Genomic DNA, 60,948 nt, shown 5'->3' with positions numbered 1-60,948 from the left:
ATCTTAGATGTGCAGTGCAGGGAACCCCACATCCTGTGATTGGGGTGTGTGTCAGCATAACTGCTTAGGAAAACTGCTGGCCTGAATCCTGGAAATTCTGGCACGGGGTTGCCAAAATAAATGTTCCAGAATGTTCACAGCAACACTGTCTGTAATAGCTGCAAACTGGAAATGAATCCAAACCTTCATCCTTGGGAAAATAGGTGTAGCCACACAGTGAAGTTGCACTCAGACAGCTCTCAGGGCAGCCTATCTCCAGGGTGTAGGGCAAACAGTGAGAAGGGGGCTGATGCAGACAGGTTTCCAGAGTGGACTCCTTCTGTATGGAGCCCCAGAGGGAGGGGAAAGGCTACTTTCTGGAAAAGCTTGGCACCTGTAGTACACCTCCTGTGAGCCAAGCCCTTGTTCCTCCCCAGTGACAGCCATGCCTCACGATGCTGGCTTCTGCCCCCCAAATCTCGTTCCCAGACCTCATAAGCCTCAGGGTCCATGGCCTCCTCCTCAGGGGGTTCTGTGGCCCTCCACTTCTTTCTTAGAATGTGTTGCTGTGAAGATGAGCTTAGTCAACAGTTTGATTGGATGGTTGTTGTTTGATTGCCTCCCACCCTGACCTCTTATCTCCTTGTCTCCCAGTTCAGGACCTACTTGAGAATGGGCACCATGGGCTCTAAGCTTAGGATGGTTGGAATGTGGGGCAGGGCAGGCCCACCCCCTGCAGCTAGTGCAGAGTAAGAGCAGGGCCTATGGAGCTCACCTCTGCCCCTTACTGGCTGTGTGACTGTGTGCAAGTCATCCTCTCTGTGCCTCCTCTCAGGATGGAGTTTATAGAGAAGAACTCAAGGCAGCCTAGTGAGGGGCCCCTCTGCACAGAGGCTGTGTCACCCTCCAGGCTCCTCCTGGACTGGTCCACCTGGGCTGCAACGCCAAATGCTAACCCTGGAGGGAGAGTCTGTGCAGTCATCTTGGGTCCTGAATGTGGGCTAAGGCCAGGAGAGAGAGGTACTGACTAGGAGTGCACCCACTGTTTTCCCCGAGCCTTCCGACCCTCTCCTGAGGTCCATGGTCCATGTTCTTTTGGTGAGCTTCCACCGATAGCCTGCAGCTCCCCCACCTGCCCCCACAAGTCCACTGGCAGGCTCAGCCATGCCACTGGGGAACACACGTGAGCCCCAGAAGGTCAGGCCAGGGAAGTGCAAATCCTGGCCATGGTGCGATGGTCACCTCCAATGTTGGGCCAGGAACATTTTAGAGGTGGTGGATGGGGAGAGTCTGAGGCTTTTTAGCAGGAGAAGGAAGCACAGAATGGCCTCAGTTCAGGAAAGGGAGGCTTAGTTTAGTTTTAGTGATTGTAGGTCAGCCTTCTCTGGCCAGTGTCTGAACAAACCTTGGCCTGGCCTGGTGCTGGAAAGATGTCCCTCACGCAGCTGGATGTGGTCCTGGATTAAATGCCATCTATTTGTGGCCTGGACCCTGTCAGCTGGCATGAGGCACATGTTATTTGCAGGGATGGGTATTTTTGGTAATGAGGGTGGAGCCTGTATAGAGAACCCAGCACCATGCCGCTCTGGGCGGGCAGATCAGACACCCAGCTGCTGCCCAGCTGGCTGCCAGGACCCAGGTAGGTCATGATCAGCTGCTTAGTCCTAACCTAAGGGGTCCCAATGGTGGACAGCCCCAGAAACATCTGGAGGGGCCAGAAAGGAGGGCAAACATCAGTGGGTAGCCATGGTACCTTGGGATCAAGGCTTCTCTGTCTCAGGACCATAGCCAGGGGAGCTGTGGAATGATATGCCGAAGGGCAGCCCCATAAGGGGGTAGAACCTACAGCCGGCTGGGGTCACTTTGGTTCCCTGAGACAGAGCAGAAGAAGGAAGCTGAGCAGTGGACAGGTCTGGCAGCATACAGACCATAAGGGTGGCCCGACATGCTGCTGGGGTCAGAAGGCTCATTGCTCTGCTACCATCTGCCCTGGGTCTCTCTGCTGACCTCTGAGTCAGCTCTGGCCAGCACCAGTGTGACCTTGGTGAGCTCAGAGGAAGGCTGATGACAGGTTGGCCTAGCCAAGAGGGCTGGTAACTTGCTGGATACCATAGCTGTCTGTGGAGCCTGCCACTTGGGCACACTGGACTAGGCCAGGGCTGACCATCTGAGGGACTGATGCCAGTGGGAGGTCTCCATAATGGACTTTACCATGTAAAGTCAGCCTTGGTACTGGCAGCTCTGGAAGATGGTTGAGGAGGCGAGGAAAGGAGGGAGCACAGAACATGGTGGTCACTGTTCTTCTCTAGTACAGAACAGTTTTTGGTTTTAATGATGTAAAAACAATGTGTCATTACAGAGTTACCTTACCATTTCGGGGTTAGTTTGGAAATAGGGGGAGTGTGAGTCAGGATTTTCTAACTCCCTCTGGACCTGTTCTCTTCCCTTCAGGCTGTGATGTTATGCCAGTGTGGGAGGTGCCCCTAGGTTGGACTGGGCAGTGGCAGCTTGTGTGGGCCAATGCCCAGGGCCTAGATCTGTGACCACGCTGCTTGGCCCCTCCAGTGCCTTTGCTAACCCAAAATGGAAAACTTCCAGTACAGCGTCCAGCTGAGTGATCAGGACTGGGCTGAATTCTCTGCCACAGCTGATGAGTGTGGCCTCCTGCAGGCTGGCCTGGCCTCTGGGGACGAACTCTTGTCCAGTGACATTGACCAAGAGGACAGCAGTGGTCCCTCTGGGCAGAAGGCTCTGGGGGAGCAAGGCCTGCCAGGCTGTCAGGAGGAGGATGTGGCTGCCCAGCAACTGGTCAGCAGGTCTCCGTGTGAACCCATCTTGGCTCTGGGAGCCAGTGAGCAGATACCCAGCACGTCTGCACTGTCTCTTGGCTCTGGTGCTCCCCCTCCTTCCTCAGCCCTGTTGGTGCCGGTGTCTTGCGGGGACGAGAAGCAGAGGGTCCTGCAGGGCCCTGACCCTAGTCCCCCTGGAATGTCCTCATGGAATCCCAGGTCTCCTGGCCACAATGCTGCCCTCCAGGAACCCTGGAACAATCCCGGAGCCCTGCCTCGAAGCTCCAGTCGAAAGAAGAGGAGAACCATGGGTGCTAAGGCGGGTGGGCATTCAGGAGCCTCAGGCCCTGCCCCTGCCCAGCTGGGCTCCCTACTGCTCACAGCACAGCCAGAGGAGAGTCTTGGCTTGGCTGGGCCCAGGGGCAAGAGTCTGGACACTGGAGAGGTAATGCCAACAGCAGGAACCAGGCAGGACAAGTTGGGGCCAGACTCTGCAGGAATTCCTAGGCTTGGCTCAAGTGCCCCTGAGCCACTCACTGGAAGAGGACCTGGTTTGGACCTGTCTGCCCCTGTCTCTGTGACTGAGCAAAGCACAGACCAATTCAGAATGACTCCCAGAGGTGAGCTATTCCCTGAGTCCACACCTGCCAAGGAGGCTCATCTGGACTTCTCAATGGCTAAACCAGATGTGACTGTGCCTACACCTGACTCCAGGCCTCCACCCAATGTGACTCTGTCTACACTCACCTCCAAGCCGAGACTGGATGTGGACCTGCCTACAGAAGGTCCAGAAGTCAAGCCAGAAGTTCCCTCTACACCTGTTTCTGTGGCTGTGCCACATGCCACTCTGCCTCACTCTGTCTCTAAGGTCAAGTCAGACGAGGGTGTGTTTATATCAGCTCCCAGAGCAGATGCTGCTGCCCCATCCCAATCTATTGTCCTCCAGGCTGAGCCTCACGTGGTGGAGATGAAGACTGGAGTGATCACCAGAGCAAAGCCCTTAGCAGAGTTCCCTGGACACTTCCCAGGGGAGCACCGAGTGGGCCCCATTCAAACCTCCAAGAAGAAGAAAGTACGATTCTCCATGACTGAAACCAGCCCTGAGGAGCCTGCATCAAGGGTGGCCCTGGGCCCCCCATCACCATCCATTGCTTGGCCTTCACCTCCCAGGATAGCGCCTGGGGGCCATGAGGAGCCTAGAACCTGGGATGTTGCGGCCATCGGGCCCCGAACCCCCAAGCCTCGAATCCTCAAGCATCTCCCCCCACCAGCCCCCTCTGCCTTGAGGGCACCAGGGCCCAGGAGCCAATTTGCAGTGACCCTCCCGGAGGCCTATGAATTCTTTTTCTGTGACACCATTGAGGAGGAGGAGGAAGAGGAGGAAGATGCTGAGGAGGTGGCAATAACCAGCCAGACTCTGGCTGAAGTCCAGTGGCCAGACATATGCGAGTTCTTCTTTCGGGATTGCCAAGCTCAGAGGCCAAGTCCCTGGGGGTGTTGCTCCCTAGCCCCACCCCCCAGGGCTGAGGCTGTGCCAGCCCCTCTGCCTGAGGACCCTGTGCCCATCTCCATCCCTGAGGCCTATGAACACTTCTTCAGGGAGGACAGGTCTGGGGGGGACCTAGGACCAGCCTCCCTGGGAGAAGGGCCGGGCCCTGCCAGAGCGGAGCGGCTTGGCCTGATGGTCAGGAGGGCAGGTGCGTGTTGCTCGGGTCCTGAGGGCCGTCCAGGTCCTGAGAACACACTGTCTAGGGAGCTCAGCCAACAGGGCCACTGAGGAGAGGCAGGACAGAACTGGGGCCATCTGACTCAGGGGGCTCAGGGTCTAGCTACTGAGCATCCCAGGACATAGTCCAGGTGGGCAGCTCAGGCCAGCCACTGGGCCTGTATTCAGGCCCAAATGACAGCAGTGCTGTCCCTCTGCTCCTGTGGGCAGGTGCTCCCTTGGTGAGATATGTCCACCCAAGCTGCCCTTGGTGACATATATCATATCCCCTTTGCAGGATGTGTCCCAGACAAGGAGAGAGAGGACCCCAGAGGCCATTCGTCCAACTGGCCTGATTCATCCATGTCACACACTACCCTGTGTCTTAGGACAGAGATATAATGGGGAAGATGTGGCTTAGACAGATGTGTCTGTGGGAGATGATTCTTAGCACAGACATGTCCCAGGGAAGACATGTCCCAGGCACACATGTCCTGGGGAAGACATGTCTGGGACAGGTGATTCTCAGGACAGGTGCATCTCAGAGAGGAGTGGCTGCAGCTGAGGGCCTGCTTCTCTTTCCTAGGAGAACTCCAGGGACCCCTCACCTCGTTCACCTTCAGCCAGAATGACATGTGCCTGGTGTTTGTAGCCTTTGCCACCTGGGCTGTGAGGACATCAGACTTGCACTCCCCAGACGCCTGGAAAACAGGTTTGGGGCCCTGGGGTGGGGAGCTGGGGCCAAGAGGTGAGACTCAGGCAGCAGTGTCCGCCTCTCCCAATGGGCCAGCAGGGTGAGGGTGCATGGGGAGATGTGGGTCTCTCCCTGACCTTGCTTTTGCCTGCTGAACCACTGCCCTTGCCTTTGAGTGCTGGGTCATAGGGCAGACGGTGATAGCTGGCCAGAGCTGGCCCTTAGGAGACCTTGTGCTTCTTGCAGTCTTGCTGGCCAACATTGGCACCATCTCAGCCATCCGCCATTTCCGCCGGCAGATGGGGCAAGGGCACTGCGATCCCAGCTGCAGCACCAGCTCCTAGCAGCCAGGATGGACCCAGGAAGAAGCAGGACCAGGAGATGAACACAGGTGTCCAGGAGGGAGGCAGTGTCCTGAGAGATGCTACCTCAGACTCAACTAAGGGTCTGGCATGACCAAGCCTGCTCCCTGCCTTGACCTGGGAGGGGCAATTCTGGATGTCTGTGCGGAAGGAGGCTGAGAGGGAGCCAGTGAGGGGCCAGAAAGGCACCTAGTTAAAGTTGGATGCCAGACACGCAACGTTTGGGACATACTTATCCTAGGAAATTATTTGTTATCTGAAGTCATATTCAGACAGCATCCTTTATGTCATGTAGTATGTGGAGGAGGTGCGAGGATGGAATTCTGGATGTTGGAAGGGTGAAGGTAAACACAAGGTCCTACTGGAGGTCTGTGCAGGGGACAAGGGCAAGGGCACTGGGACCTTGAGGCTTGGGGCTCACAGGTGGGCTGATCTGGAGAGGGTGCCAAGGCCCCTCCATACCCCAGGCCTGCTTGGGCTTGAGCCTGAGGTAGTAAGCATGTCCAGATGGGCATGTCCAAAGAGGCCCCAGTTGCCCCACTGGGGTGGGGTCTAGGGCCAAAGCCAGGAGCTCCTCTTCTGGGGACCCTAGGTAAGGCTGCAGAGGCAGAGCTGGTGGTGTTAGCTGGGGGTCCTTGGGGTGGCTGGGGGCCCAGGGCTGAGAAGTGGGAGATGGGGTGGGTGAGAGGCTGTGGTACAGAGCACAGAGGTGGCCTGACAGGTGCCCAGGACAGTTTGCATGGGGCCCCAGGATGGTGGGTGACACCTTCTGCTGAGTGAGGATGCCTGGACACAGGGTGCCAATAAAATCTTTGCTTTCTTTCTCATTTAGTGGCATCAGTATCTCAAACCAGCCTACTCTACATGTGCCCAGGTAATGCTGGGACATCCCCACCCCTGCCCGTGCTAGTTCACACTTCGCTAACCTCTGACCCTCATGCCCACACCACCCTTCGGCTCAAGTCCCTTCCCAATCCCTTCTGGGGGCAGAGCCGAGGGACGACCTCCCTCATATCCCACCCTGACCCGTGGTCAGCCACACCAGGTGAGGCCCCTCCTCCTGGCCTCCCAGCTTGGGGGAAAGGTAGGAGCCAGACCAGGGGTGGGGCCCTTCTGAACTTGGACCTCTGGAGAGTCTCTAGGTCCCTCTGGAGTCAGACCCTGACTCAGAATTTGATGTGGGTCCCAGGGGTGGGCAGTCCAGTTGGTGGGTGCAGATGCTCCTCAGAAGTAGCCCTGCCAGGGCCATCAGATCCACTGGATGACACCCATCCCAGCTTCAGGCTCCCCAAGCTGGGGCCACTTCTGGTGGGAGGGAAATGATGTCTTGTCCCAGATACTGTGGCATCCTGGGTCTTCATGCCCCCTTGGGGTCCTGCCATCTGTAGGGAGGCAGAACTTTGTTGGCTTAGGAAGTCCCAGCTGCCCAGAGAAGGTGGGGCCCTCACTCACCTGGGGGAGGTGGCTGGGATGTGGGTGAATCTCCCCTGGCAGAAGAGACCTGGGAACCCCAGACCACATGTCTGAGAGCTGGTCAGAGTTGGGGCAGGGAGCTCAGAGAACTGCAGACACCCACTTTGCCTCTACCAGCCCTGCTCTGCCCTCCCTCTCCCTGTCTGGTCTCTGAGGACCCCAAGTTCTCTTGCTTGGGGAGGACCCCAAGTACTCCTGGAGACTAGGTGCTACTCACAACTTGAGTGGAGTCTGGGGGCTGCAGCCCTTGGTCCTTGACAGAGCCTCGGTGCCTCTGAGAGGCTTGGGACCATAGGGCTCCCTTCTTAGAGAGCAAGTAAGGGTCAGGTGGCCTGGGGGAGCTAGAGGATCCAGGTCCAGGGTCAGAGACAGGCACAGACACAGAGATGGAGGGGAACAGGCTGAAGGGCACAGGTCCAGGTAGGCTCCACATGGCGCTGGACAGCTGAGAGAGTGAGCAGCATGAGGCCCTGTGCTTGGGACATTCAAGGGGCCAGGGACCCGTGCCCCAGAAGCCCCCTTAGTTGCCCATGATGCAGGGTACTCAGCCCTTTCTGTCACCTCGATCAGACCCCTGGCATCTGTGATCTTGCGGTGGGAGGTAGCAGGGGGTGTGTAGGGGTCAGCGTAGAGAGGGGAATGTGGTGTCTCCGCAGCATGAGCTGGGGCCTTGGGGCTGCCCTCCAGGCTGGTCCTGCTTAGCTGCAGGGCAGGGGTGGGGGAACAGTTTCTCCAGTTGGACATAGCCCAAGTCTTCTGGGCTGGGTGCAGGAGACAGTGGCCAGGCAGGGGAGTAAGTAGGAGCCAGGGAAGCCCATGGGGCCCACCTCACTCAGGTCCAGGTACAGGCGTGGTGAGGCAGCTGTGCTTGGCCCCTCTGCCCAGGCCTTGCTCCTGGATGACTGGCCACTGCCACTGCTTCTCAGCTCTGCCCTTCGTCGGCTAATGCTGGTGCAGTCAGGGTTGGTTTGGTCCTGTAGGGATCAGGGACCTTCCAGAAAGCTCCTTGGGGGTCCTCTCCCATGCATTTCTCTGAGGCTATAGGAAGCTCTCACCAGTCCAGGCCCAATCTCATGGCCTCCTGCCCCTCCTCCTGCCACCCCTAGGTACTCACGGGTGCAGGCTGGACTGGACAGCCTGCAGAGGATGACACTGAGGACTCTGGCAGGGAGTGGCTGGTATGGGAGGAGGGGGGTGCCGGGCACCCCAAGTCCCAGCTGGTCTGTCCGTCAGAGGTGAGTGAGCCTCGGCTGCTGCCCACGACCTGGCAGCCAGGGGGTGAGCTGCGGCTGGACCCTCTACCCACCCACCCTGCCTGGGCCTACCCTCTGCCCTGCTGCCACCACTGCCCTGGACCTCACCTGTGGGGGCACTTGGCATTCTGGGATACCCTCTGGACAGGACAGCAGGGACCGGTCCCTGCTGGTGACAGTCTGCAGGCAGAGCAGCCAATGGCTGTAGTCCTGGTAGCTGGCGCACACCACGCAGATGGTGTTGATGAGGGGCCCTGGCACGTAGACACAGTGAGGGCCCACAGGGCAGTGAGCTCCACCAAGCCCCACCACAGAGCTAGCACATCCACCAGGCTCACACCCTCCCTGCCCTCCCTGCTGATGGCCTGACTGGCCGAGGTAGGGTGGGGTCAGGCCCCACCTTCAATCAGGAACGAGTGGACCTGCTGCTCCTCCCACTTGAAGCTGATGGCACTGAGCGGGAGCTCACCCTGCGGGGTGACACATGAGGCCGGGCTCCCCACAGGCAGCCGCCTCCTAGTCCAGCCTCAGAGCCAATAGCCAGATACCAGGCAGATACCATTGGGGCAGGGTGGTTGGAAGATACAGATGGAAGCTTACTGATACCCTGGGGTCACCCACTAAAACAGGGCAGGGATCATGGAGAAGCCTTGTTTTTCTCAGTGATTGCAGTTTATTGTGAGTGTACACCACCAACACACTCTGGCCCCAAAAGACATGCACCACACACATGTGTGAACATGCATGCACATGCCCTCATGGGACAAGCATATGCGGGTGACTCCTGGAAGGCTCCCAACCCCCATACCACCAGCTTAGGCTGGTGGCCGAGGAACCTCATGGGTGACATGGTACGCCCAGGGTGAGGCCCTCTTTCACATTAGAACTGAGACCAGATTGACCAGGGCAGCAGGGCCAGGAGAGGAGGGCCCTGCACTCTGTCCCAACAAGTCCTGAAATTCAGGTTTCTCCTGAGCCTCTGTCCCCACCTGGCCCCTCACTAGAGCTTCCCTGGGCCAAGCCTTGGGGAGGGGCCCACCTTGAAGCAAAGCCCATCTGGTTCCTCTGAGAAGATGGCCAGGGAGGTGGGGTACAGGACCAGGAGCCGCTGGTACTGCTCCTATGGGTGCCAGAGGACAGGGGCTGGCACTGGGCATCCCTTCCTGCTCCCCCCAGCCCCACACCCCTCCCACCCACCTTGGAGGGCAGATGCTGCAGCTTGACCCTGGAGGCACAGAGGGCCCTGCCCACAGATTCAGGCCCCAACAATGTCTGTAGCGGTGGCCGGATCAGGTGGCGCTGCAGTGTCCAGGGAAGCTCATCCCCAGAGGAACCCTGATGACGAGAAAGTCAGGGCAGGCTGGGAGGGTTGGGATAGGGGCATGGGGTTCCAGGCACTGACCTGTGGGGCTGCCGAGTGGCAGCACCGCAGCCCTCTGACCAGGGCCATCTGCTTTTCCAGGTGGTAGAGCCAGAGGCCCAGCTCCGCCTCACTAGGGCAGAGTAGCAGGAGGGGTGTGGGCAGCGGGCCTGCGGGCAGAGGGGCAGAGAGGGCTGGGTGGAAAGGACCTGGAGCTCCACGGCCAAAGGAGAGTCCCTCCCCCACCATGGCCTAGGTCAGAAGGCGCCTTTGAGGGCCAGGCCAGCATCCCCCCGCACCTGTGATCTGGAAGGCATGCTCTCGGGACCCCTCCAGTGGGCACACACTTAGTTCCATCAATGGTAACAGCCCCTGCCAGGGCACAGGTGAGGAGGGGCTGCAGAAACTCAGGGAGGGATGGCCAGATGCCACCCCTGCCCTGCTGCACACTGCCTCACCTGGAACGTGAGTCCCTCGGAGTTGTGGGCCTGGAAGTAGAGGTGGGAGGGAAACAGTTCCAGGTAGCAGTCGCTGATGTCCTATGGAGAGAACAAGGCCCTGTCTGAGGACCTGGGTGGGGGAAGGTCCTAGGCTGGTGGGGTGCTGTTCTCCCGAGTACAGCCCACCCGGCCTGACCCTGACCTGGCTGTGCTGGAACCGCAGCTGGACTTTGGCATAGTGCACAACCTTGCCCAGGCTCCTCACGGGCACCCTCCGCCGTGCCTTCTTGAACACACTTAGGAATGGCTGCTCCAGGGTCTCTGGCTGACTCTCTAGGCCTGGGATGTCCTGGGGGTGTGCAAAAATGTGGAGGGAGGCCTGCCCTGCAGTCGCCAGCCCCAACTAATGTCTACATGGCCACACACATGTGGGCATGGTCTGTCCCCACACAGTCATGCCACTTATAGTGGGAGCACACCTGCCTTCACATGTATGTTCAGGGTCCTGTCTCTGTACCCACAGGCTCCTCACATGGAAACACAGCAGTGGCAGAACATGTCCCATCCCCGCCTGCTGCCACATACACACACGTATGGGCTCACACACACTTCCCTGCAGCAGAGCTATCTGGTCTGGAGATTGAGACTGAGGTCTGGACTTAGTGGGTTCAACCCTCATCTTTGCTTTTCCCTCACCCTATAACCTGAGAAAATGCTAATGCCCCAAACCCTCCCATGTCACACAGAAACATGCAGAAAAAGACAAAGGCCCTGGTCTGTAACATTTACCAGTTTCCTCCAGTAAATATCCCCATCACAGCCCACTCTGAGCCACCAGTGTGATAGGAGGTGAGGAGACCACCCCTAGCCCTCATCTGAAGAGGTGCCCAGGCCTTGAGGGCCTCTGTGATCTGCCCTACCTTCAGCCTTTGCACTTGCCATTCCCTCATCCTCACCTTCACCCCCACCTTCTCACCAGGCCCTGCATCTTTCTCCTCTTCCTGTTCTCCTCAGCACTAACCATGTCTCACTTATTAGTTTCAGCCTCCGCCTCTGCTGTGGAATCGGGGGCACCATGAAAAAGGGGTCTTAGTCTCTTTCACTGCTGACCCTAGAGCCTAGGGTGGGGCCTGGGGTGTGTTGGGACGAGGGTCATTACACATCACACTTGGCCAGTCCTAAGCAGGGGCTTAATCACAGACCAGGGGTCAGCACAGGGTTGGTGAGAGTGTGATCACATGCTGGGCTGAGGTGGGGGTCACACTCTCTCTGGAAGGTGGAAAGGTGCAATGCCCAGTCAAGCTGACTGCCCCTTGGGCAAGCCCAGGAATGTGAGCAGACAGACGTGTGGCTCAATTGGCCTTCCTGCTTCTGGGTAGGCTTCCTGCACCCACACCAATCTGGGAGCTTAATGCCAGGATGGCACCCATGACAAACAGGCCACAATCAGCAGCTAGTCCTGCGGCCTGGCTCGAACGTGGGGCCTAGGGAGGACTCAGCTGGAAGCTGTAGCAGGGCCCAGAGCCCAGACAGAGTTGAGGACTAGGGTGGACAATGCCTCCCAAGCTCCATCTCCTAAGACTTAACACATTCTGGCCACTGTGTCCTGGTAAGGTAACATGTGGCCACCCATAAAGCCTCTACCTGGGCTGGCCAGACACCCACCCCATCTATTTCTCTAAGGCAGCATCTGCTGCATGGGGCCCAAGGCCTCGGTGGGCAGAAGAGGAGATGGCTCGGCCTGATGGGAGCAAGTTGGGGAGGGGTCTGGGTGCTGGGCCAAGGAGTGCAGGGTGTGGAGCACAACTGTCTTATCAACCAGATGAGCCTGGAGCCCCTGCATGAAGCAAAGCTTCGCCCACCTGGGGTGGAGTGTCACTCAGGAGGGGGCTGTACTGGGTGTGTTCCTCCTTGTTGCCCCACCTACAGCTGGTTGTGTTGGGCAAAGGAGCTGGGCAGTCCAACCTCAGCAGGGATTGGTGGAGTGGGTAGGGGACGTAGCATGTGCTTGGGAGCCACCTCCTTGCTATATGGCCTGGGTGGTTGGCAGATAAAGCCAGCTGGGGACCCACAGAGTGCCTGTACCCAGGAGTAGCTCTTGTGACACCCCCTGATGTTTCTCCAAAGCCCCTGGCTCTCTCCAGTGACCCCACCTGCACAGCCCCATGACCCACAGCAAAGGCTGGGAGGTGCTAGCGCTGGACCCAAGCCCCAGGCCCTGGGAGGGGGTGTGTGTGTGTGCAGAACCATGGACAGGGATGTCCTGGAGGCCTCTCCCCACCTCTGGTGGTGTGGAACCAACTCTTTACAGGCCCTGGTTTTGCTCTGCCATTCAGACTGGGCAGGGCCATGTCTGTTACTGATCTGGCTCTGGGTCTGAATCTCCCTGGGCAGAGAGGGACAATCACCAGCTGTGCCAAGACTTGACCCCCCCACGCTGACAGACACACACGCTAAGGGGCACACACACCAGCGCACGCTGACAGACACACACGCTAAGGGGCACACTTGCAGACCAGCCCAGGTGACGTGGGCCACATACACACCCCGGGGCTCAAGGCAGCCCCTACAGCAGCTTGAGATGCGCTCACCGTCCCAGGAATGTAGCAGAAGAGCTTGTCAGTGGTGGTGTCCCCATCGCAAGCAGCCTGGGTGCTGAATGGGATGGCCAGCTTCCTCGAGCTGTCCTCCCTGGGGACAAGGGAAGGGCTCACAGCCTGGCCATGGGTGCAGGTTAAGGGAGACTGCTCCGGGCAGCCAAGGCCCCACCTAGCCCTCACCTGTTCCCTTTCAGTGAGGGCTTCCTGGAGAAGGAGGCCCGGAGCCTCTGGGGGGCCTGAGGGACACAGTGGCTGTTCCCCATGGGTGGTGGCTCCTGAGTCAAGCAGGTCTGGGTTTGGTTCTGCCTGTCCCAGCCTCCTGCTCCTGCCTCCCACTGACAGGCGGGGCTTGGATATGTCCTGCCCCATAGGGTAGGCAAGGGTGGCACTTTCCTGGGAGGGGCTCACAGCCAGAGGTTTCCAGTTCCCAGCCCTGGGTTAGCCTTGGGGCAGGGGCAGAGGGCATCCCCTCTGGTCCAGAGGAGCCCTGTGGACAGGAGTGTCCACAAGTCCTGGTCAGGCTGAGCATGCCAGGAACCCCCTTCCACTTGCACCCTTCCCTTGATGTGAGCACACATCCGGTTTCCACCTAAACCTGCCTGAGTCACCAGTGACTAGGAGTGTATCTTCACTTGGCTACTGAGGCAGTTTGCCAGCCTAGGGAGGGAGTGCCTCCTTTCCTGCCAGGGTGAGCCTAACCTTAGGCCCAAGACAGGGACCCTGAGGTTTAAGAGGAGTCAGGAAGGAATCAACATGTCCCCCAACTGCCTAGGACATAATGACGAGGCGGGGGCTATGCCATCCCCACCCTAGAGTCTGGGGTTTGGCAGAGGCCTCAAAGACTCAGGGACCAGGCTGGCAGCAAAGCACATCATGATTGGGCACTAGTCCACGTGGACAGCATAGCCCCCACCCCACCTGTGTGCAAATGTGCAGTCTTCCAGCCCCTGAGCACCAATGCTAGCATTGTAGCTGTAGCACTCTGGCCCACAGACACTCTGCCTAGACCCGAGGCTGTGCTGTAGCTCCACAAGGCAGAGACAAAAGGGGCTAGAGATGAATGCTTAACCTCAGGCCCACAGAGCCCAGGACACACGTTTATTTGTTCAAATTGGCTCATATTGCTGTGCAGGGTCTGTGCGCACATGTGTGTGCTCAGAACAAAGTCCAGAAAAGACAGCACGCCGACAAGGACATGAAGAGGAGGCCTGCTCTGCACCCTCCCTGAGTCAAGTGCCAAGTGGGGCCTGAGGGCTACACCTGCTGGGAAAGCCCCTGCCCCTCCTGCTCTGTCAACACAGTGGGACACAGGGCCCCCAAGCAGCGTGAGCCCCCAGCTGCTTCACTTCCACTGCCCTCAAAGCACAGAGTGGGGGTGACATGTGGGACAGCCAAATACTTCAGGGGTAAATGCATGAATGGTGCTGTAATGCTCTTCTCCCATCAATAAATAATGGATACATGAGTAAATAAATAAAAAGACACAAAAAATGAACACAGATACGTGGACAGATGGTGTGGGTATCACTGGTGGGGCTGTGCACCCCCTTAAGGCATGTGGGAGGCCAAGGGCCTCTGCAACTGGTAGGTCAGAGGCTGGTGGAGGACACAGACAGCGTGGGTGAGGACGGTGGCGGGAAGTTGAGCAGCTCCAGCACGGCTGCGCCCACGCTGCTGCGCCGTGTGAACATGCAGGACGCAGCCACCCACTTATTGGTCCTCGGGTTGTATTTCTCAATGGAGTTGAGGCTGGAGCTCCCATCGTTGCCCCCCACAGCATACAGCCAGCCGTCCATGGCTACCAGGTCATGTGTACTCCTAGGGGCAGGTGGGTAAGACCTGGGGTGCTGGGGGTGGGAGAGCACCCCTCTCTTCTGAGGACCCTCCCCCCAGGAACCTCACCCCAGGTACAGACCTGCGGATGTTCATGGGTGCCACACTCTCCCAGGCCCCGGCCTTGGGGCTGTATCTCTCCACAGAGTTGAGGCAGCTGGTGCCATCATTGCCCCCCGCCACGTACAGGGCACCCTCCAGCACTGCCACACCTGCTGAGCTGCGCCGGCTCAGCATGGAAGCCACAGGTGTCCACGTGTTCACCTGAAGGGTGAGGGGGTACTGGGTGCAGCCCTGGCCTGGGCACTCTCCCTCCACAGCCCCTCCCATGGTGAGTGACTGTGTCGGGGTGCCCTATGCACCTGGGGTTCATACTTCTCCACAGTGGCCAGGTGAGAAGAACTGTCATAGCCGCCCACTGCATACAGGGTCCCATCTGCAAGAAACCAACACACCATGGTTCTCCTGCTGTGTGGGGTCTGGGGGCGGACACCCCACAATGCAGGCCCAATACCCTGACACCCACCAAGTGTGGCCACACGCACGTATCGCCTCCGGGTGCTCATGGCAGCGATCGAAGTCCATGTTGCCGTCAGGGGGTCATAGCGCTCAGCACTGTGGGCACCAGGACTGCTGCTAAAACATAGCAGAGGCCCCAGAACCTGCCCTCCCATAGAATGGCTCAAATCTCATGCTGGGGCATCTTGGACACTTGGACCCTAAAGTCCCACTAGAGCAGACAAGCAGGGCCTACTGATGGGCATACGTCATAGGCTTCCCAGATGATCTGGGCAAGAGTCCACCCAGGCTCAGCCCCTGTACTGGCGGGCAAGAGAAGAAAAGGGCTTGGTGGTGCTGTGACCTGGGGTAAAGGGGCCATGGGAGCCTCCTTATCCCCCAGGCAGACAGGGCCCTTGAGGTGGCAATAGCCTCACCTCTGGCTCCCAAGCCCTGCAACTGTGAGGCCTCATCCCAATTATACCTGTTCAGGCAGGAGGCCCCATCATAGCCACCAGCTGCATACAGAAGCCCGTGCAGGGCAGTCACACCCAAGCAGCTTCGTCTTGTGCCCATAGACACCTCGGGCTGCCACGTGTTGGTCACGGGATCATACGACTCCATGGTAGCCAGGTCTGAGGTACCATCGTAGCTAGGGGAGAAGTCCCCTATTGGTCAGGGCTGGCCTAGTGGGCACATTCCAGACCCCTGACCTAAAACTAGCCTCCACGCTTACCCGCCCACGGCATATAGACGGTTCCCAACAGCAGCAACCCCCACCCGGGCACGGCGTGTGGACATAGAGGCCACCACATGCCAGCGGTCGGTGCGAGTATCATATGCTTCACAGTCCCCATGGATGGCGAACAGGCTCCCGCCACCTGGGGTAGGGCAGGGAGGGAAGGTCAACACAGGGTGGGGTCAGGGGAGGGCCTTGAGTGGGAGGGTTTGAGGTGGCCGTACCCACAGCAAAGAGCACAGGGCCGGCCCCCTCACAACGACGGGGCCGGGTGCGGCTGGTGCCCAGGACGCCCCTTTGCTCTGGCAGCAGGTGGAACTTGAGGGCCTCAATGAGCAGGTCCTTGCAGTCAGGGTGGTGCCTCACCAGGCTCTCAGCATCCACGTGACCCAGCAGAAAGTCTCGGCTCAGCAGAGGCAGTCGCACACACTTCATCAGCTGGCACATTGGGCACCAAGATCAGGTGGGACCCTTGAGCACACCTGCTCCAGAGCTGAGGACCCCCACCAGATGCCTGTACCACCTGTGTGAGGGATGCTTCCTCCCACAGGTACCTGCATTATCCTCACTGAGTCCCTGAACATGGGAGAGGGTGGAGCACATCCAGGCCCTCAGCACCGATAGCCCCCCATGCCATGGGAGCCCCCAGGGCCTGGTCTTACCCTCGGGACGTGCTGCCTGCGAGCATCCACGTCGTGTTTCACCCAGCTCAGGACTGCACGATAGACATCTTCCTCTGAAGGGACGTTCAGGCTGTCGCTAGAGACTAGTTCCAGCACCTGGGGGTGGGGTCCTTAGACTTGAGATCTGGGGAAGGTCCTGTGGGCCCAGAGAGCCCTGAAGGTGCCTGGGAGGAAGGGTCCAGCTAGGGGGCTCAGTGTTCCTACTGGGAGGTGCCACACAGGCTCAGGAGCCACAGCCCAAGCTCCTGGGGGGCCTAGGTCCAGCACAGTCGCTGGGGTGTGACCAGGGACATGAGAGAGACAGGGCAGAATCAGCAATCAAAAGCAATAACTTAGGTGACATCAGAAGATGGGGACAATGTTGAGGGAGCCAGGGAATGGGTAGCAAGGCCGGAATGTGGGCCAGAGGGTGGGGCGCCCTGGCCTGAGCCCCAGCTGGTGTGTTACCTGCTTCAGCGGCAGCAGCATGAACTCCTCAGTCTTGGCCACGTCCACGAAGTGCTGCAACACGTACCTGTGGGCAGCCTTGAGCAGGTCACTGCAGGAGTGTGTGTCGGCAAAGCCCCGGATGCCCAGGCAGTTGGAGGGGTCCAGCTGACTCAGCAGGAACTTGCAGCAGGCATCTCGGACACCGTTCAGCTGCAGGAGGCTGGCAGCTGGGAGCAGAGTCTGCCGGGCACAGAGATGTGGGTGAGGCAGCAGAGGGTCCCAGAGAAGCATGGACAGAGGCACAGAGGGCTGGGGGGTGGGGAGACCTAGGGTGTGGCCCCAGTTGGGGGCTGACTGTGGGGACAACACAGCAAGCTCACCTGTACATTGCCCTCGCCCACTACAATCTCAGCTGTGTATGCAAACTGCACCAGCTGATCCAGGGCCTGAGGATCGATGTCGTGCAGAGTCACGTGGGTCTGACGGCTCTCACTCATCTCATCTGTGGGGACAGTAGGTCAGGCTGGTGCCTGCCAGGAGATCTGCCCTTAGGCCTCCCAGCACTGCCCTGCTGTGATACTTGCTTGTGAACATGGCATGGAAGTAGGGGCTGCAGGAGGCCAACACCACCTTGTGTGCTCGGATCTCCTTGGCAGCCACGTGCAGCACGATGTCGCACAGGAGGCCGCGCTGCCGCATGCGGCTCATGGCCACAAAGGCGTCGTGGTAGTGCCGCTTGGAGTTGTGGGCCACGCTGTGTCCCTCCCGGCCTAACAGCTGCACGGTGCCCTCCATAGGGGCTGCGGGCCGGGCCTGCCGGGGCCGCGCACGCTCCGCCTCTGGACTGCGGGAGGGAAGGGGCGGGTCAGGTCAGGATCTGCCCTACAGGGAACTGCCTGCCCACTCCATAAGGTCCGCCATCAAGGAACCCCCTCTGGTGATTCTGCTCAGTCTCTGCAACGGGCGGGCCGGCCTCTCTGGGACCTGGTGTAGCCGCTGATACCCATGGCCCTTCTCAGGCACCGCGCCACGGCCCACATCCCCCGAGAAGGTGTTAGGACCGCCGCAGCTCCCGGCAGATTCCCCTACCCCCAGCCGGCCTGACCTCCCATGACCCCGCTTCTGCCAGCAAACTCTAGGGCTGCGGGAGCGGCCGCCCCAGAGTCCCTCCCCTCCGCTCACTGGACGCCCCTCTTCACCCCCAGCGCCCCCCACGGCCTCTCTACGTCCCACCCACCCCACCGTCGGTTGCCCCCACCCCCACCCCAAGCCCCGTCCCACTCACGCAGGCGGCTGCGGCGGCGGCGGCGCCTCAGGCCCAGGGCTGCCGTGCTCCGGACTCTGCGTCCTGCCGGCCGGGCGCTCGCTGCGCGGCTGCATGGGCTCGGCCGCCAGACGCGCCGCCGATCCGCCGAGGATGCGCGGACGGCTGGAGGGCTGCTCGGCGGTGGCGGCCCCTCAGCGTGTATTTCTTTAGCCGCCCGGACGCAGCCGCCCGCGGACGTTGTTTCTCAGCGCCGCCCGCCCAGACTCCCCGCAAGGCTTCGGGACAGGACGCTGGACCGGTATACTTCCCGCGGCGCGGCGCCCCGGGTAGCTCCCTTCTTCCAAGAAGCCCTGTTCCCCACCCTCAACTGTTGCGCTCCGGGGGATAGGGCGCTCCTGTGTTCCGTGCTGGGACCCGAGCTTGAGCTTCGGGCCCCACCGCCGGCAGGGCCCACCCCAGTCCGCGCTGGAGCTTGTTCGCCCCACGCTCCCTTGCAGCCCAGGCCTCGAGCTGGGCGCCTCGGGGACACACAGTTTGGGGACCCGCCCAGAGCTGCGCCTGCGCCCCGAGGGCTTGGCACCTCTTCTCGCGGTGTCTGGTTATCCAGATCCGTAGACCCTGGTTTCAGGCTGGTAAGGAGAGAGGACGGCGCTGGCCTCCCCACCGCCTTCCTCCGGCCCTGGCCTCTGACCCGCTGGTGGCCCCACAGACAGGGCAGCAGAGGAGCGGCCCTTTGCGCCCAGCCGGCTGTGGACAGGGCCCCGCGTCCGCCACTGCGCCGCCGCTGCCAGTCGCCCTCCGTCCTGTGCAGTGGGACTGTCCGGCGAGGTGGACAAGGGCTCTCTGGGCCTTACTGGAGCAGGACAAGGCCAGCATGACCATTAGGCCATCGTCTATTTTTAAGCAAACTGCATATTTAGATTATTGCCTTTCCTTTCCTTTTCTTTCTTTTTTTGTAGAGACAGGGTCTTGCTCTGTCGCCCTTGTTGGAGGGCAGTGGCAGGATCACAGCTCCCTGTGGCCTCTCTCCTCAGCGTTCGAGTAACTGCGACCACAGGTGCCACCAGGCCCGCTTGTCATTGCGGCTTCTGTTTCCCTTCGTTTCCTCTACTAGAGTCTTGCCTTTTTCTTGTTGATTCATGAAAGCTCTTTGGATAAGAGTCCTTGCCTTGGCACGGTCTATGGTTGCGGCGGAGGCATCCTCAGTCACGTTTCCCCCGTGTCCTGCCTGGGCTAAGGGCGGGGAGGAGCACAGAGCCGGGAGCTAGGCTCAGGAACCCACCCCGGGACACCTGCACCGAGGATACAAACGCGCCCTCCCGCCTGCTGGCTGCCGGCGTCACGGTCGGAGAACCGTGGAGCCACTCGGCTGGGCGGGGCGGGGTGGGGGCGGGGCCGGCCGGGAGGAAGTGCGTTGTGCGCCGGGCATTCTGGGGCCGGAAGTGGGGCGCACGCCCTGAGCCGGGAGTCATGGAGGCTGTGAGGAGCCGCAGGAGGTAAGGCGAGGTCTCTGGGGACTCGGCTTCCCGGCAGCGCGGACGTCCGGAGGCTCTGCGTGCATCTCTCAACTAGGCCGGGGCGGCGGGCGTTGGGCAGGGAGCTGGGCTGACGCTGAGCCGTGATTCTGACGCGACTGCAGGCGACTGGCGGACCTAACGGTGGACGAGTTTCTGGCTTCGGGCTTTGACTCTGAGTCCGAATCAGAGTCCGATGGCGCCGGAGAAGTAGAGGCGCGGCAGGCACGCGAAGTTGCTGTCGCGAGCCCGGGAAGCCCACGCGGGAGTCCCACGGCCAGGTGAGCGGGCATCGCTTCTCCAGAGGTATGCGAAGGCGATCTCCTTTCTCGCCCGGGCTTGTCCCACCACAGGGATGCCGACTTTGCCTGGCCTTAGGGCTGAAGCCTGGACCCCTGATCTCTATTCTCAGTTCCTCTGGCCTAACGCTTTTTTTTTTTCACGCGGCGTTCCCTGAGCTCTTGCTTGGAATCAAACCTTGGTTTAGGACCTGGGCATGCGCTAGTGAAAAATGCGGGTCCCTGTTCCCAGTCTGGGAGGGCTAGGCCACCTAGCCATGGGGTAGATCACGATGCCTGCTGGAAGAGATGAGGGCTGTGGAAGGAAAGGAAAAAACAGGCCAGAGGTTGTGTTGCTCTGTTGGAATCAGGGGTGTCTGATGAAGGCCTGAGAGAGAGACCTGCGGACAAGAGGGAAGAGTGTCTCAGGGTTTCTGGTATTAGGAACAGCAAAGGCGCTGAAGTTGATGAAGTCTTGAGGACTGTACAGGTGGGAGTTGGGGGGAGAAGCCAGAGGAGCTGGCTCCTGCAGACCTGGTGAGATCACCAAGTATAATGTGAAGTGATTTCAGGATTTGAGCAGCAAAGTGATATCTTGTAACACTAATTTGGGGTCCCTTGGGTTGCTGTGCTGAGACTGGGTGGTGGGTGGCAAGGGTGGAAACAACAGGTCTTTGTGTTAATAGAGAGACAAGGTTTGGGAGGAGATGTGAGTAGTTTTGAAGGTGTTGTTGATGGGATTTAAGAACAGGTTGCATTCTGGGTATGAGAGACAGGTTTGTTCACCTTTTGCCTGAATACTTGGAAGGGTAGAGTTACAGTTACCAGCACAGAGGTAGAGAGCAGGTCTACAGACCACATTTGGGTGTCATGTGTGTTAGTTTTGAGATGCAAGTGTTGGGATGAGTTTGGAGTTGGAAGGGAGGTGGAATTGCTGGAAACTTGTCTTCTGGATATTCCCCTGCCTTGGTTATGAGTAGCTGTTATGGAGGGAGTAGATAATCCCTGTAGCCTTTCTGAGGAGTCTAGCAAGCTGGCAGTGGGGGTGGGTGGGTGGGTAGAAGAAGCCTCTCCCCTTTTCCCTCCCTGGCCTGGATCTCTGTTGGCTTCCTATTGGGCTTGCTGATTTCCACCTTCTTAGCTGGCTTAAAGGTCGTGCCTCAGAGCACAAGAACCAGCTTTCTCGGCTGAAGGACAGAGATCCGGAGTTCTACAAGTTCCTGCAGGAGAATGACCAGAGCCTGCTGGACTTCAGTACCTCAGACAGCTCTGAGGATGAAGAGCAGTTCCACTCCCTGCCAGATGCACTGGAGGTAAGGACTTGAGCAGAGCTGAGAGGGCACCTGGAGTCTTTACATCCTGCCTCAGCTTGGTCCTTCTGCATATGGTGTAGGAAGCAAGTGAAGAGGAGGATGGAATGGAGGATGAGGACAGAGTCCCCAGAGGACTGAAGGGGAAGAAGAGTGATTCTGTTTCTGTGACTCTTGCCATGGTTGAGAGATGGAAGCAGGCAGTCAAGGTGAGCAACAGGCAGTTAGCTGGATCCTCTCTCAGGCAGGAGTCTCTGGCTTTAGCTCCCTTTAGGTACCTGAGGCTGTGCAGATGGGAGGAGCAAGGAACGAGTGTGCACAGTTCTTCCTGAATGCTGGGATGCCCAGGGGTTTCTCATGGGGCAGCTGTGTGCCCTTCTTTAGGCAGATTCCTAGGGCTCCATCTACTCTCTTCCTTTCCATCTCTCGGGCTCCCTGTTCCCTAGGTCAGTTTACTGTGGGTGGAATGTAGCATCCATGCCTTTGTTGTTTGGTGGAACTGGAGCCCTTCTTCTGAGCCTTTCACTATTGTTTCTGGAGGAGAAGGTGGAAAAGGAAAGCCCCAGATACCACCTGGAGCTGGCCATGGTCCAGGGTCTGGGATCCTCAGCCTGTCTCCTGAGGCTTCTGAGGCAGGTTTTCTGCCTCCACCCAGGAGGATTCTAGATTTTGTCTCCATTTTTGTTGCTGGCACATGGCTCTCTGACCTTTCCTCCCTCTGTCGGAGGGTGATGAGTGAGGGTGCCCTTATCTCTGGAGTTGCTGCCCCTCTGTCCAGCTGTGCATCCCTTGCACAGCTCCTGATGCTCTTGCCATTTCAGCAGCAGCCCAGTCCAAAGCTGCTTCATGAGGTTGTGCAGGCATTCCGAGCAGCTGTGGCCACTACCCAAGGAGACCAGGAAAGGGCTGAGGCCAGGAAATTTCGGGTCACGGACAGTGCTGGTGAGCTGGGCAAGCAGACCAGGGATCTGGGCTCTCTGTTGTGTCACCTATCCTGAGAGTATATCTATGGGCATTTTTTGTTGCAGTGTTCAATGCACTGGTCACTTTCTGCATCAGAGACTTCTTTGTCAGTCTCCAGAAGCTGCTGTTTGGGAAGGTGCCAAAGGACAGCAACAGGTGAGAGGGAGAGGGGTATAGTAGGGTGGAGTGAGGTAGGGGCGTGGTTGTAGCCCTGTCATGAAGAAACCAGACACCTTGTGGCCTGGACCGAGCCAGGACAGAAGCATGGTGGGGACAGAATCAGGCTCTCAGTGGGCCCCTGAGAGGGCAGGGGCATGAGGGACCCTTGAGAGTCTGGGCACTGAGGGCCCATTGGGGTGGGCCACACCCTCTGTTTTTCCCTTTTTATTCCTGAAAAGGGAACTGTTTTGCACAAAGTTTTTAGTATGATGGTACGTTAAAAGCAAAAAAAAAGTTTTGGTGGCACCCATAGCTCAGTGGGTAGGGCGCTGGCCACATGCACAGGGCTGGCAGGTTTGAGCCTGTCCCGGGCCAGCTAAACAGCAATGACAACTGCAACAAAAAAAAAAAATGGTGGGGCGTTGTGGTGGGTGCCTGTAGTCCCAGCTTCTAGGGAGGCTGAGGCAAGAGAATTGCTTGAGCCCAGGAGTTTGAGGTTGCTGTGAACTGTGACGCCACTGCACTCTACTGAGGATGACATAGTGACGCTCTGTCTCAAAAAAAAAAAAAAAAAAAAAAAAATACTTCTCAGGGAACTGGTTGAGTTGGCAGGCGCCTGTCGCGCCAGCTGCTGGGAAGACTGGGGCAAGAGGATTGCTTAAGCCCAGAAGTTAAAAGCCACAGTGAGCTGTGATCATGCCACTGCTCTCCAACCTGGGCAACTGTGTGAACCCCTCGAGCTCATGCAGCATGGAGTACGCATATTTTGGCTTTGCTCTCACATTTTGCTGGGGCTGGGGTTTTTCTTCCTTTCTGGGTATGTGAACCTTGTCCATGCTTCTTTGTGCTGTAGCTGGCCTTTGTCTAAGCTATGTATGTTTGTGGTGGGGGTGGGGTCTATGTTGGGTCTGAGAGCCCCAGCGTCCATTTAGTGGTGGGTTGGGCAGGGAAGGCTGTGGAAGATCTTCTAAGAAGAGAGAAATCCACAGAACATTTGGTGGAGTATGGGTCCCCTTGGGCTGGTGGGACTGTGCAACCACATGACCTTGGGTTAGTAAGGGCTGAGAGTGGAATTCATTCTGAGATACCTTTCAAAGAAAGGAAAGCGTCCTCAAGAGAGTCCTGCTGTCATCATCTGGAGGTGAGGCTGAACGGTTGGGTCAGGTGGATGGGCATCCACATGGGGGTGGTGCCGACTGAAGGGGCTAGAAAGCTGAGCAATGAGGAGTTGGGGGACAGCAGCAGGGCAAGTGGAACATGTAGCTTGAGGAGGGCTTGCTGCACCTGATGACAGCTCCTTCCCAGGGCAGCTGCTGCCCATGTCTTGGGGGAGTGCTGTCACCATGAAGGAGCAGGAAGTCTTTGGGGAGTGCAGCCTCCTAGGTCAGGTACAAGAAGTATTAGGAACAGGAAGACTTTTCAGGGGCCCTGCCCTTTGTCCTTTGTGCATTTCAGCAGACTAGGGTGAGTGCCACAGTGTCTTGGTTCTATAAGCACCAAGGGGTCACTCCTTCAAGAAACTGGGAGGACTGTCAACCACTGTTGCTAGGTAGTCTGGTTTTTCAGGAGTTTGAGCGTTCTGGATTGTAGATGACACTGTTTATAAAGACATGGATTATTCAGCTTTTTTTTTTTTTTTTTTTTTGATAACAAGTACGGGTCACAAAATCCAGCCTGCAGTTAGTGGTACACGGGTTAGACCTTCAAGTGCCAGTGGTGGTGTTTGAGTACTGGATGTGGTCCCACGGTAGGGATGTGGTCCAGGGAACCTAGAGGAGGTTCTTATCCGAGGTGGGGAGCTGGAGGCTAGAGCTCCTCTGGGGAGGTGGGCAGTCCTGGGTTCAGGGAGGTCTGCAGTTCAAGTTCTATGAGGGAGAGGTCCTGGTAAGCCCCTGTGTCCATCCAGCTGTTACATATCCTTGTGTTAAGGGTGCCATGCCTGAGTAGGTGTGGCCTGGGGCACGCCAAACTGCTGAGCTTTAGGGCCTCACCATGTCTGTGCGTACAATCTCTGCAGGACACTACAGCCATCCAGCAGCCCCTTCTGGGGGAAGGTCCGTGTGGATATCAAGGCGTACCTGAGCTCAGTCATACAGGTGCTGTTGTAGGGGAGGGCTGGAAGCCCTGGGTCACAAGACCTGGCAGTGCCCACACTGGTCCTTGCTGTGCCTGACTTGAGTGGGTCTGGGCCTCACTGTCCACTCTTGCCTCTAGCTAGTGACCTGTCTGGCAGAGGCGACAGTGCTGGCAGCTGTCTTGCGGCACATCAGCTGCCTCGTGCCGTGCTACCTGACCTTTCCCAAGCAGTGCCGCATGCTTCTCAAGGTGAGCAGGACCCTATGCCAGGGCTGCCAGGGCAGCAAATGCCACCCAGAAAACATGTTCCATTCCCAGCCAGAGCAGAGGTGACTCTTATGTCCACACCCATTCCTACCCCTCCTCTCTGTGGCCCCATCCCCCATCCGGAGTCCCCACCTCAGGCTTCCTTTGGTGAGACCCATGACAAGGATGCTTTTCTCATGATCACTCTTGGGACAGCAAAGGTGGATTTCTGTAGTCCTGTCTTGTCACAGCTTCTCTGAGGCCTCTGGCAAGGGCTATCTTTCAGTAATGTTCTCAGGAACCTCACAGGCTCAGGGAGGGGTGTGCTGGCCCTAGGGCCACCCAGGTGAGGGAGCTGGGCCAACTGCCGGCTTCCCTCACAGAGGATGGTGGTTCTGTGGAGTACCGGTGAGGAGTCCCTGCGCGTGCTGGCCTTCCTGGTCCTGGTCAGAGTCTGTCGGCACAAGGACAGCTTCCTGAGCCCCCTCCTCAAGGTAGCGTGGGGCCCTGCATTGGAAATCTCAGCCTGAGGCTGCTATGTGCTTGGTGCCCCTCTCTGAGCCCAGCACCACAGCACTGGGCGGACCTGGGTCTTTGGATCACAGATTTCCAATAGAGGAGTTGGAGGTGACTGGGTTAAGAGCCCTCAGCCTTCCAGGGCTCTACCTGGACTCTGCTCCGCACACCTCTTTCCTCAGGGGGCCAGGGTCGGTGGCTCACACCTGTAATCCCAGCACTTAGGAGGCCGAGGTGGGTAGATAGCCTGAGCTCATGAGTTTTGGGACCAGCCTAAGCCAGAGTGAGACCCCATCTCTAAAAAATAGCCGGGCGTTGTGGTGGATACCTTTAGCACCAGCTACTTGGGAGGCTGAGGCAAGAGGATCGCTTGAGCCCAAGAGTTTGAGGTTGCTGTGAGCTAAGATACGGTGGCACTCTCCCAAGGGTGACCAAGTGAAACTGTCTCAAAAACAAACAAACAACAGCCAGGTGTTGTGGCGGGTGACTATAGTCCCAGTTACTTGGGAGGCTGAGGCAAGAGAATCACTTAAACCCAAAGTCTGAGGTTGCTGTGAGCTGTGACACCATGGCATTCTACCAAGGGTGACATAGTGAAACTCTGTCTCAAAAAAAAAAAAAAAAAAAAAAAATGGCTCAGCGCCTGTGGCTCAAGTGGCTAAGGTGCCAGCCACATACACCTGAGCTGGTGGGTTCGGATCCAGTCGGGGCCCGCTACAAATCCAGCCACGGCACTCTACCCAGGGCGACAGCTTGAGGCTCTGTCTCAAAAACAAACAAACAAAAAAATAACTCTTTCCTCAGGAAGGGCCCCTGGGTACAGATGATGTGGGTGTGGAGGCCATAGCAAGGATTCAGAGTCTACTGCCTGGCCCTAAGCCTGGGGTGGCTGTCCACACATGAAGGACCCTCTGAAACCCCCTAAAAGGCCCAGCTTGTAGTAGGGGCTTCCCCCCAGGCTCTCCATCTTTACTCTGACTGTTCTATAGTTCACCTCTTCTGTATGCACCTTGGCCTATGCCTGACACTGGTGGACACATATGTGGATGCTGAGCCTGAGGGGCTGGGCAGGGGAGGTGCAGTGACAGAGGCAGCTCCAATGTGTGGGCAGGTGGCTTGGAGCAGGTGGTGGTGTCCACAGCCCTGGGAACTCTGATGGCCCTGACCATGGTCTCTGTGACAGCAAATGTACATCACATACGTGAGGAACTGCAAATTCACCTCGCCGGATGCCCTGCCTCTCATCAGTTTCATGCAGCGGACTCTCACTGAGCTGCTGGCCCTGGACCCTGGCATGGCCTACCAGCACGCCTTCCTCTACATCCGCCAGCTTGCCATCCACCTGCGCAATGCTATGACCACCCGCAAGAAGGTACACAGCCAAGTCCCTCTGAGCTCATGGGTGTGGGGCAGGGCCTGGGCCTCCTGAGAGACAACCCAGCGCCTTGGTGGATCTGTCTTTGCAGATAGAGGCTGTAGGGGTATGTATGCGTGATTGGTGGGCTGGTGGGTAAGGAGATGGATGGAGTGGTAAGTCAGTCTCAGCCTGCTGGTCAGCTTGGCCAGAGGTGGAGACAGCTGTGCCCCCTGACAGGAAATGTGCCAGTCGGTGTATAACTGGCAGTACATGCACTGCCTCTCTCTGTGGTGCCGAGTCCTGAGCACCGTCCATCCCAGGGAGGTGCTCCAACCCCTAGTCTACCCCCTTGCCCAGGTGGTCATCGGCTGTATCAAGTGAGTTGGGTTGGTGGGTGTCCTGGAGGGCTCAGAGGGGCGGGGGTGCCTGTGCAGTTGGCAGAGAGCTTGGGTTCATTAGCAGGGCTCCTGCAGTGTGTCTGGCATGGAGGGGGCTGCAGTAGGTGATGAGGTGCTTCCACAGTCTCTGGGGCAGAGGGAGCTTCTCTGTCTCCCTGAGCCTTGGAAACTTAGGGGTTGGAAGGGAGACTAGAGGTTAGTGGGGAAGCAAAGGAGGCAGGAGCAACCCGCCTACCCCTCCCCCCCAGCATTAGAATGAAATTAAGTCAAGACCTGGCCCTGTGACAGAGGAGGGTCAGGACCTTAGGACCGCTTGGAAGGATGTCATACTCTCCATGGGGTCCTGTGGCCACCTCCCAACAGACCTATTGGGGAGGGGATGCCTGGCTGGAGCTTCTGCTCATTCTTGCCCTCCCATGCCCCAGACTCGTCCCTACTGCTCGCTACTACCCACTGCGCATGCACTGCATCCGCGTCCTGACGCTGCTCTCAGAGAGCACAGGGGCCTTCATCCCAGTACTGCCCTTCATTCTTGAGGTGAGTGGGGTGTGGGGGTGCCTTGGCCCTCCTGTGCATGGAGCATCTGTCCTCAGCAGGTCCACCCTGAACACAGTTCCCTCTGTCTAGGATGCAAGTGTTGTGAGGTGTGCTGTGTACAGCCTGGCACAGATGTGGGTCCAGTGGGGATGAAGGTGGCTGTCCTGGGTGGGTCTGGGGATGCTGGTCTCACAGGTCAGGGGCAGACTGACCCCACAGTTGTGAGTAGGCTGCTGTGAGTAGGAGAGCTGGACTGACACTCAAGTGTGTGATTCTAAAAACTGAATTCTCTCCCGAATGGTCCTATCTGGGCAGTTGTGTGCATATGTGTGTGTCCTTGCCACTCACGTAGTCAGAGGCTGGACTCCAAAGCCCAGAAACCCAGTTGGGTGCATTATGCCCCACTCACTGTATATTTAGGAATTCATCATCTTGGTCTTCCATAGAGTCTTCATCCTTGTCATAGGCCCAGAGCCAGACACAGCTGTGCTTAGGGCTGGAGCTGCTGCTGCCATAGCCCCTAGATTGCCAGGCAGGGAGGGACCGGAGCCTAGGTCTGTTCTAGTCCCCATTCTGTGGAGGCAGGAGTTCTATGATTTTGTGCTCTGCGAATGTCCTTTGGACACCACACTGGCTCCTGTGGCAGCCAGCAGTGGTCTCTGATCACTCAGCCCTTGGCCCTGTGTTTTGGTGTCCCCAATTTGGGCTTTCTGTCCTGCTGGCTTGCCTTGGGCCCACTGCATGTCTATTTTCTGCTAGCATTCCCCAAATCCTGTGTTGTCCTGTTGGTGTCTTTCTCTCTCGATCTTTGGATAGCCTTCTACTGACTGTTGCCCTGGCTTGCTACAGCTACCCGTGTGGGTCCTTCACACTCGAGCTCAGGCCTCTGTTCTCCAGTGAAAGCAGACCCCAGAGGCTGAAGCGAAGCTGTGCCTGCCCTCCCAGGATATGTGGGTGGGAGGAAGAGGCTCTGTCATGAATCACAGCTGCCCCATGGAGCCCCCTCAACCCGCTTCCCCCTTGGGTCACCTGCCTGAGGGCCTCTGTGAGAGGGGTCTCCTGCTGGGGATGTTCATTGGGCTTAGAGGCCAGCCTAGGCCCCATCTCTGCTCTCCCTGGATGGCCACTGGCCTGGTCCTGCCCTTGCAGCCTGGCCCCTGTTGGGAGACAAAGGGGGCAATTGGAGAGACCTGAGGGGACTCAGAGCTAGCTCCACACCTGGCTGCCCATTCCTAGTTGTAAGTTGGTCTTTCTAGAGCCTGAGGCCCAGGAGCAGGCAGGCTGGGCTAATGCACCCTTGGGTCAGGTTTTCCAGCAGGTTGACTTCAACAAGAGGCCGGGCCGCGTGAGCTCCAAGCCCATCAATTTCTCTGTGGTCCTAAAGCTGTCCAACATCAATCTGCAGGAAAAAGCCTATCGGGTGAGGTCTCCAGCCTTCTGGTGGGTCACATTGGGATGTCAGAGGGCACTGAAGTTGCTGAGAGGCCTGTTTGCCCCCAGCGTTCAAGTACAGACTTTTGTGGGTCCCCTAGGTGGGAGTTTTGGGGGCTCCTTAGTCTCAGCCCATTGAGCCTGAGGGTGGCTTCCTGGGAGGCTAGGTGCCCCTTCCACCTAGTCCCTCCTCTGGAGATCAAGCTGACCCATCAGCTGGAGGGGAAAAGCCTGAGTGCCAGTCCCCCTGCCACATTCGGCCCCCTGGCTGCCTTAGGATGGCTTGATGGAACAGCTGTGTGACCTCACTCTGGAGTACCTGCATGGCCAGGCCCACTGCATCTCCTTCCCTGAGCTGGCACTCCCTGTGGTGCTGCAGGTATGTGCCTGCCGACACCTGGGGCCTGTGCTGGGTTGGGCTCAGTGGCCTATGGGCACAGAGGCCAGGGCAGAGCCTGGTCAGTTGAGGAGCCCCACACTGGCACTGTTTGGCAGCTGGATACCTGGGGCCACAGTGAGAGGGGACTTGTGGTGGGTAGGACTCTGAGGGGTATCCTTGGGGACTGTGAAGTTGGCTCCGGGTGAGAGATTCTTGGCCACTCAGGTTTAGAGTAAGCCTGGGTGGCTCACCAAGGCAGCCCCTCAGCGAGCAGACCCTCCTGGCTGGCCTCCTGACCACAGGCTGCCTTGGTTTGTCCTGGGTGTGGGTGAGGGGTTGGTGGGCCCTCCCAGAGCTGCCACCCCTCCCTTCTACACCCTAGTTAGCCTCACTTTAGGTGGGGTTGGGTGGGTGGGTCTCCCTCTTCTTGGAAGTCCTGTCTATTTTCTGCATAGATGTTTCCTACCTCAGGGCGCCCTGTAGCTCTCCTGGGCCTGGTTGGCTAGGATGCTACACACCCAAGTTGCAGCTGTTCCAGAGTTGTGTGTGTGTGTGTATGTGTGTGCTTGAGCTCACGTGTGGCCACAGGCTTGTGGCTGGGGTAGCGGCTGCTATCCTGCTGGGTCATCTTGGCTAGTGGCACCTGCCAGTTGAGTCACCTGCTTCTGGGCTCAAGGTTCTAGAGACAGGATCTAAGGGAAGGGTTGGAAATCTTCAGTGAAGAGCCAAACCACAAATGTTCTAGGCTGTGTGGGCCGTGTGGTGTATCCTAGCTGTCGGTGTACAGAATGAGCCAGGTGGCCACATGCCCCTGCAACTTTATTCATGAGACAGGCAGTAGAGGGCTTTGACTTGCGGGTGGGCTGATTCTGGTTCCTTAGGGGTGTGTAAGCAGGCTAAGGTGTGACCCTGTCCTGCCGTGGTGTCCCCTGTGGTGTCATGAGTGGTTCTGCCAGGCCCTGGGCCAATTGTGGTGCCTCACGTACCCCCCCACCCCTACCCCGCCCCCTGCCCTGCAGCTGAAGTCTTTCCTCCGGGAGTGTAAGGTGGCCAACTACTGCCGGCCAGTGCAACAGCTGCTGGGGAAGGTTCAGGAGAACATGGAGTACGTCTGCAGCCGCCGCCAGAGAGTCTCCTTCGGTGTGACTGACCAGCAGGCAGTGGTCAGTTGGCCCCAGGGGTGGTGCCACCTGAGGCGTGGCTGGGGTTTGAAGGTTTGCCCAGGGTGGGGTGTGGCTCTCAACTCCAGCTCCCCCTAGGATTTCTGGGAGAAGCAGACCCGGGAAGAAGGGACACCGCTCACCAGGTACTACAGCCACTGGCGGAAGCTGAGGGACCGGGAGATCCAGCTGGAGATCAGTGGCAAAGAGCGGGTATGACGGGGACTGGATGCTGGATTTGGATTTCATGCTGGCCCTGACTTTAAGACTTGGGTACAAGTTTGGGCACAGGGATGGCATCCATACCCTGAGGGTGTCCCCAGCAGCGGTGTTGGGCTCCCTGACAGGGCAGTGACTGGTGATCCAGCTCAGAGAGGTGGAGGAGCAATGTCGAAGAACTGGCTAAAGCTGGGGCTTCTTATATGGCCCCCAGGAGGGAGGCCTCTCCCCCTTCTCAGGTCCAATAAGCTGGGGGCTCTGGAGCCAGACTGTGGGGCTTTGCTTCTGCCCCTGGATATGGGGCAGCTTCGTGCTGAGAGTTTGTATCCCTGTCCTCATGTGTCTGTCTGACTTGGAAGCAGAGCAGCTGCCAAGAGATGGCCAAACAGGGTCCTTGAGCTGGGGTGCTGAGGTGGGAGACTGGCCTGGCCCAGTGGTGCTGTGGGCTCCTGCTCACCCCATCTGTTCTGGAACCTGATCTCTCCAGCTGGAAGACCTGAACTTCCCAGAGATCAAAAGGAGGAAGGTGACCAATGGGAAGGATGAAGACAGGAAAGAATTTAAAGACCTCTTTGACCTGGATAGTTCTGAGGAGGACAGTGCTGAGGGTGCTGCTGCCTCAGGCTTCTCAGAGAGAGGTGGGGTCTGCACTGGGCCCTGGGAAGAAAAGGGGTGTGGGGTATAGATGGCTTCCCTGGATACCTAGAGCCAAAGGGGTGCCTGTGTCTGGCCTAGGTGGGGCAGACCTCAGTGTTTTCTGGGCTCGTTACTAGCTCCTTCCATCTTTGGGTGACCTTTGTCACCCAAAAGTGTCCTGTGTCCTGTGTCCCCCCCAAACTGTTCCCTAGGGATCTTCTATCTGCAGGAAGTGGGTGGAGGCTAATTTGTTTTTACCAAACCCTGTCATCCTGGTAGGCATCGGGGTGGGGCTGCAACCGTGGCCACCCTCCTGCCTTAGCTCATGCACACAAGCTCTGCTTTTTGGTCCCCAGGAACACCAGGGTCCCTGAGTCTTTGGCAGGAGATGGAGGAAGCGGAGGAGGAAGATAACAGCAGCAACTTAGAGGGTGAGTGGTCCTGGGTGAGGGCTGTGGCTCCATGAGCCCATCTGGCTGGGAGTGCAAAGCTATCAAGGATGGTGGTGGGTGGGCAAGACCAGGGAGGCCTGCCCCCTCTGGGGGTGCCAGGCCAGCTGCTCTGGCAGCCAGCAGCAGCCACACAGATTAATTAATTAGTGCCATGGTTAATTAATGATGAGTAATCTCCAAGGCTGGCTTCTTGGTAAAGTGGAATGAGCCCAGCCTGGCTCCCCTCCCTGCAGATGAAGGCCCAGACACTGAGGCAGAGCTGCACCCCAGGGAGCTGTGGCAACTGGCCCAGGGGCCAGAGGACAGGCTGGAGGATCTGGAGCTCTCCGAGGAGGACTAAGGTGCCCTGAAGACCTACAGGGCCTGGCAACCAGCTCTGGCAGTCAGGCTCAGAGGCCAGCACCAATAGCGTCATGCAGAAGTGGGGCAGGAAAGGGTGGACAGGCTTTATTTTTACAGCAAAAAGACCAGATATGCTGAGACCTGTGCTTGGGAGGCAGTATGGATAAGTCAGCCCATGCCGGAAGCTGGCCCTGGTGCTGGGATTCATGGGGACCAGCAGCTTCAGGCAGGAGAGGTGTGATGGCCCAGTCCTCCTCTTTGTCTTTGGTCCACCGCTTGCCAGCATTGAGTTCTGCAGTCACCCCCAGAAAGTATTTGGAAACGCCATCCTTTCTCTAAAGTCACATTTTCTTTTAAAAAATTCTTTCGTGTTTTTGCGTCCGAAACAAAAGAAAGAAATTAACTGGTAGGGAGAGGGACTATGCCATCCAAGCAGTCACTGGGGAGCTGGACAGTACACCAGCAGTTTAACCCAGGGGCTGGGAAGGGTCAGGGGGTCCTGGGAGCAGAGCCAAGGTCCCATTTTCCTGCTTGGGTGAGACTCGGCCTGCCGGGGGGTGAGCCCCCCCATAGGGGGAGGGTACCGTTGCTGGGGATGGGTGCTGTTCTCCTGTGCTGAGCTCCTGCTCTGGGGCTCGTAGGATTGGTGGCTGCAGTGGCAATGCCACTGGGAAGCTTGCCATGTAAAAGACTCGGCCTAGGCGCCTGGCCACCTGCAGAGAGATGGGCCTGGTGGGCTTTCTGGCAGTGCTGGCCAGCAGTCATGGAGAGCTTTGTTGTCCCCCAGCCTTATCTGGAGGCCCTGACCTGGCTCCCCAGCCAGCTCACCTGAGCCCGGATCTTGAGGGCTGGCCCCAGCTTCAGCCCCATTGTGGTGAGCAGGTGCTCCTCAGTCAGCAATGGCAGGGTCTCCCCGTCTATCCCTTGCTCTCTGAAGACCTGGGGGCGGGTCAGGGAATGGCCTCCTTTCTTTCCTGGGTCCCCTAGCCCAGCAGAGGTCCAGAGGAGAGCCAAGAAAAGCTGAGTGCAGCTTGCAGGAAAAATGTTCAAATGAAAAGAAAACCCTTTGTGAACACCATCAGGCAGGGCAACCCTAGAAGAGGGTGAGAAGTGCATAGGCCTGTGTCCCCAACATACTGCTTTTGGGGAGGGGAAACTTGGGGTGGAGGATGGCCCATGGTCCTTTCCAGGGAGGGTGGAGAGTCATGCATAGTACTCACCCGAGTATACTCTGCACAGCCAGACAGGCCCCCAACAAAGCTGCAGACATCATCCACAGTCCACTTGCTGACATCCTCGGGGGCTGTGGCTTCTTCCCCATCCGTAAAGAGTTCCCCCACAGCACCTAGATTGAAGGGTTAGGTGAGCTCTGGCCACTGTCCTACACCCCCACCCAGTTGCTGATCCCTGCCTACCCTAACGCAAAGGATGCTGGATCCCTGACTAAATAGGAATTTCTCTCTGCAGGTCCCTCCCCACTAGGGACTTGCCACGAGGTGGGGGGGGGGGTGCGGGGCAGACCATGGGGGGTGCCCACCTGTGTGGAAGTAGGGGCTGATGGTATAGGGGAAGCCCAGGGGCAGGGTGGATCCTGAGAGATGCCCCTTCCCCTCTGTGCTGGCTCCTCCAGCTGGCACTTGGCCTGGGGTGAGATCTCTGCCCCCAGCAGCCATCTCGGAGTCTTCTCCGTCTGAGTCTTTGGGGGGCTCATCCTCTGAGCCATCTTGTGCCCAGAGCACAGTTCCTGTCATCTCCTTGGACTCGCTGGGCTGGGTGGAGGCAGAGCAAGGGACCCCTTTTCGGGGGGCTCGGCGGGCAGGCTCTCTGGGTGGGGTGGGAGGCCCGGACCCCGGGGGACCCTGGGGGGGCAGGGCCAACAGCGGCGTGGAACTGTGTTTCAGCACCAGCATGGCCCCGCGCCGCTGCAGCTCCTCGACGCCGTCGGGGGGACGCAGGGCGGACTCGGGCCCCAGCTGCTGCGGACGCGCACACTCCAGCTCTTTCTGGCGCAGCAGGTCCGCAGACAGCTCCAACCTGCACGGGACAGGCGGGGTCAGCGGCCACCTGTGCGGTCCATGTCGCCCACACCGTCTCTGCCGCACCTACCGGGCTAGACTCTGCTTCCGTAGGAGCTCCTGCTGCCGGGCAAACATCTCCGCTTGGGCGGGGGGCAGAAAACCGTAGCCTGCGGGAAGGACAAAGAGGCCTGTACGCCCTTGGCTCCGATGAGGGCAAAAGCGGGTCAGGGACGAAGGCCCGGCAGGACACAGGACGCACCCACCCACTCCTCACCTGGTGTCTGGCACAGGGCCGAGGGTACTCCCAAAAAGGGGGGCCTGAGATGAGGGCCCAGAGCGATGTGGGGGGCATTCTGGGGTGACAGCAGAGGGGATGGCTGTGGCAGCTCCCTGTGGGCGGCAGGACGATGAGCGGAGCGCTTCCCCCACATTCCCCGGAATCCCCATTCTCGTAGCTGTGCCCCGTCCCCCTCTTCCCCCTTCTTCCCGGCTCCTTTGCTAACTGCCGCCCCGCCCCACTCGGCGGTCGATGCTCAGCTCGTTAGTGTCTGGGTCGCGCGCCGTCCCCGCCTCCGCCGGCGGCGCCAATTAATCTCTGCGGCGGCGCAGAGGCGCTGACCTGGCGGGCGGCGGCGGCTGCAGCAGTAATTACTGCGCCGGGCGCCGTCGCGGACCGGCGGGGGGGAGGGGTGTCATTAGCCACAGTCAGGGAGGAGGCTGCTGTAGACGCCACGCTCCGGCGGGGCGGGGTCTCGGCCCCTCAGGCGCCCCCATGGCTCGCGCCTCCCAGCGTGTTCCCCCTCGAACTAGGCAGGTTGACCTCGATGCCGCCCAGGCCCCCCTCTTTGCCCGGATCTCAGTCTTGCAGAGCCCCCTCCCGACAGACTAAGGGGTTTTCAGGCCTTGAACTGCTCCCCTGCTTCACTTTCTACCCCTCGGTGGTCCCCAGTAGAGTTGCATTTAACACTCCAGCCCCAGCAGCTGTCACCCCACTCATTCTGCCCAGCTCAGTGGGCACCAAGAGGCTTCTTCACAGCATACCCTAAACCAAGAGCTGAGCAATGTGCTTGCAACACTGGGAACACTCATCATACACACGGCTCTGACAGGAGATGGGTAGGCAGTAACTCAAAAAATCTGGAGGGGCAGGCTGTGGCATGTCCTGCTCAGTCCGGGAACAAGCATGGAGAACATATGGCCTCTCCGGACACAGCCACCCCAATACCTGTCTGAGAAGGATGCAGAGGCAGCTGGGGCAGGGCCCTCTCTGTGTTGAGCCGGACCCTGCTTCCGACGCTGACCTGCCGGGGATGAAGGCAGGTGAACTTCCAGGCCACTGGGGCTCCTCAAAGCTGCAGCTGCCACCTCTTGCCGGACCCTCAGGAGATCTGGAGGAAGCAGGACAACAAAGGTGACCTAGAAGCTAGGCTCCCCCAGGACATTTCTTGTCCTGGTGAGCACAGGACAGTGGCCAAGGTAGCCAAGGAGAACCAGAGCTGGGGGGGCCCACACCATTTGGCAGTGTGTCAGCCCCTGGCTGGTTACCCCATCCAACTCAGGGCACAGGAGACCCTCAATGGAGGGGAGGAGCACTGGACCCTTCCTTGGCAGGGGGTTGGATGGTGCATGGGGGTCTCTGGCTTGGGATGAGTTTGGAGCCTTAAGGGGAAGGTGGCTGCAGAGGTTCCAGAGAGAAGGAGCCAGGGAATTGCAGGGGCCCTGGGACCCCGGCTTACTGCCCAGGGGACTCCTGGGAGGCAAGGAAATTTGAGATGTTGGCACTATGCAGCTGAGGAGAGCCTGTCGCACACTAAAGACACTGTCCTGTGGCCTCTCTCAGGCTACCCCCACAGTGGCCTCCCGGACCTCCTCTCTCTCACCGTCCCTATTCATAGAGGCTCCACCGCCGCTGCCTCTGTTTATAAATTAATTACTTGAGTGGAGGAGGGGCGCTGGGCCGAGTGCCAGCAGTCGCAGCCAGCCACACTGCCTCCCCATCAATTCTGACCAACCATGCCTGCCCCCTGATGGGGCTGCTCTGCCATGCTCAGGGAGGGGGGCGTGGTGTGACTGACAGCAGCTCTCTGGAGCCCTTCCCTCACGGACTGCAAAGCGACCCCAGGCAGGGCCGGGAAAGCAATTAAAACGGAAGATTTTTAAATTATTAACATTTGGTGAATTATTCAGGCTCATCCTGCCTGAGCTGCTCTGGGGGACGGTGCCTTGTGCAAGGAGAGTAATCCTACCCCTTTCGGGAGCCCCCCACTCATCTCTGCAACAAGAGCCATGTGGAGTGGCTTGAGAGTGACCCAAAGAATGTCCATGGGAGATGGGTGGCCAGAGTCAGTTCTTGCCGCCAGGCTCCTAGCTGCACAACCCAGCCCTCTAATGACTGCTCCCCTCCCACCATGCTGAGCCAGTGTCTGCAGGTCAGTGTCCACTAAGGAACACCCTTGTGCACCAAGTGTGCAGCCAGACTAAGCACATAGACTACAGGACCATGAGAACTTGCTGTCCTGGGGAGGCAGGGGCTGCCCAAGCCCCCACTGCCCACTTTCACCAGGGCTCCCCAAGACTCAGTTTCCTCATGTATAAAATGTGAATTATGTGTGAGCCTGGGGATGGGGGGTACAGCCAGGGGTCCTGGTATAGGAACTCAGGCAGAGAGAGGACCACCACCTATGGGGCCCAGTCATGACCTGCACCCAGACCTAGCCTTGGTGTTAGCAGCTTAGCACCCTAGGTGAATGGAGCCTCTGGGGGCAGGGAGAGCCTATGATGGGCACATTATTGAGGAGGAGGTTATGTGTGGGAATGGGTGCTTACCATGGCTGGGGAGGCCCAAGTGGTAGAGACGCTGCGTGTCCTCAAAGGTGCCAGCCTCATTCAGTGCTGACACGAGCCGACGGTAGTGTTCCTCTGGAGACATGCTGGGCCCCAGGTCTGGCAGCAGCAGACTCTCTGTGTTGGGAGGGGTGCATGGTAAGGGGATTTTCCTTCAGATACTGTGGGGGCAGGCCTCCCCTCTTAGAACTGTTATCTGAGATCTGAGGGACCCTATGGGACTCTCTCACCCCTTCCCTCCTCCAGTGAGACCCTTGTGCCTGGGTCGGCTCCCACCTTGGGGGGACTCTCTTCGGACCCTCTTCTCTGAAGAGCAGTTGCTGCTGATGTGAGGAGAGCGGCCCAGCCTCTTGCCCAACAGGTCACCTGTGGGAAGGCAGAGTGACCCCCACCCTGCCTCTCAAGGCTTGGTGAGGAGGCCCCAGCTCAGTCTGAACTGTACCCACATTTCTCAGGATTGGGTTGGGTTAAGACCTTGTCCAGCTTAGGCACCCCAGCTGAGCCTTCCTGGCCAGAGGGCACTGGGGCCCTGGACTCTGGGGTACATGTGCATAGAAGTGATGAAAATTCATGGGGAGTCCCCACAGGGTCCCTGCTGCCCCAACCAGCTACTCCAGCCTCTTGTGCCAGCTGACCAGCTGGAAAAGAGTGAAATGCTTCTGATCTGACTGGGAGCCCCTTTTTCTCCTGGGGTCTCCTGCCAGCCTGAGCAATACCTCTTCCCAGGGAAGTCACCTCTAGGCTGCCCTACACCTAGGTCCTCCACCCAGTCATACCTGTCACTGGCCCAGTCCTGGTACACAGATGCCTGCACAGAGCAAAGGCTCAGGCCAGGCTGGTCCCATGTCCATTTCTAGCCCAGCCCCTGGCTCCTTGATGCTTGGCCTCCCCACCACTTTTGGACTCCACACCCTGGGGGTCCCCACTGCAGGACCCTGGAGCCTGTCTGTACCTTGGGCCCCTGACCATCCTCCCAGGCTTCTAGTGACCTACCCCTCCCAACCCTCCCATCAGCTCCAGAGCCTAATTCTTTTTTCTTATTCCCTTAATCTGTCATTTTTATCAGGCTGGGGAAGTGAGGCAGCGGGAGAGCGCCAATCAATCTCCACATTACAGCTGACAGAATGGTGCTAATAACTTATTGATCTTAGCCACCTTGTGGCCACTGGCCTAGTTGCCAGGCCCTGCCCCAACGAGATGAATGGTCTTTGGCCTTTTCCAGGAGTTCCAGCCTCAGCAGGTTGCACTTGGGCCAGGGGCACACACGGCTGAGGCCCCAAAGGTGGCCATACCAGAGGCTGGGCAGGGTCTCTACAAATTTTTGGCAGGGGAAGCTCCCCCACTTCTGTTGGGGACTGTGGGCTCCTCACAGCCTGGGGAGGAGATCCTGGGGGTGGAGGGAGACCCAGCCCTGTGGGGAAGAACATGAGTCTCTCAGGGACACCCTGGAGCAGACCTCACAGAAACAGGTGAGGCCCAGTGTGTGGGGGGAGGCATCGTCTTTGGGGAGGGGCTGGGGCCTCAGGAAAAGGATTGCAAGAGGGTCATGGGGAAGCAAGGAGAGGTGACTAGGATAGGTAAATGCCCCCAAAAGAGGCCCTCAGGGAAGGCTAAGGGTGTGAAACCTAAACACAGAACAGTTGGTAGCCTGGAAGTACTGGAAGTCTGATCTGGAAGTGTGCACTGAGATGACAGAGTATGGCCAGGTAGTCCCCAGACTACCTGGCTGGGGGTAGGTGCACACACTCGTCTACCTGGGGAGGTCTCTGTGTGTATGGGCAGCGGTGGGGGTGGGTGCTGCTGGTTCAGAATATCTCAATCATTGTGGGGCTCCCTGGGCTCTGCCTGATCCGATGGGGCAATTAGATTTTATCAGCAGCCTGCCTCTGCCACAGCCAGGAAGCAGTACCACACCTGCCCCACAAAGGCCTCCCCAGGCACAGGCCCACAGGGGCCCGATGGTCCTTGGGAGCCGCAAGAGGTCCGGCCCCCACCCTGCTGGAAATATCCTGGCCAGACATCCTAGCCAGGCCTGGGTCTGCAGCTGCCTCCCTCCCTTTGAGCTCTTGCTGCCCCTGTGGAGGTGACAACCCTGGGAAGCTGGACCAAGGCAGCTCTGTGGGATCCTGTGTGGGGTGAGCCATTTGAGGGTGTGCATTTCTGAGCATCTGAGGCCCTGTCCTGGTTTGCCTCAGCCACTCCAAGCCCACCCCAGCGTCAGCCACAGTGGAGCCACCGCCTCTGCCTCCTGTCTGCTGGGCTGGCTGGGATTAACACAATTACCATCACATGGAGCCCTGGGGGACAGCCGCTTGCATCTCCTGCCTCCCTGGCTGCTTGCCAAGCTAAGGGGTTGGCGGCCTCCAGAGCTGCTGGGCAAAGGCACCAACTGTCTTCTGGCCCAGCTGCTCCATCCTCACCCTCGGGACCTCCGGACACCTCACCTGCAGGTCCTAGGCCGATCTCCACGCTGCCTCTCTGGAACTCACAGCGGCTCTGATGCTCCGGCATCACGAGGTGGCGGCTGCGATGGACGCTGGATATGAGGGTGGGGATATTGCTGTCCTGGCTGTAGCAGAGCAAGACAGGCAAGGGCAGCTACATGAACAGCTGCCCAGGTGTGTGCCCAGCCTGAGCCTAGTAAGTGCTGGCCTCTTGAGTGTGGCAGTACTGTGTGTGCCTCAGCACATGGCCTGTGACACTGCTGTGTGTACCCCATGGGGCCAGCCCAAGTGATGAGGAACCTACTGCTTGGACCCTACCCAGCCCCAGCCTTGCACGCCCACCAGGCAAGAGGACCCTGCACAGGGCAGGGCTGCTCCTGCAGGGCAGCTCAGCGAAGACACTGCTGCCAGCCCCTTCAGCAAGAAGGGGCCCCTTCATTATTGGATTAAGACTTGCCAATACTCCCTGACCTCCAATTTCTTCAAATTGAGAAAAGTGAGGCTCAGAACACAGTCCTGCAGCCAAAAAGATACACTCACAAGCAGACACATGCAATAAGCAACTCGCACCCTGCCCATGTGCTCGAGATGCCCTACTGTCCCCCAGGCAGGTGTGGGCTTGGAATAAACATGCACTTAACTCTTTTGTTCCCTCCTTTCTCTTCTTTCTGCTAAGTCAGCGGAATCCCACACGCACAGAGCCCTAGAGCAGAGGGAGCAAGTCACCCTGCCAGGGTTCTAAAGCTTCTCCCTGGGTCTGCAGAGATGGGGAAAGGGCAGAGGAGGAGGGGATAGGCCATCCCTCCCAGCACACACCTCCTGCCCACCTGTAACTGAGCTGTGCTAATGCTAGGGCCTCCAGGCAGTGACCTGGGAACTGACCCTAAACCTCATTAAATAGCCTCCAGCACCCCACCCACCCCAGCCCTCACTCCCCCCTCCCCCCGCTGGCTGGAGTTGGGCTAATCCAGGGCTGGCCCCTAAGCAGATCAGTTTCAGCGCCAAAGACTCCAGGGCTGGGCTCCAAAGCCTCCTGGAGACCCAGATGGGCCCTGAACCCCTAGGAGAGCCCCCATGTGCACGGGAGGATGGGGGTAGGGGAGTAAGCGCTTTATGGGATTAATTGGCAGTCTCATCCCCTCTGTGGTCCACATTGACACTGGGGTGTTGAGAGAGAACTGCTGTCCTCAGCATGGAAAGTGTGTGTGTGGGGGGTCAGCCTCGTCACAGCCACAGCTGCTGTGGAAACCCCTCTGGTGTCCCAGGACACCCATCTGCAGGAGGAGAACCAGAATCCCAGGGGAGCAGGTGGAAGAGGGCTGGAAGTCTCTGGACTCTAGCCTGGCATCCAGAAAGGAGGTGAGGCCACTTGAGCCACCACTCCCTGGCCAGTCATTTGGGCACTTTGGGGTAGTGGTGCTGCAGCAGGTGACACTAATGGGAACCTGGATGCCTCCTGATCTCCACACTCTGCCTCAGGGGTTTGCTCCTCAGTCCCTAAGGCAGCCCTTAGATACCTGCTTTGGCCATGGGCGTGCACTAAGTGTGCGAAGTAAGGGCTGAAGAGAAGCTGGGACTCTTGGACTGAAGAAGCAGCCCCTCACAGCAGGAGGGGCTCAGCAGTGACATGCCCTCCTCACTTACCCAGATCTTGGGGTCTCTGTGCCACATGGTGGGGCTGGGTGGGGAGCAGCAGCCAGGCCAGACCAGAGGCTGGGCAGACCCCACCCCTCAAAGTCTTGCCCCTCCCTGTCTCCTTGAAGCCTGGGGCCCAGAAGAGGCCCTGCTGATACCACTGCAGAGCCAGAGTGACAGAGGGATGGATGAAAGGGAATGATGGGTTGAACTATGGACCCACAGGTGGAGGTGGACAGAGAGACAGGAAGCCAGAAGGACCAAGGGAGGGCAGAAGGGCGGGCCAAGACAAAGACAGAACCTGGGGAGCAGTGTGGGCACACCCTGGCGTGACAGTCCCTTTGGTAAAATCCAGGAAACTTTTCTCACCCTTCTAGGGCTGGGGCAGGAGGGATGCACACTTGGCCTCTCCCTAGTGGCACCCTGGGCTACCCAGGAACCTACACCTGGACGCTAGGGCCCCTGACATGCCTGAGGCCAGGTGGAAGGGGTGGGGGTGCTGTAGGCAGGAGGAGGAGCTGCCACTGGGCTTCAATGAGGGCCTCGCTGACAAATTTATCCTGCAGTGTCCCAAGTAAAGGGCTCATAAAATGTCATCAACGTTCATGGATGGTTCATAAAAATGATCAATTGAGCTGGCAACTCCAAAATGAGGTGGAAATAAGTTAAAGATGTTTTTATTGTAATTCAGTTCCAGCATCCAGACGTTCTCAGAGACATAAATAATAACACATCTGGCAAAAAACCAGGACAAGCTCCCACCTGCCATGAGGCTGGGCTCATGGCCGCCCCCCATCCCGGCCCTAGGTATGGCTGCCAGGTGTGCATGCCAACCAGAAGCTATAGCTGGGCTCTGCTCACAGGAGCCAGGAACTTGGATCCCCCAAAACACAACACCTCTTCTTTGGGTCCCTTCATTTTTCTCTCATTGTCACATCTTGGCTTTTTACCCACCATCCTGCTTCCACATTCTGAATCCAACCCCCAACTTGCCAGCATCCAGAAGGTCCTTTTCAAAACAACATTCCTGGTCACTCCCCTGCTCAAGAACATTTGGTGGCTCCCACTTGCCTGGAGGACAATGCTTGACAGGCCCAGCATCCAAGGCCCTCTAGCATCCAGTTGAGCCTCTGCTCCCCCATCCCCACCCCTACCCTTTCCATCCTTCCTCCATACTTTTGTAGACATCTCCTTTCCTTAGTGAACTTTCACACATCCTTCAAGAACCCACTCACTCACACATCACCAATCTCACCACCTGGTGGATCTCAGGGAGGTAGGAGAAGGGGTTCACAACCTCATCTTTGGGCAGATGGGCTCAAATGGCCAGTTCCATGTGGGAAGTGGGCATGCTCTAGCTTCAGGGATGTGCTGCTGCCGAGGGCCGGGCACAACCACCTACCTCCCTGGATGGGTAAGATCTGCACAGCACATGTCACACATGGAAGGTGCTCAGCCAGCATCAGCTCATGATGGCTGAGACAGTGAGCAGTAGACAGGCTGACTTCAGGCAGGCTGGAGAGACCCAGGAACAGACCCTGGGGAGGGTGAGCCATACTACCTGTGCCCAGTGTTGGAGGAGCCTGGCCGGGCTGGGACCCTTACCTGCAGGATGTCTCTCGGAAGGAGATGTTCACATCCCAGTGGGTGTGGACCCTGTAGGGAGAGAGGAGGAGTCACTATGGGCTCCCGCATCCCTGGAAATGGTAATATGTGTATGGACCTGTCTCCAGCACCCTGAACAGTGGAGGAGGGCAGCTACTGTGTCTAGCACTGTCTGTTCGGGCTCAATCTATGCAGGGCTTCCACCAAGACAGGCCCACACCAGAGCTGGCTCCTGGCCTCACCAGCCACATGGGCAGAGAAGGACAGAGCTGAGCACCCTTCTAGCTACTGCTGTTGAAGTGCACCCTGAGGAGACCCCGAATCATGCTGGGGGAAGGGGGCCTCTGCACATTTCCCTTGACTGAAATTGGACTCCTAACTGCCAGTGCTGCTCTGGTGGGCTAGGCCAGGCCCCTCAACCAGCCTCCTACAGGTAGGGACCATATAGCAGTGGAGAGGACACCAGCACTGAGGGCCAGAAAGGAAATGCCCTGCGCAAGATCCCAAAAGCCCTGGTCCAGGGGGCAGCATGGGAAGCCAGTGTCCCCTAAGCGGCCCACCTCAACACTCCCACCTGGTGGGAGCTCGTGCACCCTCCTGCCTAGCTTTGGCTGAGTACCTTCTCTTCATGATACGGACATGCAGGTCATTCTCCTGCTTTAGGTCTGGCCTCCACCCGCAGGCTGGCCCACTTCCATCACTGTCACCATCACTAGTGGAGAAGCTGGGGGTCTGCTCCTTCTTCAGGATCCGGGCAGGGGGCAGGGCAACTGTCCTCTTGTCTGCCAGCCGTCCTCGGTTCTAGGGTGGGGTAAGAGAAAGGTGAAACTGGACTAGGGCCTCAGTTCACAGATGCTCACCCCTGGCCTCAAACCCCAGGCATAGCCCAGAAGTGAAGAAGCCAGGGCCATAGCTGGCCAAAAACTGGGAGGCAGGGTCTCAGGTAGGGGCTCTGTGGATGCTGCTGGGCTTGGCCATCCCATCCCAAGGTGCTCTGTGGAGGGCATGGCCCAGCTCCACCCAACGGTCTCCCTTCCTAGATCCCTGGGGTCTCTGGGGATGTGTGTGTGCAGCTTGGGGCTGGCCTCTAAGGGCCGGTCCTGGTGGCCACACATGCAGAATGCAGCCACCTTGGCATGCACTTGCTGGGCAAAGCCACCCATATTCCACGTGAACTCCCCAAAGAGACACCAAGGTCCACAAGCAGTCTCTTTTCTATTTTGTTAGTAAAGCCCAGCTCAGGGGCTAACCTGGGGCTTGGAGAAACAGTCTCAGCCTACTGACCGCTTGCGAACTGCAGGCCCAGTGTTCACAGGTCACCAGACAAGAAGCCGTAACTGGCCCAGCCCCTTGTTCCCCTGGGCCCTGCTGGGCAGTTTTCTACAAGGCCCATTTCTTCCCTCCCAAAGCCTATACCTGGAGAGTATATGTGTGGAGGTGTAGGTGCCCATGGGGCAGGGTGTGCACAGATCTCTCTTTCTTTCTCTCTCTCTCTATCTCTCACACACACACACATACACACACACACACACGCACACACGTCAGCAACATGCTTGTGCAGCCTGCCATCCCCAGGAGAAAGAAGAAAAATTATTTTCAGTGGGCAGGAGGCTTTTTCTTATTTAATAACAGGCTGTTGGCAGGGGAAGGTGGTAGAGGCCTTGAGAGTGCCCAATCCTCTCTCCTCTGTTCAGCTACAGGGGTCTCCTTCCAGTTGCCAGAATATGCCTTTCTTTTTTTCTTGGGACAGTCTTACTTTGTCACCCCTGGTAGAGGGCCATGGCATCTTACTCACAACAACCTCAAACTCCTGGGTTCAAGCAATTCTCCTGCCTCAGCCTCCCAAGCAGCTGGGACTATAGGCACTGCCACAATGCCCAGCTATTGTTTTAGAGATGAGGTTTCGCTCTTGCTCAGGCAATCTACCCACCTCGGCCTCTCAGAGTGCTAGGATTATAGGTGTGAGTCATGGCACTGGGTTCAGAACACACCTCTCAAGCTTGAGTAGGAAGGTGTCAAGGAGGGAACCTCACAACCCTAGATGGAACCAGTGACGTACAGGTTGACCATAGTTGGCCACTGCCCTAACTGCTGGAGCAGAGGTGCTTCTCCTTGGATCAGGATCCCCCACGCAGGTGTACAGCTTCACTTCTAGCTTGATTTGGAAATGATCTGAGAGCTGGAGTGTCTCCCCACCTGTGCTGAAGTGGGTCCTGAGCCACAGTCCTCTTACACCTGCTCTCAGGAACCCACATACCCAGCAAGAAGGATGCAGCCTTACTGAGGCCAGTGGGCGAGGCAGAGGTGTCTGAGGCAGGCCTGCCAGACCAGAGGGTCCCTACTCTGGCTTTGGCCCTGGCATACCAGTGGCCACAAAGCCTGGCCAACTGCAGGCATGATACCACCGTCTGTGCCCACACCTCCCTGGATCAGTTAGGGGTTCTAGGGGGTCCTCTCAATAGCCCCAGCCTGGGACCGCAGAGGTTGACAACCTCATCTCTCCCACATTCCTGCTTTAAGCAAAATATTCTCTTCAGAAAAAAAGGAGATGCTTGTGGGACAGGGAAGGGGGGAAGCCAAGGCCAAAAGATCTCCCCTTGGAAGAAGGCCAAAGACAGCTGGCTGGGAACGGAGCCCAGGCTATGTGGCCTCAGACCCATGATACAGAGAGCCAGGGGTGTGGGGACATGCCAGCACCCCAGCTGTGCCTTGAGGACACCCAGGAGGACAGGTCTGGAGTGGCTGGGGGGTAGGAAAGACCAGGATGGCCATGCTGGCCTTGGCCCTGCCCAAGGACAGGGAACATACACTCCCCTTTGCCATGGAGACCTCAGCCAGCTCACTCCTGCTCCATAGCACATGGGTTTGAAAACTTGGCCCTTAACCAAGAGCTGGCTCCTTTTGAGATGGCAAGGGGGCACTCATCTTGGTTGGTCCTGGGGACACATGCTAAATTCTGTCCTTGGAATCTGATCACAAGGTATGCACACACCTCTGGACCTGGCCAGGGGGGCTCAGAGATGATAAAGGTGGGGGCTGGAAAGAAGGGGCCTACAGAGCTCATTCCTAAGGCAAGGGGGGATGCAGGGACAGGCCTGGGGATCCCTCTTCAGTACCAGCTTTCTGAGGGAAGGAGGTTGGGACTCTTGCCCTGGGCAGGTCTGCTACACTGAGGAGGAGGCAGGCATCTATGTACACCTGTCTGGGGAGCTCTGTACATGGCACACAGATCGTGTGTGTGTGGGGTACCTGGGAGAAGTGTAGCTGCACTCCCATTCTCTGCCCAACATGCTGTGCATTTGAGTGTCTGACTGTCCTCATAGGTGTCTATGGCCTTCCAGCTGGCCCCTTCCCACCCAGGGCCCAGGAGGCTCCCAGAACTTCCTCTCTTCCACCTGAGCATGGGACCAGAGTAAGTCAGCATAGGGCAAGTCTGGGGCCTCTCATTCCTACTTTGAACCTTTGCCTCTCCTACTCCTTCTTGTGGGAAGGGGTTGCTGAGTATGCCAGGAAGCTTGCCCCCCAGGGGCTCTAAATCTTTTCCTCTCAATAGTCAATTGCCTTTTCATGTCAATCCCCCAACTCTGGATGCCTTGAGAGCAGGAGTGTGCATCCCCAGTCCCTCCTGTTCCCCCAGACCAATGATGATGTCAGTGGCTGTCCATCCTTGGTTCGGACCTCAAACCAGCCTCAAACTCTAGTTTTCTGGACAACAAAGGCCCACACTGCAAAGACCATGCCCCTGACAGAGCTCTGAGCCCCAAAACATCCAGGTCCTTGCTATGCAGGGCTCTGGCCCTCAGGACCCCAGACAGGTCACTCACACCCAAGCTTGTGACCACCCCAGAATGCAAGCCAGCCAAAACTGTCACACTCAGTGGGGCCCCCAGACCTGTGACAGGGGAAACCCCAGGCACAAGGTGAATGACAATATCCAGGTAGAAGTTTCACTGCCCAGGATGTGAGGAGAAGGAACATAAAGCTCCCAGGAACATTAAGAGGGATGGGCAGGACCCATCCTGCATCTAAACAGGGAGGGGGTCTGGGCCCTAGGAGTTCTGGCCTCCATCCAGGTACAAGGACAGGGACAGCACAAAGCCAAGCCCCTGCCTCCACCTGCCCTGTGAGGCTCCCTCCAGCACACCCACCCTAAAAGCCAGGGACAAGGAGTGCAGCAGGGGATGATGACCACCAAGCCCAATTTATCCCCCACATCTCACCACTGGGGAAGATATTCGACAGCCCGGACAGTCGCAGATCGGAGGGTGCACCTGCAGAATCCCCTTAGACATAAGCGTCTTCAGACTTTTCCCTGCAAGGAAGGTAAAGGCAGACATGGTGAGGGATCTGGCCCACGCGGGCAGGTTCTGGGTGCAGTTCGTTGCAAGGCTAGTCTCCCTTGCAACGTGTAAGGCGCGTGTGCGAAATACACGCCGACCCCCCAACCCACCAACCTCGGCCCAAGTTCCCAGCCCGCCGCCTCCTTCCCACCCTCAGCAGGGCTCTGCAATTCAAATGAGGGGTGGCCTCCTCCCCGCTCCCCGCCCTTGCTCCCGCTGTACCCTCTCGGGCCTAGACCCTCAGAACCCAGAACAGGTGAGTGGCCCCGTGGGCCCCGTCCTGGTTTTTCCCCGCAGCAGGAAGGAGCGGTCACTGCGGAGCCACAAGCTCTCAAGCCGTACACTACGGGTCCCTAACTTTCTAACGCACTCACGGCGCCTCGCGCTCACTTCACCTCCTGGGGACCTAGGTCAGGCACCCCCATGTCCAACCCTTGGAGCCACGACTCCTGCAGGCGACCAAACAGGCTGTGCTGGTCTCTCGCCTCCGCCTCTCTGGCTTCGCACGCGCACGCCCTGGCAGGCACCCCCACCGCCCCCACCTGCCCTTGCAGCCTCCGCCGGCGCGCTAGCGCACCCGGCAGCACGTGCATCCCTCTACTCCCGCTGGAACCGGTAGCTCCGCGCCGGGAGAGGGGTGTCCCTCCCGACCAGTCTCCAGCCTGCTCTCCCGAGTTCCCGTAAACTTCTCCAGGGCCTTAAGGCCCAAGAGTCGCAAAGACCTTCCAAGCAAAGGGAGCAGCCTGCTCGCGTGTAGCGGGGAGCCCCGGAGGGCCGTGGCAAGAGTTGTTGGTGGCGGCCGAGGTCGCTCTGCCCTGTCCACTAAGGCGCCTGTGCAGGGCTGGGGGAGGAGGGAGGTGGTTTCCCTGCGGCAGCCCTGGAGTTGCAGCGCCCCCTCTGGCCCGAGACAGGGTCTCCCAAGTGGCAAAGTGAGGGGTCCGACCCTCGGGTTCCCGGGTTGAGAAGAAGGGAGACAGCGGCGGCCTGCGCCCTCACCACGGCCGCACCTTTGTGGCGTATGCTGCGCTTCCAGTCCTTGGCGGTCTCGCGGCCGCTGACGAACTGGAATTCGTTGGGCGTGAGCCATTCGCCGCGGTGGCGGATGGACGGGCCCTTGCTGCCCTGGCAGAGTTTGCGCACGTAGAGCAATGCGCGGTTGGCGCCGCACTCCACCTCGATGCACGGCTCGCCGTTGTCCAGCAGAGGCTGGAAATCCGGTGCCGCGGCCGCGGGCGCCGGGAAGCGCTCGAGGATCAGCGGGTCTCGGAGCAGGTGGAGGTGCGGAGCGGCCTCGTGCAGGCTAAGGTAGGCGCGCGAGGGGCGCAGCGGCGGAGCCAACAGCGGCTCGTAGCCTGCGGCCGAGGCGGGCAGAGAGGCGGACCGGGGCAGGGCTGCAGCAGCGGGCAGTGGCGCCAGATAGCCGGGCAGCGGCGGCAGTGGCAGTGCAGCCAGGGTAGGGTGGAAGGTGGCCAGAGCCAGGGCCAGGTCCTCGCGGCGCGGGAGCTCCTTCTTGACAACCGGCATGGCGCACCCGTGGCCCCTCAATCTCGCTCTCCGCCCGCATCAACAACTTACTCTGGCCCAGGCTGGAGTTGGGAGGCGGAGGCGGGAGGGCTTGTAGATGCCTGGCTCTGCGCCCACCTTTCCCGCTACTGCGTCCTGGCGCCGGTTGCCACCACTGCCGCGCTGCCCACCAGGCCGACTTGGACTACTGCCTGGCCGACTGGCGGGGCCTCGGCGGCCTGAGACATGGTACTGCCAGAGCCTCTATCGATCTTGGATCGACTCGGCCGCCGAGCGCAGCAGCTTCGGGGCCCTGGGGCTCCGCAGGGCGTCGGGAGTCCTGTGCACTGGCCACCTGCGCCCGCACCCAGGGGGCACTTCCTGGACTAGATCTCTGTGAGGAGTTGGAGCCGCTGGTCCCGCTTCCTGCCCCGCCTGGGGGTCCGAAGTCCCCACCCCACCCAACCTCGCCCCGCCGCCCAGGTCGCGTGCACTGGCGCGCGCCCGCCCGGCGGGGCTTTGGAGACTCCACCGCTGCAGCCGTCGCCGCCACAACTTGGCCCATTTAAGCGGCCCTGGCGCGGCGGGCGGGCGCGGGCTCCACTAGGGTTGCGTGACGGCCGACTGGGCGCGCACGGGCGGCGGCGGGGACCGGGGCGAGGCAGGGCTGCACCCCGGTCCTACCCAGAGTGGGCGAGAATAGTGAGAAGGCAAGACCCTGGGGGGCGGATGCGAGCGTGATGGAACACGTTTGGAGAGCAGCTGGAATCCAGGTCCCCACGTTGAGAGGGCGGGTCGGTGGTTGGAGTGGCCGCTCGCCCTATGGGTGTGAGTGCGCAATGGCGGCAGTTCTAAGTGTTTGCTAGCAGGCGTGGGCTTCAGTTTCAGAGGGGTGTGGGTGATCTCTGCACCTGCAGGGAGGAGGCTGTGGTATGTTGCCCCTGCAGTGTCACCCCCTTACTATGAACTTTACTTGGAGTTAGTTTATGTGACCCATCCCCCTGTGAGTTTCCTTGTCATCCCCATTCCATAGATGGAAAAGCTAAAGCAAAAAGGTCAAGGATTAAATAGCTTTTCTGTTGCTATGCACTGTTTCAATTCCAGGTCTGGGGCAAGAAGGTAGGGTTGGTGTGTAAGGAGGAGGGTAGTGGACTGCAGTGTGCACAACAACACACTTTTTTTTTTTTATTGTTGGGGATTCATTGAGGGTACAATAAGTCAGGTTACATTGATTGCAATTGTTAGGCAAAGTCCCTCTTGCAATCATGTCTTGCCCCCACAAAGAACAACACACTTCTTTTCCCAACTAGGAGCAAGTCTGGGGAAGAAGGACCTGCCATACCCACATCTACCTAATGCCTTGGGCTGTCAGGCCAGGAATGAGGGTGATCCCCTGGTCAGCTGCCTGAGCCTTGCACGTCTCCCTGCCTACCCGTTAGGAAGAGAGACTGAGCACCCTCTGGCTTATCTGGGTTTTGTGTGCCACTTAACATCCTCTGAAGAGTGGCCTCATACCCAGTCCTGCCCCCCGCCTCCTGAAACGCACTGTCAGGGCATCCCCTGACCAGGTATGGGGGCTGAGCCAGATCGCAGGTCTGTTTGCACAGTCACCTCTGAGGGAGGGAACAGCCCATCCCCCGCACCTCTTCCCTATACCAGCCTGCTGGGCACACAGCTGACCACTGGTGATCACTCATAACTCATCCAGCCCACCTCATCTCATCCCATCCAAAGCTCCAGATGCCCCCAAGACCAACCTAGGGAGTGAGGTCTGGGCCAGTTGTGTTCTGCTCAGACTGGGAATTTGTCTGACAGCTGTGCGCTGGTCCCCTTGAGTGGGGGCATCTCCTCTTATGTCCAATTATTCAGTGGGGGTCTGAGAAGCCAGGTTGAAATGCGGGGTGAACATGGTGATACCTCCTTACATGCCATCCTCAGCCTATACCCTGTCTGTAGCTGGGACACCCGCATGCCCCTGACCCCAGGTGTGGCAGCCAGTGAACCCCCATTCCCTCCCCTCCACAGCCTTTATCTTTCTCTCAGGTATGATGCCTCTGTGTCTAATGGATGTAGGAGGCTTCCCTGTCCACAGAGAGGTTCTTAGGACTGCCTGAAACTATGTGGACCAGTCCTGTGTATCCACTGTCTGCTGCAGCTCTGACCCTACTGCCAAGGCATCTCACCCTACTCTTGGTACCTTGCTTCCAATAGGGACGCCCAGGCCCTCACAGCAGCACAGCTGAGACCCTCACACCAGGTCTCTCTTCTTACCTGGGCCTGTGCTGGGAAGCTCCCTTCTCTTCTGTAAGACCATTCATTGCTTGCCCTGGTCTCTTCCACAAGACTAGACCTCCTCACACTCAACATCATTCTCCCCAGGGACTTCCCTTTCCTGGTACTGGTCTACTCAGGCATACCTGTGTCCTGGTCTGGGGCACCTGGTCCTCACCTTCCTCTGTGCTCCTCAGACTGGAAGCAGAAGATGGAGGGATGGAGTTTTAGCAGTAGAATCATCTCTAGCTTGACCTTCCTGCCCAGTGGAGACACAGCTGGTGTGAACGCCACCACCCCTCCTTTGGCTGGGAGGCCACACCCATCTAGTCTTGCTGGCCTCTAGCAGTTGTCGCTGCTCCTGGGCCCCCCGCTTAGGGCCCTGCGCCACTGGGCTGAGGCCAGAGCCCGCCAGGAGGGGGAGGAGGGGTCATAAATAACCCAGGGGTGGCTGGCAGCTAGACAGTGACCCGAGAACTCCTGGGGGAGTGGGAGCACCTCCACTGTCCAGGAGTGCCTGCCTGGCTCCTCTGTGTTCCTGTTTCCTTCTCATCCACCCTTCCATCAATCCACTGAACTCCAGATGTGGTAAAGCCCCAGAGAGAGGTGACCCAGAGGTGAAGTAGGAAGGAGAGATACAAGGAAAGCCATGTCCAGAGTCCACAGGTACATCCTGGAGCTGTAGGTGAGCAGAGTCCAGGCCTGCGCCTCAGCCTCAGTTGCCCTGAGCTCACAAGAGGTGGGTAATGGAGGGGGCTGGGGTGCAGGCACAGATGCCCCAGAACAGGGAGACATGCAGGACAAATTGTGCAGCCCCACATGTATGGACACAGCTGGCACAGGGGAGGCATATTTGTGTGCAAGTGCCCAGTCACCAACAAGCATGCATGCTCAAAAGCATATGCAGACAGCACCCACAGGTGCATGCCAGCACAGGTGTATGGACATACCCTGCAATGCCTACACAGCTTTACCACAAACACCAGTGCAGGCAGGACATATACTAGCTTACACAGACAACTCACAGATGCTCCCAAGGCCTGCGCATAAAACATGCACAGGTACAGATCAGATGGGCCCAGCCACACGTTGTAAGCCAAGACGGCATGCCCCAGGAAAGGGTCCAGATTGCAGTGTGGTTGGTGTAGGAAGGGTTAACTCAGCAGGTCAGGGCAGTGGTAAATCAGCTGGTTCTCTCAGACATTCCTGAAAAAGTGGCCAGAACTTCCAAAAATGTGTCAGCTCCTGGCTCCTGGTCAGACAGCAGGGGCTGCCCTGCCGGAACATGCCCGTGCCCTGGCCAGCTGCTAGTTGGCCACATGCCATGTCCTCTTTCTCTCAGAAGAAAGGAGTTCTGAGGCCAGTTTGGTCAACTTTAACCTTTTCCTTTGAAAGGAACAAAGAGGGGAGCTGGGGCCCTCAACAGATACACATGTTGGGACCTTGAGGGTCACCCTGTGATATTTACTTGCATGTCTCAAGTAGATACACACCCATGCAGTAGATACACACCCACACGTGTACCCCCAAACTTGAGCCTAAGGACTCACACTCCACAAGTGCACCTGGCACACCCTTGTACTCTTGCAAAGCCTCCTCCCAGATGCAGAAGTGCTGGGCTGGCAAGCTCTCCATCCCAGGCCCTTCCCATAAGGAGAGGCAGAGACCCAGCTTCTGGGCATCACAGTGGTGGATCAGCAGCCTTTGCCTAAGGGCACCTGCCTGGTGCTGTGGCCCCGCCTGAGCCTTAGGGGATGTGGAATGGGTCAGCACAGAGGGTAGAACCTGCCACGGAGCCTCCTGGCCAGCTACTGCATTCTCTTCCCTTCTTGGAACCTTAATTTTCCTATCTGAAAGTGAGAAGGGGTGCTTGAAATCTGTGGGTTTTCTTTAGCCTGGAGTAAAGGGATCAGAGCACAGCATGGCTATAGGTGCCTCAGTCAGCATGGGAGGTGAGGCCCACCAGAGCCCGGCATAACCCAGACACTTCCTCTGAAAATGGGCCCAGAGTGCAAGACCAAAGGATCCCCTAATCCTAAGCAAAAGGAAGGAACTGAGTTCTCAAGGGCACCTGGGAATAGGAGGATCTGTGCCGGTGGATGGTTGTGAGGTCTGAGTCTACCCCCTCCTGTCCCTATAATCACCATCAGCTTTCAGCCTGGACCTGGCCTGGGTGTCAGAAGGGACAGGAAGACACGGATGCAGTAGCTACCTTGCTGGGTGGATGTGGGCCCAAGGCCCTGCAGTCCTCAGCCCCCATGACACAAGTCCTTGCAGCACTGTCCTTGCACCCTATCTCGTACGCTGGATCAGGGCCTTCCCAGGACCAGTACACAGGCTGGGGCTGCAGTCCTACCCATACCCCTGGAGTGTGTTCCTAGGGGCTAAGGGTGACAGTGAGCAAATCCTTATGTGAGTAAGGTCGAGGAAAGCTGTGTGTCCACACATGTCCAACCTGTGTGTGAGGGATGCCCCTGTGCCCACATGTGTCTGGACCTCCCTCCAGGGCCAAGGTCCTGATGGCACATTGGCTCCTGCTCACGTAGATCACATATAAAGGCCCCAGGAACCTGCTCCTCCTTCTGTGGGTGCTGGCCCTGGCTGTTTGACCCCACTGTGCTGGTCATACATTACCCTCTGTGTGTTCCCTGCTACGGCCTGGACAGACCTGCCAGCATGCAGGGCCAGTCCCAACTGAGATGCCAGACTGTGTTGACCTCAGACCTTTGGAGCAAAGGTCAGTCCCTGATGGGGGAGGACATGAGGGCTCAGGTATGGGATGGGGCCTGGCTCAGGTGGACTACCTGTCAGGGCTGCCAGGCAAGGACACTGCACACGGACAGCTTCAGGGCAGAGGGAAGTCACTGCTCATATCTGAGCACCTCTTGGGCTTCACGGGGAGTGCAGGACCCCAGAAGTGACTGCTGGCCTTCCTGCTAGGGTGTGATGTGAGCCCCCTGCGAGCACAGCTTTGTTTATTCACTGACATCCCCAAGAACCTGGCACAGAGGGGGTGCCATGTCAGTGTCCGAGGGCCATACATGGGGTCATCCCAATGTGGCCATAGGAAGCCCTGGCTTATAGCCAGATTGGGTCCAACCCAGGGAGTTCTGGGGCTTGTTGGCCCCTGGCAGTCCCTATTGCCTCCCTGTTGTCCTTAGTACCTACCTGTCCAGTGGGATTCTACATACCTCCCACCCACGGAAGCTTCTTAGTAGTTTGACCACAGGTACCCTCTTCACTGGAGACACAAAAAGCTCATGGGTCTGAGAGAATGCCCTGGCCTAGCCCTGTAAACATCCTTGATGTTGTGTTGCCCAGACTGAGGTGTAGTCGGATTCTAAGGAGGCTTAGATACTGGTGTGGGGCTCTGTCTGAAGGCCCTACTGGCAACTTGAGGGTTACAGAGGCCCACTACAATGGGTCCTGTGATCCCTCCTGGGTAATGTCCAGTGGATGTGCAAGAAGTTGATCGCCACTTGGTGGAGCAGGACCAGTCCCCGAGAGCCCAACTCTGATGGCCAGGGTGCAGCAGTCCTGTGTAGGCCCCACCATGTGTGTGCACCCAGATCCCACTGTGTCTCCCCTCAGCATGGCCTGTGTGCAATGTGCACACAGCACATGGGTGCTCCATGGATTGGCAATGTGCACACAGGTGCATGACTCAAAACACGCTTCGTCACACAGTCAGGGGTACCAATGGGGCTGGGAGATAGACTTGAAGTCCCAGATGTTCTGGGATTCCCTTTGTTTTTTCTTCTTTATGTAATGAATTATGTATTTGCAGGCAAATAGAATACCTAGGATTCCAAGGTGCCCTAGGTATATATTTCTAGGGTGTCATCCCCCTGTATCCCTATGGGAATCACAGCTGCACCAGATGGATGGGCAGTCTGAGACCCCACCACAAGGGCCACCTGTAGGAACAACAGCCACTTCGTCAGCACCAATTTCTTCCTCATGTCCATTGAGCTCAAGTCAACAGTTTCATTCTGTTTCCCATCACGAGTTACATAGCCAACAGGCCCATGCCCTGGAGGGCAGGGTGAGTCAGCAGTGTCCTTTTGGGGTGCACTGATGCCTATGGGTGTCATGGGAGTGAGGGTTTCTTTGCCATGGTGATTGGCCAAGCTCTCCCGGGGATCTTCTGTGTAGTTGCCTGAGGGCCTCAGTGGGGGTAGTTCTTCACCTTGTGAGGTAAGAGATAGGTCCCTGATCTGCACAGCTCCACAGTTACACACACACCCTGGGTGGCCTGGAAGTGGCAGGCTGAGGCAGCCCAGGATTGGCTGAGGGCCTGCCCAGGGCCCCAGGCAGTGCTCAGGCCTGAACCCAGTGTGGGCCAGGAGGCAGCTTTTGCCTGGGCACCTGGGTCCCAGTCTGGGATGATAGGAGGGCTGGAGCTCTAGGCACTTCCAGGAGCACAGAGGGTCCCAGAGCAGAGGCTGCTCCCTCACTGCACCTGCACCCCCACCCCTGCCCCCACCTGCAACACTGAGGCCAAGGCTAATAAAATACCCGCTGCACAGGAGACAGCTTTATCTTGTTGATCGGAAGTCTGCCAGCCCAATTTATGATGGAATATAAGATCTCCAAATCTGGATTTATGCGCTGTAGTGTAATGAGAGGTCAGTGAGATTAAAAGTGGGCTCCGGAGAGGACCAGAGACAGGTTTGCTGCATGGTGCTGCTAATGCCCAAGTTCCTGGTCTCCAGGAAGGGGATAGGACAGGAGGGGGACAGGAGAGACCAGGCAGGGAGGCCCAGGGCCAGTGAGAGGGAGGCAGGAGGATGAGGGTGCCTGGGCCAGTCTGAGGACAGCCAGCAGGGAGTGACTGAGGTTTCCCTCACAGGTGGAGGAGCCCTGGGCACTGAGGACAGATGGCAGCCCCCTGAGGCAGAGCCAAGGGCAGAGTGCCTGTCTGATGTGCTGGAGATGCACACAGACCCAGGGCTGCTGTGCAAACCCACTCCCAGCATCCCTACCTGAGCCCCTGGGAATCTTGGGTGAAGGTGAGGGAGGTGTATGCTCTGTCTAGGTGGGGCCTAGGCACCTGGCCAGCATGAGGCTTGCTGAGCTCAGGGCAGACCCTGACTTCAGAATTTATACAAATAAACAAAATGAAAAGTGCTGGCAACCCTGATCTGATTAGAGTCATTCATTCTCTAGTTGTTAATAATTTGTGCAATAAAGGATTGCGGCTGCTCCAGTGAGGAGAGGCTATGGCTCAGCCTTCCTTTGGCGCCAGCCACAGGAACTGGAAACATAAATTATTAGTTTCTTATCACTGGGCCTACCATCACTCATACTGCCAGGGACTGGCAGCAGTCCTGCCTGCCTTGGCTGCCTGTTCTGGGAACACTGCGGGGGGCCTTTGTTACCCCGACAAGCCTCACAGGGGTGTGATCCATAGATCTTGGCTGGGGTTGACTGTGCAGCTGTGCTCAGACCCTCTTTGTAAGGAAGCCATGCCTCTCAGAGCCTCAGAGTGGCTCCCTATACCTGGCCACAGCACCTTCCCAGAAGGACAATGGTACCAGTACTCACCAGTGATCCGCAAACCCCCTTTTGTCCAGCCCCTTCCTGGTCCTGTGGGTGTGGTGATGCTCACGTCTGTGCTCTTTGGTGGGACTTGGCACCTGTGTGGAGTATGCATGCCTGCAAAGACAGTGGTTGCTCTGCCTTGCTGTGTCCAGCAGTGGATCCCTGGTCTGGCAGACCTCGGGCAAACAATCCCAACACGGGTTGGTGCTGCTGGTTGCCAGCTGCAGGGGCATTTATGGAGCATCTATTGTGTGCTGTGTACCCCACATATGGGTAGGGTAGGGTCAGGTGGGGACCCATCCCCACAGCTCTGTGGGCTGGGTGGCCTTCTGTAGGGCCTGCTCTAGGAGCCCATATGGCCCTCAGACTGTGCGCTGCCCCCACTGAGGCGTTTCACCCTCATCCTGGAACTGATATCCATTTTTGCTCAGAGTGTCCCCATTTAACACATCCAGTGTGTCCTCTGGCTTCTTGAACACCTGGATACGGGTGAAACAGATGATTGATCCTCATCTACCCATCCATCTGCATAATTTCTGACAGTATCAATGGATTGATTCCTCTTCTCATTATGGGTTATATTTTCCAGCTTTCCTATATGCCTGGTGATTTTTTGATTAGGTGACAGGGACTGTGAATTTTGTTGGATGCTATATTTGTAAATATTCACTTTGCTCTGGACACTGGGAAGTAACCAGGAAGCTGTTTGGTCCTTTCAGGTCCAGCTGTTAAGCCTTGCTAGGAGGACCAAAGCCTCAGTCTGGTCTTGGGTCCTGCTTCACTATGACAAGAGCCCCCAGTGGGCTAAGGCTTCCAGCTCAGCTGAGGACCAGCACTCTCCACAGCCCTGTGTGAGCCCTGGAGATGACTCTGCCAGTGCTCTCACACATGCGACCTTTGGGCTCTGCTGACCTCTGGGGCTCACTCTGTGCCTTCCTTTCTCCTCAGATTCCCTAGACCTGAGCTCAGCCCCTTCCCCTCGGGGAAGTTGCTGAACATACCTGGATTCCTCTCTCTGTGCCTCAGCCTAGGGCTCACCTCAGTTGTCTCTGCCTCTCGGGGTGCCCTGTCCTTCCTTGCCTCACATGTGTGGCAGGAGGGTGAGTCTAGCTGCTCCATTTTGTCAGAGCATCTGTCCTCCTGGTGCATTCATGATGGTGCCTGCCTGGGGCGCAGAGTGCAGGGTTGGTGCAAAGGAATCTCTTCAAAGTGTTTCTTGAGCATGTCTGGGCTGTCCCCTGGCCTCTGCAACCAGCTGAGCACAGACCCTCAGCCAGGAACTTCAGTCTAGGGAGGGTCCTTGGGCGACCCAAGGTCAGGGGCCTGCTGCTCTCCACAGCAGCCGAGCCTGGCCACACTGGCACTTCCTACTTCTAGGACATCTGTCAGGCCAGCCCCTGTCACCTGGTGTGGCTGGCATCACTTTGGAGACCAGTACATAAAGGGGTTACCTGACACAGCATGTCCACTGTGAGATCATGACTCACACCTGCAGCAGTAAGTGCCTAGTGTGCCTTGGGCTATGGCCTCTCTTTAGAAGCCTTTATCACTGGGTTCCACTGACAGGATGCTGTCACTCTGAAAGGAAATTTAATCTTGGAAAACTCCCAGGAGAGCAGTGATGCCTTGACAATGCTCGATTTGTTTTATTACCTGGAAGTGTACTCCACAGGCTGTATTGGCAGCAGCCATGGTTGTAAATACACACATATGCCACATCTACTAACACGTATGCACAGGAGACACAGGCAGGTGGGTGGCATCTGGCTTTAGGTCTCAGCCTGACATTGTTTGGGCACTCAGAGGATTGGATTTTGCCAGCCCTGGGGGTTCCAGGGTAGCTATCCAGGGCTTTCCTTCTGGCCAAAGGAGCAGTTGGGGCATAGTCCAAGGGGAGGTGGACATCTGAGCTGCAGGCAGATTCGGATAGACAAGCAGATAGGGCAGGGGGAGAGAGGCTCTCTTCCTGGGTCTTGGTCTTTTTCTTTCTTTCTTTCTTTTTTTTTTCTTTTTGAGACAGAGTCTCAAGCTCTTGGTTAGAGTGCCATGGCGTCATGATTCACAGCAACCTCAAACTCTTGGGCTTAAGCAATTCTTTTGCTTCAGCCTCCCAAAGTAGCTGGGACTACAGGCACCTGCCACAACACCCGGCTATTTATTGTTGTTGTTGTTACAGTTTTTTTTTTTTTTTTTTTTGTAGAGACAGAGTCTCACTGTACCGCCCTTGGGTAGAGTGCCGTGGCGTCACACGGCTCACAGCAACCTCTAACTCTTGGGCTTACGCGATTCTCTTGCCTCAGCCTCCCGAGCAGCTGGGACTACAGGCGCCCGCCACAACGCCCGGCTATTTTTTTGTTGCTGTTTGGCCGGGGCTGGGTTTGAACCCGCCACCCTCGGCACATGGGGCCGGCGCCCTACTCACTGAGCCACAGGCGCCGCCCGTTGTTGCAGTTTTCATTTTTGTTTTAGCTGGCCTGGGCTGGGTTCGAACCGGCCAGCCTCACTGTATGTGGCCGGCGCCCTAGTCATTGAGCTATAGGTGCTGCCCTGGGCCTTGGTTTTGATCTGGGCTTTGTTTCTTCAGTTTGGGGGACAATGGGCTTACTTTACTGGAGATTACCCAGGGAAAGGATCAGTTCAAAATTCCCTCCTTCTTAGGATAGCCAGCCGTAGGCATAGCTCTGGGAATCCCAAGTTGAAGGTCCACTATCCATAGGGGAGCTTGGAGTCCAGGGTTACTCCCTGCCAGGGACTGTTTGCAGAGACAGTGATTTTGGGAATACTTTGCCAGACCCTACAGCACCTCTGGGCAGGGCATCTCCTCCCAGACCTTGTGCTGACTCTCAGATGAGCCCCCTGTCTCCCAGCAACTCCTGTTAGGTCTCAGTCTTCCCTGGCTGGCCTCACTGGGCAACCCTTCTCCAGTGGCCTCACACACAGGCTGCAGAGCCTTGACCTGTCATTTCCTGACTCATCACCTGCAGGGAGAATATATTCCTTATTCCTCCCCGACTCCTTCAGTGTCCTGGAGCCTGCCTGTGTGCCAGGCAAGTGCTGCAAACCCAGGAAGACAAAGGTGAGCAGTTTCCATAGACTCTTTCTTCCCAACCTGGGGCACAGATCAGGACAAAGGGGTGCAATCTTCCACCTGGTGCCCATAGACCTACCTTCTGTCAAAGCCTCCCAGGGCTCAGTCCAGGAGTGGCCCTCATTCCTCAATAGCACTTTGCCTTCCCTCACCCAGACAGTAGTCCAGTCCTCTCTGTCTAATCTTATTCATCCTTAATGCCAACTTCAAATGCCACTTCCTCCATGAAGCTTTCCTGGATCCCTCCAGCCAGAATGAGTCCTTATGCTTTTGAACACACATCTCTGCATTTCTAGAACTTGGCATTCTGGCTCGTACAGGGATCCCCAGCTGGCACTCAGTAGGCCTCAGAGAGATGTGTCACCATGGCTCAGCATTTTAGAAGCATAATTACAGGTACCCTTTATAGTCACTGGCGAGGCAGCTGCTCCTTTTACAGGTAACAGCTGGCAGTTGGCAGGGTGGGTTTGAGGCCTGATCCTCTGGACCTTTGCACTTTAATAAAAAGGATCCACAGCTGTTCTGGGCCACACTCTTTCTGAACTCACTACTCTGCTTATTAATTCGCACCTTACTTATCAGCAAAGGACTTCTCAGAGATTCCTGGGTAGCAAACAGGACAAAGCCAGGGATCTAACAGGCCTCAACCTGCTTCCTGGCCTGCGGTGTTTTTCAACCTTTTTTCTCATGGCACACTTGAACCTATAGCTAAATCAAACTTAAATTATGTTGCTAAAAAAAAAAAAGGAGTAAAAAAAAAGAATATACTTACTGTGCTTTGAACTTCTCTAGAAATTAATTAATGATCTTTAAAATTTTTGCAGCACACCTAAGATCCTCTCACCACACACTCGTGTGCCAGGTCACACCAATTGAGTATCACTGTTGAGAGCTGCTGATCTCTGGACACCTAAGGTCCAGAGGCTCCAGGCCAGAGGGGCGGGGGAGGGGGTGTCTTCTGATTCCTAAAGGTACCAGAGGCTCCTTTTTCCCACTCACCTGCAGACACGGTCATAGGTCACCCCATTTGTGCACAAGGAGCTACCAGCTTCCTTCCCTTGGCACTGGGCAGGGCTCTCAGATGCCCCGCTTTCTGGCTCACCCTGTTTTTCTGATTCATCTGCTTCTTTCCCCAGGGGATTCTGCCTCTTCACTCTGCAGCCTGGCTGGCAGCCCCCTGCCACCATACTCAGACCCCACTTCCAGGTGGCATCTTCCAGCACCCATGAGCGTACACAGAGTCACATGCACATGTGCTTTTACAAACAAGGGCACACATCAGACATATAAATCTACTAACTTGGCCCCTGCCAGGCCATGCATGAACACAAAGACACATTTCACCCAGTTTCCCTCACCCAGGCCTGAAACTCTAAATGGGGAGCCCCCACTCTCACCGTGTGTGGTTGCCTCTAGGACTGATTCCATTTATCACTGGCAGAGGATGAGTAATTTTATTGTGAAACACAGTTCAGGGTGATGGATGAGGGAGCGGGGGCAGGTGACTGCTTGGCTGCTTCCCCCTCCAGAGGAAGGCTGGAAGGAGACCTCTGTTTTTTTGTAAGGCAGGGTGGCCCAG

At 57.8% G+C, this 60,948-nt stretch overlaps 5 protein-coding genes across 10 annotated transcripts; 2 read left to right on the top strand and 3 right to left on the bottom strand.

Moving 5' to 3' along the window:
* Positions 1-1,537: 1,537 nt before the first annotated feature.
* On the top strand, positions 1,538-6,695 carry PERM1 (PPARGC1 and ESRR induced regulator, muscle 1). The gene is made up of 4 exons (XM_053575777.1): positions 1,538-1,618; positions 2,431-4,465; positions 5,060-5,185; positions 5,414-6,695. Exons 2-4 carry the CDS (start codon positions 2,563-2,565, stop codon positions 5,509-5,511), a joined length of 2,127 nt encoding a protein of 708 aa, XP_053431752.1. The 5' UTR covers positions 1,538-1,618; positions 2,431-2,562; the 3' UTR covers positions 5,512-6,695.
* Positions 6,696-6,777: 82 nt separating this feature from the next.
* Positions 6,778-13,593, bottom strand: PLEKHN1 (pleckstrin homology domain containing N1). Its single transcript, XM_053577117.1, has 15 exons — positions 12,836-13,593; positions 12,647-12,746; positions 10,258-10,404; positions 10,074-10,154; positions 9,915-9,987; positions 9,658-9,785; positions 9,453-9,590; positions 9,295-9,375; positions 8,656-8,725; positions 8,364-8,509; positions 8,117-8,266; positions 7,830-7,976; positions 7,564-7,704; positions 7,220-7,447; positions 6,778-6,981 (listed from the first exon to the last, which is right to left on the bottom strand). The coding sequence occupies exons 1-15, from the start codon at positions 12,916-12,918 to the stop codon at positions 6,778-6,780; spliced, it is 1,917 nt and encodes a 638-aa protein (XP_053433092.1). The 5' UTR covers positions 12,919-13,593.
* Positions 13,594-13,719: 126 nt separating this feature from the next.
* Positions 13,720-18,253, bottom strand: KLHL17 (kelch like family member 17). Of its 2 annotated transcripts, XM_053575778.1 has the most exons (12): positions 18,123-18,253; positions 17,422-17,681; positions 17,218-17,339; positions 16,856-17,077; positions 16,388-16,504; positions 15,950-16,163; positions 15,723-15,867; positions 15,471-15,638; positions 15,015-15,103; positions 14,851-14,924; positions 14,571-14,752; positions 13,720-14,473 (listed from the first exon to the last, which is right to left on the bottom strand). In XM_053575778.1, exons 1-12 carry the CDS (start codon positions 18,215-18,217, stop codon positions 14,245-14,247), a joined length of 1,917 nt encoding a protein of 638 aa, XP_053431753.1. In that variant the 5' UTR covers positions 18,218-18,253; the 3' UTR covers positions 13,720-14,244. The 2 variants fall into 2 exon arrangements, with proteins under 2 accessions (XP_053431753.1, XP_053431754.1); XM_053575779.1 differs by lacking the exon at positions 13,720-14,473 and having other exon boundaries at positions 14,570-14,752; positions 14,864-14,924.
* Positions 18,254-19,512: 1,259 nt separating this feature from the next.
* On the top strand, positions 19,513-32,429 carry NOC2L (NOC2 like nucleolar associated transcriptional repressor). 3 transcript variants are annotated; one of them, XM_053575775.1, is made up of 19 exons: positions 19,513-19,600; positions 19,744-19,899; positions 21,038-21,209; positions 21,290-21,415; positions 22,031-22,148; positions 22,235-22,325; positions 24,346-24,424; positions 24,543-24,653; positions 25,034-25,144; positions 26,350-26,538; positions 26,761-26,900; positions 27,347-27,458; positions 28,765-28,878; positions 29,167-29,268; positions 30,288-30,431; positions 30,528-30,641; positions 31,135-31,285; positions 31,640-31,714; positions 31,969-32,429. In XM_053575775.1, the coding sequence occupies exons 1-19, from the start codon at positions 19,575-19,577 to the stop codon at positions 32,073-32,075; spliced, it is 2,238 nt and encodes a 745-aa protein (XP_053431750.1). In that variant the 5' UTR covers positions 19,513-19,574; the 3' UTR covers positions 32,076-32,429. The 3 variants fall into 3 exon arrangements, with proteins under 3 accessions (XP_053431750.1, XP_053431749.1, XP_053431751.1); XM_053575774.1 differs by having other exon boundaries at positions 22,028-22,148; XM_053575776.1 differs by lacking the exons at positions 19,513-19,600; positions 19,744-19,899 and having other exon boundaries at positions 21,083-21,209; positions 21,265-21,415; positions 22,028-22,148.
* Positions 32,430-32,534: 105 nt separating this feature from the next.
* Positions 32,535-48,510, bottom strand: SAMD11 (sterile alpha motif domain containing 11). Of its 3 annotated transcripts, none has more exons than XM_053575771.1 (14): positions 47,971-48,510; positions 46,844-46,935; positions 43,243-43,424; positions 42,624-42,674; positions 39,384-39,508; positions 37,216-37,332; positions 36,922-37,056; positions 35,321-35,483; positions 34,370-34,485; positions 34,184-34,262; positions 33,615-34,111; positions 33,298-33,422; positions 32,906-33,016; positions 32,535-32,790 (listed from the first exon to the last, which is right to left on the bottom strand). In XM_053575771.1, the coding sequence occupies exons 1-14, from the start codon at positions 48,485-48,487 to the stop codon at positions 32,545-32,547; spliced, it is 2,556 nt and encodes an 851-aa protein (XP_053431746.1). In that variant the 5' UTR covers positions 48,488-48,510; the 3' UTR covers positions 32,535-32,544. The 3 variants fall into 3 exon arrangements, with proteins under 3 accessions (XP_053431746.1, XP_053431747.1, XP_053431748.1); XM_053575772.1 differs by having other exon boundaries at positions 37,216-37,305; XM_053575773.1 differs by lacking the exon at positions 37,216-37,332.
* Between the last annotated feature and the right edge of the window lie 12,438 nt (positions 48,511-60,948).

Source organism: Nycticebus coucang, chromosome 22, assembly GCF_027406575.1.
Source record: "Nycticebus coucang isolate mNycCou1 chromosome 22, mNycCou1.pri, whole genome shotgun sequence".
Classification (NCBI taxonomy): Eukaryota; Metazoa; Chordata; class Mammalia; order Primates; family Lorisidae; genus Nycticebus; species Nycticebus coucang.
This window is presented reverse-complemented; position numbering and strand designations above follow the sequence as displayed.

Bases quoted from the DNA above. Each gene is read 5' to 3' on its own strand.
- PERM1 (XM_053575777.1), top strand. From the start codon at position 2,563: ATGGAAAACTTCCAGTACAGCGTCCAGCTGAGTGATCAGGACTGGGCT. The intron at 4,466-5,059 runs GTGCGTGTTGCT...TCTCTTTCCTAG, and splicing joins CCTGATGGTCAGGAGGGCAG to GAGAACTCCAGGGACCCCTC. The intron at 5,186-5,413 runs GTTTGGGGCCCT...TGCTTCTTGCAG, and splicing joins CCCAGACGCCTGGAAAACAG to TCTTGCTGGCCAACATTGGC.
- SAMD11 (XM_053575771.1), bottom strand. From the start codon at position 48,487: ATGCCGGTTGTCAAGAAGGAGCTCCCGCGCCGCGAGGACCTGGCCCTG. The intron at 39,509-42,623 runs GTAAGGGTCCCA...GCTCTGCTACAG, and splicing joins TTCCGAGAGACATCCTGCAG to CCAGGACAGCAATATCCCCA. The intron at 32,791-32,905 runs GTGAGCTGGCTG...ATCTCTCTGCAG, and splicing joins CCCTCAAGATCCGGGCTCAG to GTGGCCAGGCGCCTAGGCCG.
- PLEKHN1 (XM_053577117.1), bottom strand. From the start codon at position 12,918: ATGGGGAACAGCCACTGTGTCCCTCAGGCCCCCCAGAGGCTCCGGGCC. The intron at 10,155-10,257 runs GTCAGGGTCAGG...TTCTCTCCATAG, and splicing joins TGCGGTTCCAGCACAGCCAG to GACATCAGCGACTGCTACCT. The intron at 8,726-9,294 runs GTGGGCCCCTCC...GTCACCCCGCAG, and splicing joins CAGATGGGCTTTGCTTCAAG to GGTGAGCTCCCGCTCAGTGC.
- NOC2L (XM_053575774.1), top strand. From the start codon at position 19,575: ATGGAGGCTGTGAGGAGCCGCAGGAG. The intron at 21,210-21,289 runs GTAAGGACTTGA...CATATGGTGTAG, and splicing joins CCCTGCCAGATGCACTGGAG to GAAGCAAGTGAAGAGGAGGA. The intron at 30,642-31,134 runs GTATGACGGGGA...TGATCTCTCCAG, and splicing joins AGATCAGTGGCAAAGAGCGG to CTGGAAGACCTGAACTTCCC.
- KLHL17 (XM_053575778.1), bottom strand. From the start codon at position 18,217: ATGCAGCCGCGCAGCGAGCGCCCGGCCGGCAGGACGCAGAGTCCGGAG. The intron at 17,078-17,217 runs GTGAGCTTGCTG...TGTGCCCGGCAG, and splicing joins TGGGCGAGGGCAATGTACAG to ACTCTGCTCCCAGCTGCCAG. The intron at 15,868-15,949 runs GTACGGCCACCT...GCCCTACCCCAG, and splicing joins CCCTGTGCTCTTTGCTGTGG to GTGGCGGGAGCCTGTTCGCC.